At 36.2% G+C, this 58,513-nt stretch overlaps 1 protein-coding gene across 3 annotated transcripts; it reads right to left on the reverse strand.

Annotated features, from left to right (window-relative positions):
* Positions 1-4,629: 4,629 nt before the first annotated feature.
* Positions 4,630-41,685, reverse strand: LOC124363279. 3 transcript variants are annotated; one of them, XM_046818490.1, is made up of 10 exons: positions 41,434-41,685; positions 40,385-40,635; positions 23,405-23,502; positions 21,142-21,295; positions 19,655-19,806; positions 15,426-15,450; positions 12,534-12,605; positions 11,577-11,651; positions 7,655-7,919; positions 4,630-6,474 (listed from the first exon to the last, which is right to left on the reverse strand). In XM_046818490.1, exons 1-10 carry the CDS (start codon positions 41,549-41,551, stop codon positions 5,837-5,839), a joined length of 1,848 nt encoding a protein of 615 aa, XP_046674446.1. In that variant the 5' UTR covers positions 41,552-41,685; the 3' UTR covers positions 4,630-5,836. The 3 variants fall into 3 exon arrangements, with proteins under 3 accessions (XP_046674446.1, XP_046674447.1, XP_046674448.1); XM_046818491.1 differs by lacking the exons at positions 40,385-40,635; positions 41,434-41,685 and adding an exon at positions 30,043-30,271; XM_046818492.1 differs by lacking the exons at positions 40,385-40,635; positions 41,434-41,685 and adding an exon at positions 24,142-24,283.
* Positions 41,686-58,513: the final 16,828 nt, after the last annotated feature.

A 58,513-nucleotide genomic window follows, 5' to 3' on the forward strand; every position in this document is an offset into this window, starting at 1 on the left:
TGGGTCATTCTTTCAAGCGTCATAATGATATTTAGCATAATAATTTTACAGGTTTCAACCCAAGGAAAATTACCTGATTTCAATCTAACCAGGGTTCATAGCCCTTGGATGGAAGCATCTGTTATCTCTTGATTGGATATTATTCAAATTTGTCATGAATATTCTGTCACTTAAGTACCAAAATAAGATTGATAGTAAAACCTGTCAGTGATTTACAAAACCTAACATAGTGGTTTTATTGATTGATTCCTAAGTCTTCACCCAATTTCCGTCAAATATGGCCACCGGAAAGAAAACCCAGGATACGGGGGTGAATCAAGCAACCAATCTGCGCTTCAACCCTTCAATCAATCTTAAATGGAGGAAAAACTCTTGGTGTAATTTTTAAAAGCCTGATTGTGAAAACATGATGTTTTTACCCAAGATCTGATTTGAGAATCCTGCTTCAATACTTTTTATAAATTTAAAAGTCATATGATATTTATTTTTCAACTTTACATCATCACAAAATTGTTTTAAACACTGAATTTCTATTAGAATTCATAAGAATTTCTATTAGAATTCATAAGTCTGGTTCGGTATTTTGATACTATAACTAAACTGATAGCCTTATTCTAAAACACAAATTTGTTTTGTATTTTAAATTAAATATGCGTGTTTTAATTGTTTTGTCACTTATGGTTTATGGTCACGTCTTAGCTGTTAGTGTTGAATTTCAAAACGTGACCAATTTCCAACACTGTCTTACCATTATGGTATTGACCTCATTATCTATACTATTATATATAAAAATCTACCATTGTCTGTCTGTATTTGTGTTACTCAGTCACGTAAAAACTACTGGACCGATTGTACTGAATTTTACATGGACATTATTAGCATCCCTGGTTAATATAGGCCTGTTCATATTTTGAAAATCCCTCCGAGCTCCACTCCACCAGTCTCTACCGTTGGGAGGCATCCCATCTTGGTACAAAGAATTGCATTACAACAAACAAATATTATTAATTGAAAGTGCCTGTTCAATATAAACAACCGTTTTGTCTAAACCTAATTTATGACAGCACAATCATATGTTTAATTAATTTCACCTCTATTTTAAATTTTTTGACATTCATCATTTTGAAAGCATATATTCTTGATAGTAACAACACTTTATTTCAACCTTCCAACAGCTGTTGAGCACAGAGTAAGAAAATATCCAGATAAGAAAATTAAAAGTTTAGGTAAAAGTAATTTTTAACTGAACGTTTTAGCAATTACTATTAAGTATGTAGTGCTTGGTCAGTACTGTAATGCAGGTATCAAAGACTTATTTACTACGGTATCTACTTTTTACTAAAGATTTAAACCCATCTTAGTTGTTTTTTGACAGGAGTAGGCTTCTGAGACCTGTATATGTGACGGTCCATTAAGAAAGCCCCTAACCAATTGACACTGCGAGGTCCATATTATTATTGACCAGTGAAGTACTACAGTATTTATATTGTAGTATTACCAACGAACGATTCTTCATTGTTCCTAACAGTAAAATGTAAGTACTATTACTTACAAAATATCTACCGTCACCTAAATTATTAAAAGGAAATAAGGAACAGTGATTATTATATATTTAATTAGTATGATATAAGTCCAAGTAATAGTTGCTCGGAATATTCTAGTTGATCTCAACTGAGTTGTTAAGCGGAAGTAGCCCGATATCCGTGGCAGCTTTAGCTGCAGCTGGCTGAGGAATTTGCTGATTCTGCTGACTCCAGCCTGTGTCTGGCCAAGCTGTGTCGTTTCTAGACTCTGTTACGCCCAAGTAAATCGTTTGGGAGCAGCACCGTACGGAGTCTAGTCCGCCATTTTAACAAAAATTTGTAGCGAAAAAGTATGTGCATGGATTGAGTTGATCGCCGGTACTCAACGTAACGCGTCGCTCCGTGTTTGCCCTTCCCTCTCAACTCTTAAATTTTTAACCTACTGTTTCGCTAATGAGTGATTAATATATTTTAAAATTACATTTTAGGGAATGTGAATAGTATTGTAATAATTAATAATTGTGACAGATTAAATTAAAATCAGATTTTTGCGGCCAACTACTTTTCTGATTATCTAATTCCCAAGTCAGTCCCGTCTCGTCCGTTACAGAGATGCAATATATTTCCCACCACATTGCAAAAAGCGATGGGTCTGGCAGGTATACACTTGAAATAAATACTTGACACTGGTAGAGCACAACTTGACAAATACCTATGGCACCGAAAGGGTTAAACAGGATATGAAAATGAATTACAAAAATGTAAATAAAACTTTCATTAAAACATAAATTTCAAATTAAATTCATAACAAATCATATGACAATAGAGTAATTAACAGGTTTATTTACTTAGGGAATATATAATTTAATCTTCGGTTGTGTAGTATGAAGGGTCAGATTCCGTTATATGCCCCCAACGCTTAAACTGTTTTCAATGAACTTAGAACATTATAATGTAGTTGAGTAACAGAACTAACATTATGCCCCCAACGCTAATTTTTCATTTATGGATGATTATAATGAATTACAATTGGTTACTATAGCTAAGAAAAAAGGATACTTACGTATTATATCGATCACACCCCTAAATTTCTCCAAACACAAAAATTCAACAAAAACAAACATTACCAAACAAAAACTAAACTCTTTATTGAAAAAACACACACAACTTGTTTTTATTCTTGATCACACTCCGCCACCCAAAATGCGAGTGCCTCCGGCACCGAAGGTGCTGCCGAAGCTCGCGCTGATGTCAATGAAAGAAAAACATCCCTTGAGATGGCACCTATCAGTAAAACATCAAATTCTAGAGGGGCTGATCAGAAATATAAATTGAATTGTAATGGAAAGGCAATTATGTACCGTGTAAAAAACTTAAATATTCATGTGATGCCGCGCGGGCTGCCGTAATCGGGATTCTCGAGAAAGATAAGATAACAGCGACAACAATACCTACCGCAATAACTGGAAATGCTTGTTGATTGATGGAATGTTAGTTCTGTTACTCAACTACATCGTTTTATAACGTTCATTGGAAAAAGTTTAAGCGTTGGGGGCATATAACGGAATCTGACCGTCAAATTGAACAAGAATTACGCATTTACAATAAAAATTATGAGATCAAATTTTGCCGCATACCGGGTAAATCATTGGGCCGTTTTGCCGCAGCGAACGTGTTAATAGTATCAGGATATAGTGTATAGGGTAAAACGATCCCATCTGAACACCTCAGATTTTTTTATACGAGGCGAAATTAAGCGTCTATTCTGGTACAAGTGTGTATCTGTTAGGCAATTTAGCCTGTCTTAGCTACGGACTACGGAGCCAAAGTCCCAAGAGGTGTAGTTATTAAGCAGACACTTATTGTAAATATTAACGTATTGTACACTATATTATAAAAATAACTGAGATCTTACCTTTTTATTTTTGATAATTAAACAATGTTGCACATACTTAACCTTCGTGGTGAAGCAGTTTTAGGCTTGTGGTTGTATTGGGCGGGTTCGTGGTCAACAGTTGTGGTAGCATTATTTATTTCGTGGAGCTAAGATTTTCGATCGTTCAATTATAGGGAAGTACTTTACTAAGAAAATGTATTTGGGAACTTTGCGCTGTAATAAAGGAAGTGTTCAGGAGTATAGGTTAGTCCCAGACAACATCTCAGTACATAATACAGAGTGTTACAATAAATTATTGTCAGCTCTGGAGGCTAAGATTTATTTATTGGTGTACAGACCCCTAATCACAAAATTTAGATACCAGTTGTAGAAATTTGAAAACAAACTAATTAGTAAAGCTACGATAATAGGAGTAACATTACAATTTTAGCTGGTTTATTTCTGCATTTAGACATACAAATCAAATAATTTACAAAAAAAAGTTCCGGTTTTATCTCAATAACAAAAGGATTTTTGCAGTTTTTGGTGCTTTTCAACCAAACTGCAACTTTGAAAATTCAAACTTAGGAACTCGTGAAGTTTTTATGCATTATTATAAGTAAACATATATGGTTTTCGTATATACAATTTTAGAATTATATCAAAAAAAGTTGTAAGTTACAATATTAACTTTTATTCTTGAAGAATAAACAGAAAATTGGATTTTCAAATAACTCAAACTATTGAGATTCAAAATACCACAAACTGTAAGCTCAGTTTCAAATTAATAAGCAAGCAGTGAAATAAATTTTGGATATTCTTAAATTTTATTTCAATTTTTCTCAAAATTCATCTGTTGTGAAACGACCTTCATTTTTATCCTAAATTAACAATGTTAAATCTAAAACATTTTACGCCCTTACTTTTTGCCGTACAATGATTACTGCACATCAAAACGCTTTTTCTTATGAAGTTTATACTTTTTGAGTATTTTTTAAATTACAAAAAAGTTTTTCTGATAAACTCGTCAAATTATTGAACAATCTAAATAAACGTTTTGACGGATGCATATTAATTCAATTTTTCTAATGGAACATTAACGATAGTTCTACAACCAAAAATAAAGTTGTAAAGGTTTTTCAGATTCAAAATTTTTCTTCAAAAACTAAAATCAAGATGCCCACCAATACAAAGCTTAGATTGAAGTGGGATAACGAAGAAGAATCAGGATCACATAATAACAAAAGTATCAAACTGTATTTACAATATTCATTATGAATTACACATTACAATATACATTTACATTACATTACAGTAAATGACAGTTTTATAAGTCAAATACATAAAAGAGTGGAATTTTCCTCCAGAAAAAACAGAGATGTTCTACTGTAATATTAGGTGACCTTTGGAGACCAGACAAAAATTCTTGTCTAAAATTTCAATTTTATCTGATTAATATCACTAGAAACCTCCACAGTAAATAAAAATAGAAACTTTTTGATTTCATACAAAACCGTGATAAATTGAGAACATAAAAAAATGTAAAACTAAATTTTTGAGAAATTCTGTCTGGCACATTTGATTTTGTAGTAATAGCAATGGTTTGGTTATGTTTTTACTTATTACAGTGGATTATCTGTATTAAATATATAATGTATACTAATTAACATACACAAAACACAATAAATAAATAGTTAAATGTTAAGCACTCTTGCGTCCTTAACTACTTTTTTATTTGTTTTATTTTTGCAGGGAACTAGGAGTAACACTAGTAGAATGGGAGAAATTGTCAAAGGACTCGACTAATTTATTTTAACTCGTTTTTGAATAAAATTAATTTTTACCAATGTTTTGACCTGAAATTTCAAAAAAAAGAAATAACTATATTTGTTATTAAACAGTAATTCGAAGATACCTACATATTTAATACATCATCAGCTGGTTTTATCATGTTGGTTACTACCGACAATGTTATCAGTGTTTTTTCCGATAACGTAACCGTTGACATATTGACTGGTCTCCAAAGGGTTAAACCAACAATCAGCATGTGAAAAGAGTCCTGAGTGCCAGGTGACGTTGTGTGAAGCCTATCAGCTGTTCAATGACGATCTGTATCATCGTCAAGTAATAAAATAGAATAGAATAAAATAAAAAAAACTATTTATTAGATATGAGTTCTGTACCCATTAGGAAGAAATCTACACAACACTTTTAACAACATTTTATCATTACCAATAAAGTAACAACAGACTATTGCTGTAATTCTAATGGAAAATTCAAGAAGCAAGACAGGTTAAAACTGTCAGCAAAGAGTTGTAAAAATTGTTGTATTTTCTGGTAGATTAAATATAAATTACATTTTTTACGGAAAAAATCATTTTTAAATTATATAAAATGTATCACATTGATGCTTTGTATTTGGTAAATGTTTCTGAAATTATTTTTTGGCAGTCTTTCCGCTTTTTCTCTTCTTTGCTGAGGGTGCCTCCACATCTGAGTCGCCCTCCTCATCAGGTAGCGATCTGTTCTTGTCACTATTGTAATACACTATAGCTAGGTTATCTGGGTTGAGTTTACGTTTCTCTACAGCATCCAACAATTCCAAAATTTTCTTCTTGAGTCCAACTCTGGTTCTCTCGTCGAACTGAGACAAGTCGATGGTGAGAGTCTCTGAACTGTCCACCGAGGGGGGCTCGAGGGGAGGTGTGACCTGGGGTGAGGTGGGGGAAGGAGAGAGGGATGGAGTGGGACTCGGAACTAGGACAGGGAGAAGTGAAGGCTGTGGAGGCCTCAACCCCGTCATACCCCCGACTGTAGCCGTGGACTGTGTGGGGATCATCACCAAATACTTCTTTGTCCCCAAGGGGTCTCCGGTCTGTGAGTTTATCGGTGCAGTGATGACCTTGGTGGAGGTCATCCCGGGGGGCGAGTGTGTTGGCAACACTGGCCAGTTGGCTGCCGTTACCGTGTTAGCTGAGACCACTGGAGTCGGAAATTCGTCCAAAGATAACAGCCCAAATGTGGAATTTTGATTTTCTTCCTTGATAGTTACTAGATTTCCTCCATTAACTTTATCTGAAAATATGAAAACACAAATTTTATAAACATTTATTGAGTATACAAAACACATAACAAGCTAAAATGATAGAGTTAAATTTTGGATAAAAAAGAGAAGCTAATCCTAAATTAAAAAATTAAAAATTGCACACTGTGTAATTAGTTTCATTCTTTGGCAAGACATAGACACCATTACGGCAAAATAAAATGGCTCCATCGATTGATAATCCCACCAATAGTGAAATACAAGCTTTGTTTTATTAATGCTTAAGGCGTGAAAACAGCTGTAATTCATCGTCAGAATTGTTAAGAGTATGGACAAAACATGAGTGATGAAATAACGTGCAAATGGATAAAAGATTTAAAATGGCCGAAAGAGTGTTCATAATGAGAAACTGAATGGATGACCCTCCGTGATCACTGACGAATTTGTGCATAAAGTGAAAATGAAATGAGATATTTCAGGATTTATTGTTATCAGAGGAGTTTCCTCAAGTTCCAAGAAGTGTTCTCTATAATATTTTTACAGAGCATTTAAACTATTAAAAAAAGATTGTTTTGCTGCATGATAATGCCCGTCGCTGAAGTGGTAAACAGGCTTACCACAACATTCAGTATCATTTTAATCAGAAGACTCCATGCTGCCTAATGTATATACAGGGTGTAACAAAACTCCCTACACAAACTTTATGATATTGTTCCATGGACCAAGAAGGGCAAAAAATTGTATGTAACAAACGGTCTATCTCTTTTCATTTACCGTCTGTCTGTGTGTGTGTTTTTAGTTTTGTTTAAATATAATATAGTTTTTAGAGAATATAAAAAATTACTCAATTTAATTAGAATCATTTTGACACCTAGATCGTAAAAATCGGTCATTAAATAATGCAGATATAAGTTTTTAAACTCTTATTTGCAAGGATGCCTATAGTGACAATAATGATATGTTTAAAAATTAAAACAATTTGTAAAACTGATTCTCTTTTTTTGAAGTTTGTTTTTGACAATGGAAGGATTGTGTGATAAACAAGATTTTTCTGAACATTTGCCATCGTTCAAATATGCTGTTGCTTTCACGACTGAATAACTTTTTGTAAAAAAGGAAGGCATGGAACTCGTCTAAGACGATGACCAGGTCGGACATCCAAAAGACCGCTCGGATTCATGTTCAAGTGGCTACTGCATCTCAATATCTTACCATCCAGTGAATGCTTCCGCTTTGCGTGCAATTCCATCTTGTCTTTGTTCCTGAATATCCTGTCACATCCCAGGGAGGTACACTTCCATCCTTTGGAATGCTCATCATCCTTGGAGGTATCATCTACAGCAGCAGAAGTCGTCTCTTCCTCTTCTTCCATGGGTTCTGACTTTATAACTACAGGAACAATTTCAGGAACTATGGTCTCAGGTTCACAGGAGTGGAAGGATGACACTGTGATGACTGGAGGTTTGATATCATCAATCTGCCAACAGAACGCTTATGTTCACTTGGTATCCTCTCATTTTATCTAGAGAGCTTTAACTTCGAGCTAATTAAACATGGTGAAATGAAGTGGAACACTAACAAGTAAGGACAAAAGGGGCTGGGTTGGAATCAGTGGCGTAGCGAAGGGGGGGTCCAGGGGGTCCGGACCCCCCCCCCGAAATTTTAAGACATATTAAAAAATAAAGCATGGAGCAGGAGAAAGAAGGACAGTTATCATTACTCTTGTCTACAAACATTAAAATTGATTGATTTCACTGATTGAAGTGACCGTTGTTAAAAATATAATTGTCCTTTCATCATAAAGTATCAAACGATACATTTTGGGCTCGGCCTTTCGGTTAGTGTACTGTAATCACGGTATTTCTATAGGGCGCGGTCACGTGATGTCGCAAAGTCACCTGAACCGTAACAGACGAACAGTTTAAATTAGCGACCACTTCGTTCAAAATTCGTCGTGGGGACGTAAAGTGACTGCTTAGAATTAAGTTAAGACGTTGATTTTAGGTGTCATTAAACTGTAAACGTGTATATAATTATTGAAAAAAATTACTTTCGGACGGAAAATACACTTAGAAAACTCTACTGATTAGAACTTCAACTAATTTGGACTTCAATGATTGAGGTAAACGTGGGGTTTTCGATTGAGTTAGGACGACGATTTTTTGTTATCATTAAACTGTACCACCGTACCTATATAATTATCGAGAAAAAGATCACTTCCGGTCGGTAAATACCGAAGAAAAGTTCTCTACAGATTCAAGTTTTGACAATTTTGGATTTCATTGGTTGAGTGGTTGAGGTAAAAGTGGTACTTAGGATTATTTTAGGACGGTGATTTTAGGTATTAATTCAACGCCGACTAATACATATATAATTATCGAGAAAAAAACAATTAAATCACTTTAAATTAGCGACTTTTTTCCTGTGGAGTCCCACAGGGATCTATACTTGGACCAGTCTTGTTCCTTGTGTACATCAGCAGGCGGAACTCATCGCTCCTGAGAGGGAAAATGGTCCAGTATGTTGACGATTACAAACGCTCTGCATTAAAGCTCCAACAAAACATGAATTAGAAATCATTTCCTTTTTAGAACTGAATTCATGTATTCAGTTTTTTTCTAAATTAAATCTGAGGACCAACAACTTCAAAATCAAATGCACTAAATTTCTGTTTGCGGCAAAGAGAGATTGAGGATCGCGCTGCTGTGATGGCGGACGATGTCTTCATAGAGGAAACTGATTCCAACAAGTTCCTCGGAATGTACCTTAATCGAAGTCTGAATTGAGACAATCACATTGAAAGTACCTGCTCAAAGGTTTCTTCAGGCATTTATGCTCTACGGAACCTTTCCAAATTTTGCTCCGGGATGTACTAAAAATGGCCTACTTCGGCCTTGTACACCCCCATCTAATGTACGAGTTGAGGCTATGGAGCAGCTGTTCTAAACACAAATTTTGAGCGAGTATATTTAGAAGTCAAAAGAAAACTGTCCGCATCATTTCAAAATTGAAATCCCGAAATTCATGCAGAGATGCCTTTAGGGAGCTTGGATTTCTAACTTTGCCCTGTCTCTACATCCTCGATGTCGCCCTGTACTGCTGATTTAAGTGCGAGTTCGTCCGGGGCAGGGACGTCTATCAATATGGGACAAGAGGCAGGGACAACCTTCGGTTACATCCGCACAGAACAGCCGCATTCAAACGTTTGCCATCCGAGGTTGGTGTTAAGCTGATCAACAAGCTCCCTGAGGAAATAAAAAATTTGAATGAACCAACAAAATTTAAAGCTCGATTGACACACTTTTTGGTGTCGAGGGTGTTTTATTCAGTGGAAGAGTTTATGATGAGCCGCTGGGGATGAAATTTAAAGTAATTCGGTCATCCTCTATTTCTGGTGGTAAAATTTAGAAGATTTTAAAACGTATGGCTGTAAGTATGTATCAGTTTTAGGAATGAGTGTGGACTGTGTATGAACGGGTATGAATGGGGGCAATTTAAAATAGATATACATATTTCTATATAATTTAATTTGACGATTGTACGCAATTTTTATTATTGTTGACACAATAAAAAGTATTATTATTATTACCTCCGGTCGGAATATACCGAGGAGGAAAAGCTCTACTGATTCAGATTTTGACGATTTTGGATTTCACTGGTTGAGTCGTTGAGATAAAAGTGTACTTTAGAATTATGTTAGAACATTGATTTTAGGTATCAATTGAAACGCTGACTAATATCTTTATAATTACCAAAGAAAAATTGAAAAATCGCTTCCGGTCAGATAATACACCGGGAAAACTCTACTGATAAGAAGTTCCGACTACTTTGGATTTCACTGACTGAGGTAATTATTTCATTTTCCTTTAGTATATTCCGATCGGAAGTGATTATTTTTTGTTTTTTTTTCTCAATAATTATATATTTATTAGTCGGCCGTTGAATTAATCTCTAAATTCAATGTCCTAACATAATTAATTATAAGTACTACTTTTACCTCAACCACTCAACCAGTGAAATCCAAAATCGTCAAAACGAATCAGTAGAGAACTTTTCTTCGGTATTTACCGACCGGAAGTGTTTTTTTTCTCAATAATTATATAGGTAGTCGAGTACAGTTTAATGATAACAAAAAATCGTCGTCCTAACTCAATAAAAAATACCACGTTTACCTCAATAACCGAAGTCCGAAGTAGTTGAAGTTCTAATCATTAGAGTTTTTCAGGTGTATTTTATTTCCGACCGAAAGTGATTTTTCCGATAATTATATACTCGTCTACAGTGTAATGTTACAAAAAATCGTCATTATAACTCATTCATAAATACCCCAATCAGTGAAATCCAAAGTGGCCGAACTTCTAATCAGTAGAGTTTTCCGGTGCATTTTCCGACCGTTTGCGTTAGTTTGATCTGTACCCGAGCAACGCTCAAAAATCGCCCTTCTTTTCAAAAAAGGGTTTTCGGCCGTCAGTGGCCCAATGTCCCGAAGGGGTATTTCATTTTCTCCACAGAATATAGTTGAGTCAATTATACGCTTGAGTGAAGCTCTGTTGTGTTCTTTTTCTTTCTTATCACTTTGGTGCCTTCTACCCTGCCAGAATCGAACTTCGTAAAGTTTCTGTAGCTATACAAGAAAATTTGTGGTACTAGAGTTGCTGTGAGAATTTAATTTGCCTATTACATATTTCCACTTTCTATAAGGCGTAGTTACTAAAGCTCCATGTTTTTGGTATTTACCTTTTACCAGTGAATTCATTGGCAAATAACACACAAAACGTCCCCGGATCCCCCGGTTTCGGACCCCCCCCCGAACGAAATTTTCTGGCTACGCTACTGGTTGGAATAGTATAGAAATTACACCAATAATTACAAAAACAATTTGAACACTGGGGTGACAAAATGCATATTTCTTTCTGCTGAGTTAGCGATGTGATTATACCACTCATGCATGGACAAAGATTGAGGTGAAATAAAGTCACAGAGATGTGCAGTAGGGAGAAGTAACAATATTACACACTCACTGTCAACCAACAATATACTGACTGAAAGTTACCATTTTCAGTCTTTATCTCGTCTTTTCACAATTTATTTTGTCATCAAACAATGAACTTATACACATAAATGTAGGTTTTACCTGTTCTTGTTTGGGCCCAACGAAGGTTGCCTGGAAAGTTGTCGAAGGATCTGATGATTCATCGCAGTTCACGTCCTGCACAAACAGTGATTATTATAACACGTACCAAAGTCGAAAATTTTATATAACAGCACAGAGAGATAGAAAGGCTGGGGATATATCTACTGTTGTGTACAAAATAACAATTAAAGAATCTTCAAATGTAGGGCACGGAATTGATTAATGCTCAAAAAATTCATAATAGTAAGTAGAAAAAATGAGGAAAACTTACAAGAAAATAATATACATTTACAATTGGGTGATCAGAAATTTAAAAAAATTGAAAAATGTACTTATTTTGACCTAATATTACCAAGCCAAAACAGAAAATTATGAAATTCAGATCAGGCTAAGGCCTGGAAATATAACTTTTATACTGGTAACAAGTTATAAGAAACTTCTGGCATTTTTAAACTGGTGGACCTACCAAGCTTTTTTGAAACGTTTTAAAATATTTTAACTCCGTATGTTCATGTATGAGTCCGTGTTTGCAATATTGTTTATATTACAACGCTCAGTGCTGAAATATTTATTAGTTTTTTGTACAGCTTACACAATGATGTAACATCAAAATGCCAAAGCGCAATTATTTTTGGTTTGTCGATAAAAGGTGCACAAAAATAAATTTTAATACTGATACAGCTTGTATTATGAAAGCATAAATTCAAGAAACATGATTAGTTTATATTTTATACTTTCTAGATAATAATTCATTATTTTGTAATTCGGTTCTGTATATTCAGTTTTTTCAGTAAACGTATAGAAAAATACTAAGAATTGTTCATAAAATAATGTTTTTCAATTGGCTACTTATTATATCCTCACATATTATATCCTCCATTTTCAGTTGTTTATTGTTAGCAAATATTCTGATCTGATTACAACAGTACAATAATTTGTTTTATACTAAATACTTACTATTTCTGGTTCCAGAGCTTCCTGTTTAATGTAAACATCAGACTCTTCAATATCAATAGACTCATCACAGTCCTGAAACATCAGCAAACAATTACATCATACTTTGAATATACAATTTTGATCCTAACCTTAAAATTGCAAGAATACACAAGGTGGACTTGTGCTGGGGATATATTATTACAGTGGCTTACACAGATTATTTCTGGGAAAGAGGATGGACAGGGTTATCAAATAAAGCTGTAATCAAAAGCTGAAGAAACTTATGAAATTGAATCCAGTACAGCTGACACTAGATCCAGACCATGAAGGCATCAAGGGAAATAAGGAAGTAGACTTACTGGTAAGGAAGAGATCAGGTACTTCTTCCTTCTTTCTTCAGGTGCCTCTCTGCAGGCAAAGTACTATACAAACCTAATGAAATTGCAGAGGAATTTAATAACTACTTTGCTAGTATAGCTGAAACACATTAAAAGCAAACAAAAGGAACACCAAAAGTAAAGTAATAACTAGTACACCATCCTCATTACAACAGAATCTGACTTTCTCACTGACAAACGAACAAGAAGTTAAAGATACAATAGCTAAGCTAAAAAACAATGCCTCCTGCAGTACTGATGAAATCTCGTGAAAACTGGTCAAGCACTGTATGGATGTTGTTCTGGCACCACTGACTACTATCATCAACAGGTCTTTTCAAACAGGAATATTCCCCTCTGCTCTTAAAGAAACTAAAGTGTACACAAAGTTAAAGAAGGGAAACAAAACTGAAATTGGAAACTATCGCCCCATTTCAATTATTCCTACTCTCTCAAAAATACTGGAAAAGATTGTATTAAAAAGACTTCTGGCCCATCTGATGGAGTTAAACCTTCTAACCAACAGCCAAAATGGATTCATCAAAGGAAAGTCTACAACCAAAGCCATGATAGATCTTGTAGAGTCTATTATAGATTATCTTGACAACAGAAAGTTCACAACAGCATTACTAATGGATTACTCCAAAGAATTTTACTGCATAGGACATAGATCATTCTAGATAAACTTAAAGGGCAGGGAGTAACAGGCACTCCTAAAACCTGGTTTGAGAGCTATCTCACAGGACGAAGCCAACTAGTGCAGCTGAACCACACTACTAATAGAGTGACACAGACAGTCAGATCAAAACCCCAACCAATGACTAGGGGAGTCCCTCAGGGATCTCTGCTCAGCCCTGTCTTGTATATACTCTTGACCAATGACTTCCCTGACTATGTAAAAGATTTCAGCTCGGTAGTTATGTTTGCAGATGACACAACCCTCCTGCTCCAAAGTGAAACCGCCGAAGACCTCAGCATAAATGCCTATATAGCTTTCAAATATGACCTATACTACTGCTCTTCAAATGACCTGGCCGCAAATCCATCCAAGACGAAGCAGATTAACTTTGGAGGAAGGGGGGACAGGTTCCTGATCTGTCTGACATAAGAAACCAAGCTTCTGGCTCTAACCTTGGATGCTAAGCTGACTGGAGTCCACATATTGACAGCCTCTGCAAGAAGCTAAACACCACCACCTATGTAATAAAACGTGTAAGCAGTTGGGAAAAAGCGAAAATCGCATACCATGCACTTATGGAAACCCACTTGAGGTCACTGTATGGGGCAGCACTTCAGCAACAGACCTGAAGCGAGTGCAGGAAATACAAAAATCGGCTGTAAGATCTCTAGTCAATCTGGATTCCAGGCACAGCTGTAGACCCGCATTCAAACAACTAAAAATAAAGACAGCCACAGCGATATATATCCAAGAACTCACTCTACATGTGGACAAGCTTGGACTTCCCAAGGTAAGACGACCACATTGCTACAATACCCAGAATGCATCTCTGATACTGCCAGTCAGACATCGAACTGCCCTCCATGACAAGAAAGGGAGCACGACTTTACAATCAGCTCCCAGCGTCCTTCAAACAACTAACTGGAAAGGCAATGAAGAGGAAACTCGATTCGTGGTTATTGGAACATCCTATCTACACTGTTCAAGAATTCTGCCAGACTTTAGACTAAAACTCGATCAACCATAAATGACAATCATGTATTATTACCATGTATCATATGAATATTCTGACACATAACTGTACTGTTCTCAATGTTCATGTTAATAAAGAGCTTCTAATTCTGATTCTGCACATCTGGAACTTCAAGTTGATATCTCCTTAGTTTCAGGAGCTTTGGAAGATTGTAGAGGTCACCTATAACCACTTTTGACTGAACACCAAGTGGCTTTGACAGCCAAAGCTGCACTGGGCGAAAAAAACAGTGGCTTTGATACTGGAAATGAAAAATTGAGATTTCACACATTTAAAAGTCCAGGGACCTCTCCAAGAATATCTTAGGAGACAAGGAATGAGTGACAGAGAGATCTGTAGATGACAATGTAGAGCAGAATCATCTCGGGCACAGCAAGGATCTATTGGAAAAACTTTCCCCGATCCTCGGGTATGGGAAAGGTACACACGGGAAAGTTAGCAGATCTGCTAGTCCGCAACTTAATAGGCACTTTTACTTAGGGGAGTAAAACACTCAATTTCAATGGACCATGCATATTTCTACCCTCATCAGAAAAAAATATTGTAGAATTTAAAAATATATATATATATATATTTGAACAATTTTTTAGAGCTTGAATTTTAACACTTTTAATACGTAATGATTAAAACAAAAGGTTTAATCTGTCCCCCCAGCGCAAATTCTGGATACACTACTGACTCACATGTGAATGAAACCGTTTATAAAAATTCATAAAATGACAATATTTAAAACTTGTAACCACTCTAACCTAAAATGCATAAACTGCATGTTTATCATTTTCTTTAATCTTTATTTAAAACTTAAATTAGTTGTGTTGGCTTACCTTTTTCTCATCCATAATTCCATCCCTGTAAATAAAAAAATATAATTATGTATTTATTGAAAAACAATAAATTATCTACAAATAACATAAAAATGTAGCAAATACTCATTACTGATAATACAATTTTTAACAAATATAAACCTGTAGAATCTTGGAGCATTGGAAAAAAGGTTTATTGCAGTATCACTAGTATAAACAAATACAACATTTTAAACAATAATAAATATAACAATAATACAACATAAAAAATTATATTGGAAAATGTTGTATTTGTTTATACTAGTGATACTACAATAAATATAAACCTGTTTCAAAAAATTGTATATACTAAATCTCCATGTTTTTATTCATAAAATATTATTTTAAACTTTTATAATAATCAGCCTACATTGTCCTGCACAAGTTTCAGTTTTATTATACTGTTTGTATCTTGGTTGGATTAAAATAATAAAAAACCTCATAATGCTAAATGGAGCGCATTTAAAAAAAAAAAATATCACTTCTAGAGTCCGCCATTTCTGCATTAAAACTTAGATCATGGTGCCAACTTCCCTTCTGATGATAGCCTCTTGGCTCAGCTACTTGCATGTAAAGCAGAAATGGGAAAAGAAAACTCGCATGCACCTCAACTATTTGGAATCGTCCTGACAGAACGCAAGAATTGGTTCCTAAGTTATCTGTTAGGACGATCCCAAATAGTTGAGGTACAGAGCATTACACTTGGCCTTAAAAACACATATCAATCGCACTAAATGCCTGTTACACGAGGAGTACCTCAAGGATCCGTCCTAGGTCCAGTCCTCTTTGTTCTTTTTGTCAATGATTTCCCAACATACTTCAAAGACCACAATACCACCTTTGTGATGTATGTAGATGATACCCTACTCTTGATGAAAAAATACCACTGCTGAAGGAGTGTACGTTGCTTCATCTAACTCGCTAAATAAGGCTCTGAAGTATTGCAGAGGAAATGACTTGGCTGTCACTCCATTAAAAACAATTCAAGCCAATTTCAGTAAAAGAAAGGACCACATTCCTAACATATCTGACGTAACAACTGAAAACCATGTAGGATTCCTTGGTGTCACTCTGGATGGGAATATAACCTGGACTGAGCACATAGATAGCATCTGTAAAAAAATCAGCACTGGCATCAACATATCCGCCTATATGTTGTGCGGCGGATAAAATGGATTGGGAATTTTCAGGCAGGCAATGACAGCTTACCACTTCACTAGTGGAAAACCATATGAGGTACGGGCTTATTGTTTGGGGTGGATCCTCTGCTGGAAATCTCAACAGGGTGCTCATACTACAGAAAAAAGCCATAAGAACCTTTGCTGATAAACAAAGTTGCAGACATATTTTCCAATCTATGGGAATAATGACCGTTACTGGGCTGTACATTCAAGGAGTAATTTTGCGTGCTCATCAGCTGAATCTCCAAACAGGGAAAAACCTCCACTCACATTACACTCGTCACGCAGCCGACTTTGTTCTGCCTCCACACCGTACAGCACTTTTTGAAGAAAAGCCATCTTACATCGGCCGAAAACTATGGAACACTCTACCAGACAATATCAAAAGACTAAAGGGAGAAGCCCTGAAGAGGAAACTCCGCAACTTCCTTGTAAACCAGCCATTTTACACCCTTGAAGAATTCATAGAAGCATGCACAAAAGAATGGAGATTCCAAGACGCTTCCTGACATCATTTACTGTCAACAATATTAATTTTAATATATTTAACTGTTGTGTTTTAAACATATTATGTGACTCTATTAGTTATCTTGAACAATATTTAAATAAAAAAATTTGTGTATTGACTATTGTTTATTGTCTATCAGCCATGCAACCTACTACAGGACACAGCTAATTGTAGCGTAGTTACCGTTGAACCTCAGATTCAGCGGAGTTTAAATAGAACAACAGCTCCAAAAGCAAAGAAAGCAAGCAAAATAAGCAAAGATAAATCGACACACACTTCAGATGATAGTGTTAATGAAATCCTAAGGAGTCCCTGGTTTCACATCGTAGAAAGACTGAAGGTTAAGTCACTTTCCACACAGACTGACCACGTCAACGACACAAATATATCAAACTCAAAATCTGTAAATGTTCCAAGAAAACTCTCAAATTAGTCTCAAAACCCTTGTACAACATAGAAGCTTGCTGATAATGAAACTCTTGACGATTTTTTCAATACAAATATTGAAAAACTGGTGAATATTTCACAAGACTGCACAAGAGGAGCCAATCTGACTTCCTATAGTAGACTAAGAATATGACTCATACTACAGAACCACAGGATGAAACATCATCCATTGATGACACAGGAGGAGTCAGCCAAACCTCCTAAATGTACAAATTCCCTTCTTATAAATGAGCAAGGGAAAGATTTGAAGGAGAGTGAAACCGGAGATAGTGGAAATACACCTTTTTTAGAGCACACACAAGAAAAACTCAATACAAGACCAGGATCAACCTCAATTCGCAGCTGAAGCGCCAGCACACTCTATAAAAGAAAAAGTAAAACCTCTTGGCCCAAATAAAAATCTCCATCAGACCACTATCACAAGAATTGTCAGAATATTTCACCAGAACATGCAGTACTCTAAAACCCACCATCATAATTTTGAAAGAATAACAACTTAGCCCTGACGAAAATGAATGGCTACACACTGGTAACTAAACTACAGTAGAGAAGGCCGACCACTGTGTGGAATTTGTGTGTGAAGCTGCATTGGGAAGATTTAGCATGAAAAATAGTGCTTTCTACGTGCTTGGTATCTGTCGACTATCTAGTGGACCATTACACAAAGCCATTCAAACAATGTCTAATGTACTCAACTTCTTGCAAGCTGAATCAAAGTCCTTGGTGATAATGGCGATGTTAATATCAAAGCCTAGCTCAGAATTCTGACAATGCATGTTTTGAAAATACTCTACTCTGCGATGGTATCAGAAAACTCCCTCTGTACGCAACTCAGATAACCAATACTTCCAAGACCTCGAAGGATTGAGTATGTTCAAATACCCTGAAGAGTCTATTAATCATACAATCATTGAAGGTGGAAATTCAGATCATACAGGCCAAGTTGGCAGTATCCGGCAACAAATAGTAAAAAACATTCAAGTTCCCTTAGGAGAAACTACAGTTCACAGAACCTTAATTGCTTAAGGGATGAGCTAGCTGGGGAAGAGTGGTACTCATGTGCTGAATGCTCGTAATGCTGAAGAAGATTATCAACCATTTTTTTAGTATAAGTATAATACCAAATCATTCAATCTGGGCCAATTCTCATCTACACTGAAAATATTAAAAATCTCCCCCAAGCATAAAAAAGGTTCATCTACAGATCCAAAAAACTATCAACCTATATCACTCTTATCCATATTTTCCAAAGTAATTAAGAAATTACACTGAGAAAAATGCTGCAACACCTTGAAATTAACAATCTTTTAACTGAGAACCAGCATGGATTTCTGAAGAGAAAGTCAACTGTTAGTCCCATTACGAGCTTGGTTGAGTTTACTACAAACCAACTAGAAGTAAACAACCATGTCTCAGGTGTTTTGCTAGACTACAGCAAATCATTTGACTGTTTAGAACAAAAATTGGTACTGGGTAAACTGGCAGCACTAGAATCTCAAGGCAGGCCCAGAGATTGGGTATCCAGCTATTTGGGAGGACGTAGATAAATCGACGAAGTTCAAACAAAAAACAGCAGTACAAACAGTATTGTCAGATCCAAACCACTACAGTGAAAAGGGTGAGCCTATTCATGTAGTATAAAATCACAAAGAAAGTGAAATAGCCACATTTATTCAGTAAAAATTGTAATAACTTGAACGTTTTTAAGGTAAACGATAAACTTTTATCTACATATTATCGACAAGTTTACCTTGCCAATGCATACTTTGAAAATGTACTAATTTATAACATTATTTATTGATTTTAAAAATATTAATAAAGCATATATTACGATTTTTGAAACACAATAAAACAATTCAACTCACTTAATTAATGAAATAAAAACAACATAGCAGCAATATTAAAATTCATAGATAAATTTAAAAAACAAGTGCATTTTATAATTTTTTTTAAACTACACATTTTAAGCAAAAAAAGCTTTGGCTGTTTTTGCATGTACATTACCACAGTTAAATTGTTCAGTAACAAAATGAGTATATGGATATCTTTACACAAAAGGAAAAACTGAAACAAACCTGACAAGGACGTTGTTGACATTGCCCTCTCTGTCTAGGGTGACCCAGGACTGGATAGTTTCACCATGGAGGAACAGCGAGGGCACAGCGTCAGGCTTCAGTGACTTCTTGCCGTCCTTATCCTCTTCCCAGAGATCTGGCTCAAAATGAATCTGAAATATTTAAAGGAAGTGTCAAATATCACTCCAAAAATAATATAGAAAGTCTGGCTGACAAAACTTATTAAAAAAAAAAAAAAAAAAACAAGATAGGTACTTTAGTTGATGAACCATAAAAATTTAAAGCTTTGATGACCTCATTTCTAAGTAACATGAATGTCACAAGTACTTTTAATGTATGACACTTTTGAAAGAAATTGATGTATTATTTTGACTAAAATACTCAATTAATAATGAAGAGAAAACAATAAACTTACTGGTAACTTTCATTGTGGCTACTGAAGAAGATGCATTCTAGCTATAATCTCTTTTTGTCAATATGCTTTTGGAAAAATCAATCATTACAGTCGGACAAAATCTGAGCCAAAGAATATTTTAATAAAAATAAACCAATTCAACTAAGTATTAAAGGGTCCGATAAATCATACAACCACACAAATAGACAAGACGGATGTAATGCTCTTTGAATTTTTGACATCAAAATCAATACAGTTCTTGCTTGACTTTTAACACAGACGGACAGACAATAATACGATTTACAGACTTTTGTCAGGTCCTAAATCATTTTTAAAGGTATCTATGATAAGGATTATCGCACAAAAGTCACTTACAATTTGAGTATGAACATTTAAAGAAATTACCCTGATTAAATAAATTTTACTTAGAAAAATGGCATGTTTTTTAATAAGCATTCTAAATACATTCCATTGTTTATGTAAATATAACGTATTATTCTGTTGTTTACATACTGTAAAAATTTACATTCTCATCTACAGCTGTTTCTTCGTAGTCCGAATATCAAGACTTCCGAAAAACTATTTTAAATACTTACAATTTTGGAATGATTAAAGTCACAATTTTCTATTTGCCTGTCTCCGGAAGGGTATGGTAAACTGTTGACAAATGCACCGGCCAAAAGATAGCCTAATGAGAATTTATGGCATGTAGGTTAAACAAAAGTTTTTGACTGACAGATAGTTTTAGAACTTTTTTGTAACTTTGGATGTTATCCCGATGGTGTCACTGTACAAATTCCTAGGTCTGTATAGTGGTGGTATCTAATGCACTTACTTATAAATAACGGTTTGGCGCACTTGTACTCCCCCCCCCCATTGGTCTGTCACCAGCCACATAGCACTCGGGTAGAGCTACGTACATGCTGTATGCACTCGTCCAATGGTTGAAGAGCTGTGGCTATGAAACTGAGACAAATTCAACCAGCCAAATACAAATTGCGCCACCTTTCACCTCTTTTGAACTCTGCTTCCGTAAACTTCATGATGTCTATCATATTTTCTCTAGCTTTGTGTGTTTGCATGTGAAGAGTACCTGACAGAGCATGCTGTCCTGAGAGGGTGTCCAGTCCTGCCTGTCGATGTTGTGGAGCCACTGCTCCCTAAGGTGAGGGTCTGTAGGCAGACTCACTAATGTGCAGGACTCTGACGTGTTGGTGCATGCCAGGGCGCAGCATGTCACGTGTTGGCTGTAACAGTCATGATCTCTATCATATTGTGTTCTGCAGTGTGAGGATTAAGGAATCTCAGTTTTCTTACTAAAACATACGATTTGACTACTATTTGCTAGCAATAAAAAAGTTTTGACAGTGAAGAGAAATTATGGAAAAGAAAACAGATCTTGCGCTATATATCTGTCAGTCAAGTAATGAAATAACCGATCATTAAGGTTGGATTTTTCAAAATTTGTAATTCAAAATAACAATGATAAGAAATGTACCTAGGGCCTCTTTTGCAAATGGGCCAGATGGACCCGGGTCCAGGGGAACAGGGAGAAGGTTTTAGGTCTTTTGGGGCGCAAACAAGGGATTATTATAAGTGATAAAACAATATAGTAACTACAGATGAATAGAGCAGAAACTATACATGATATTAAAGAACTCATACATCAGTTTGTCTTAAAAAAAAAAAAAACGATACTGACTTTTAAAGATGACATTTTGTGGAATAAAGAAATTTACAAGCCTATTATGGATAACATTTTTATAAATTTTACAAAATGTTGTAAATATTGAAATTTGCCAAATATTATTCATTACAATTTGTCTCCTTTCTTATACTTAGGCAAGACTTTATATGATTTCAACAATGTAAAGACGCCTTAAGATATTGAAGTACAGTATGGACAATTAATTACTGCCAAAGGTGTGACAAACAATAACAATATTTTTTATAAAATTCAGAGAAATGTCACATACATTAGGTACCAATTAAGTTTGTTTCCATGTATGTAACATGAAACTCAAATATTAATGTATTTATTGACAGTAATCTACATTTTTTACTTTGTAGTGCAGGATTTGAGATCAAAGTGAACACAATAAAACTAGCCTTGTAGTTTTTACATTGCGAGGAATACCTGTGTTAAATGCCTATGGCTGTCACTTTGGTTTTTGTTTGGACGACTCGAGTGAAAGGGACATGTAATTCCATATAATTTTCTCTGATTGGGTTTTACTTACTTTTATCCAGTTCCCTTGATAATACCAGTGTTAGGAAATAAATTTCTGTGCAGGATATAGAAATATAGAAAATTTCAGGCTATAATATAGGGTAGAAATCTAAACATAAAAAATTCAATTTTTGTCATAAGTTATGCATTTATTATTACAAAACTTGTCATCCATAGAATTTTACAAAGAAATTCAATTTTAGTAAAATTTAAAAAAGTTAATTTAAGAGAGTTTAGTAAAAAAAAAAGTAACATAGGAGGTTTAGAGGATATTTTTATTAATAGGAGTTAACTGTAAGCCTAGAATAGTTTTAAAATTACAAACTCAGGTATCTCAAGAAAAGTGTGTTGTGGTGAAAGTTTCAAAGAGATCAATATCTTTTTTCTCCTCTTTATGGATACATAAGAAACTAAATTTTCTATTCTTCAATAAAAATGTAGCCTTCATAATAAAAATTACCCCTAAACCTAATACCAAAATTAAAAATTTTTATTTTACTAAAAGAGAATTTCTTACATAAAAACCCCTTTGGATAAAAACAAATTATGTAATAATAATAAGTGCATTACATACACACACAAAAATACACAGACCTGTGCATTACACAATGTCAAAAATACTAGTTTTTAAAAGCATGATATATATCACCAAAATTAAAAATGTTTATTTTACTAAAACAGAATTTCTTGCATAAAAACCCCTGTGGATTACAAATTGTGTAATAATAAGTTCATTACTTTTTTACAGTGTCAAAAATACTAGTTTTTAAAAGCATGATCATGATTCAATATAAGCCCATTTTTCAACCAACACAGGACAATTTTTAAACCAGAAATAAAATTGCATTGCTTATTGCTGAATCTAATCATTAGTATACATTACATAATCGTGCAGTCCTTGCTTCTTTAATTTATTATTAATTTTCTTAAATTCATTAAATTTCATAATTACCAAAAACCACCTTTGTATGAGCACAGCTACTACATTTTGCTTTGTTTAAAGTTTTGTTATGGACTATGGGAGGTTTGATAGGGTAACAGGAATTCCGACAATTGCCACCGTTATACCTTTTGTAACCTATAATGATGGCAAATGTCGGAAATTCTGTTACTACACTGTTCTTACCTATCTCCAACTGTGACAGCTGCAGTCTTTTTCTTCCAACCAACTTTCTTAGGAGCACTTTTGGTTGTCTTCCGCTTCTTGCTTTCCACTTCATTATCCTGGAACAAAATACTAAAGTCACTCATTGTAAGAGGGGGTACCAAACAACCGGAATTATTTTATGAAGGTTATATATTTCATATTTTATTTAATAACCTTATGCCCTTCAAAGTATCTTCATTTTATATCACTGAAGGGACTGATGTGTATCAGTCAGTATCAGAGAGCACAATTTCTTGAACATTTTCATCTCTTTGGCAGTTGAAGGACGTCCATAACAGGCTTGTCATCAATGGACATGTCACCATTTTTAAACCAAGAAAAGCACCGACACTTGAGTTTTTTTCCCTCAGCAGCATCTTTGAGGGTAGAGTACGATAAGCGGACCCGGTTTTTTATATCGATATTCACAAACTTAAATATATTATTACTTAAGGGCAGTCCGACCTCCATTTAACGCAATGTTAACTTCATGTCACTTTACTAATAAAGAAATAGGCCTAGGTCAATAATTTTGTTGTTGTTTTGTTTTGTAGATAAGCTTAATGTCTAGTGATAGACACAAGATATTTCCTCTTTTTCCTTAAAAAATCTTTATTTTTGGAAATGATTTTTAAAAATAAATATTTTATATCTCTGCCTCATTATGACAAAACACCAAATACCCGTGTCTGTTACTAGTATATATTGATATCTACCTGTAAAACAAAAATGGTGAAGATATCTTTATTGGTTCTTGGGTTATGTGACATCTCGTAATTCATTTTGCAAGAACTCTGGCTTGTCGAATCGTTTTTTCGAGGTCTTGTACGGCTTTTTCGGCTTTGTATACTCGCTCCCAATCAAGACGCTTCATAGCATTGACCATGTTGAGCCCAGTAGCAAATCTCATATGTCCTAAGACTTTTATTTTGGATAATTAGCCATCATTATATAATAAAACCGCGTCAAATACTCCAAAGATGAGGGTGTCCAGGCTTACAAAGATTATTTTTGGGACTCAACACCAAATAACATTGTGGAGACTCTCATTGGGGTTTGGAGTCTTCCCTTTCAAAACAATGTATGGTCTGATAGGGCTGAGAATGTAAGCCTAGAAGCTATTGCATAATTACACTTGATAAGTGAAAATGTTCCCTGTGGTCATGGGTCTGTTTATTTTTTGAGCCAGATTAAATTTGCACGAAGTATTTTCATCTTTGGGACAGAGCTGGTGGTAGGGGTTCTCATTATCTTGTCAGAAAATATACAGCCCAGACAGCCTGTCTCATACAATTTAGATCATTCTGATTTCTTCTAATAGCCAATCCATAGAAAATTTTAAATTTTTTCACTGCAAGTTCAGTTAGGCGATGTTTTCCAGTAAGCTTTTTACCATCAGCCAACAGAGTTTTCAATGTGTTTCGTAGGGTCATGAGTCTACTCCCCATGTGCTTCTCGCACTCAATTTTGCTTATTTCAACATTGGAGCATAGGGTTGTGCATCACAAACTGACATGTAGGCATTAGTATCACCATCGCCCAAGTATTCTAAGTATCGAATGTTGTAGCGTGGAACGGTCCTTTCAAAGAACTCAACTGCTCCATATAGTCCATTCCACCGATAGTTCCTGAGTAATTTCCCAAGCAAGAATCAAGATGTACTGGCTTATTAGGGCACTTGCAATACTTGGACATTACATGAATGTCAAGGACCTCTGCGGTATCGGCTAATGTCAGAGAGACTATTCCGTTCAAAGAAACGTGGCCTCTCTTCTGCCAGGAGCCATCCAAAGCAACAAACATATCTCTGTTGTTTTCATTTAATGTGACTGCCTCTTCTACAGCAGACTTCATAGAGGCATTACATACAGTTTTTACTGTAACTCTTAGAGTCCTCAAATTTGTTATACTTAGTAGGCGGTGGTGGGAGGTCATACCACAAAAAGTGCGAGCCGATGTATAGCCTTTACCTATGACCCTAATACCATAGACAAGTCTGAGGTTCAAGTCATAGTAATTTTGCTCAGTTGAACCATTTTCATCAGGTTTAGGCCCAGTTATCTTACTGCAGTTCATGACTTTCAAGTTACGATCACATCCTAGGCAGGTAATACCACATTCAGGAGTCACTCACTCTGGCTGCTGAGGTAGGTAATGCTTTATTGAATGAAAATATGCTTTTAAAACAAGAATTACATGAACTTAAGGCAAAAGCAGGTGAAGGCATATTGGAGATTGAAGACAGACTAAAAGCAGCTGAGGATATTATTCATGAATTAACTGAGAAAAATCATAATCTGCAACAAGACATAATTTATTTAAACAAAAAACTTGACAAAGAACTCTCTATCAATCAGGACTTGCTAGAACAAGCTGAATTTGAAAAAAATCATTACTCCATTACTATTAATGACTTAAATTCCAAAAAGTCCGAACTTGAAGACAAAATTAAGCGGTTAACCACAAAATTAGATGAGCTTAGTCAGAAAGCTACCTGTGACGAGGTTGAAAGAAATGGTTTAAGGACAAGGATTGTTGACTTGGTTGCTAGAGAGGAAAGCTTAAGCTTGCAGGTCAATGAGAAAGGCAACAAAATGATTGGCTTGATGAAAACTGAATCTGAAGAACTTGTAATGAAGATCTCTGATCTGGAAGGTGCAGCAAGGGCTTACCTAAGATCTTTTCTTGGTAACATAAAGTCAAAAATTAAGCTAAACATTTGTCAAAACATCGAACATGACATGCCACAGGAGCAGTACAGTCCAAAAACATTTGTAACACCTTCAATTCTTTGTCCCCCTTCAAATAACCTGCTTTCATCTCCAATTTCTTCTACTTTCGAGACACTGACTGTACCTGGATTAGACAGTCAAACCTCATCAAACAAACTGACCCAAGCTGAAACAGGAGGAGACAGACAAACCTCACCGAAAAAACTGATTCAATCCATAACAGGAGGAGACAGACAAACCTCACTGAAAAAACTGATTCAATCCATAACAGAAGAAGACAGACCAACATCGTCAACAAGACTGACCCAGGTCGAAACAGGAAGAGACAGACAAACCTCGCCTAAAAAACTGAACTGGGACAAAAACTCTTCACAAGAAGAAGGGACCAATCTTGGACAAAAGATGCCTTTACCTCCTTACACAGCAAAGAAGTTAGCATCTGGGGAGACGTTAGAGGAGTTCTTTCTGAAAAATATTGAGGATGCTTTATCGTTCAGAAATGATTCCTCTCTTATACCTACGAAGAGATTTTCCTGGGCTATCAATTCAAACATGGAAAATGTGTCAACTACAAGAAATCCCAGCCTCAAGGATCAAGAAAACAAAATCTCTGTTTGCCAACGGTCCAATGACTCTGAACTCAGGCAAGATATTCCACGATCTGAAGAAACTTTCACCCAAACCCTAGTCACATCACCCCTTATAAAACCAATCGAGTCCCACAACATTCAGCATTTTTTAGACCACATTCAGAGAAAAAAAACTCGAGACAAAACGTTTGTAAACTCAACTTGGGCCACAACAGTCTTTCATCACGGCAGAATACAGTAGTATTTCATCAAAATGTTGACAGACTTGGTAATAAAATTGACAGATTGAACCATCTCTTAGACTTGGATAAACCTGACTTTGTTGTACTCACAGAACATGGACTGAATCTGACCACTCTGGAAAACGTGTGCCTGCTAAATTACAGTTTGGTTGCTGCATACTGCAGAGAAAATCACCTGAAAGGGGGTGTGGCCATATACAAAAGCAAAAATATGGCTAATGAGGCAGAATGTTTCGACTTAAGCAGCCATTGTGAAGAGCTCCGTTGCGAAATGTGTGCAGTAAAGGTAACTTTGGATAGGAGAAGACATCTTTACATACTTGGAATTTACCGTCCCCCGAATGCTTCTCTTGACATCTCATTGTTGCACTTAGGTGATGCACTAGAGAAAATACCCACAAACAACAGTAGGATCTGCATTTTCGGAGACTTCAACATCAACAACTTAACAACTTCAAGAGAGAATACGGCTCTATGTGAAATGCTTGCTTCTCTGAATATCTCAAGATTACCACTACCCCCTACCAGAATAACTAGTACCTCTGCCACCTCCATCGATCTTGTATGCACCAACCTAAAGCCTCATGAAGTAAGAGTTCAAGTAACAAATACAGGCATTTCTGATCATACTGGACAGCTGTGTTTCTTAGAAGTTCCATCTCGCCTTAAAAAGTCTTCAACCTCAATTAGAAGGCACTTAAATGAAGACAATCTTTCACATCTGAAAAGCCTGCTTGCACTGCAATCATGGGAAAGAGTCTACCAAGAAAACAGTGCAGAACGTGCCTACTCTAACTTTATAGCCACATTTTCAGCTGCTCTGGACATTGCCTGTCCTCTTAGGACGTCTCGAAGAAAACCAACCGGAACCAAGCCTCAAGTAACCTACCATCCAGATGCTATAGAGCTCAGGAAAAGCTTCATTGATGCTCAAGAAAGCTTTATGTCAAGCGGAAGAGAAGAGGATAAAGTAATTGCCTTTCAAAGGAAGAAGGATTACGACCTGAAATTGAGGACTTTAAGACAAGAGGCAAATGAGACCTTCATCACTAGATCCGATAACAAATCAAAAGCCATCTGGAGCATCATCAACCACGAGAGATCATCCTCTACGGAAACCCCAGTGACCACTTGGCGGCTGGAAATTTCAGGAGAGGTGGACAGTGATCTTGACAAAGTAACTGAACACTTCAATACATTTTTTACCACAGCAGCTGAGAATTTGTTACACAATACTAACACTCGAAGATCACATGTTGCTCAGTTGAATAACTCTTTTCAAGGAGAAACACTTGCCAACTGGCCGCTTGCGTCACATGAGGAGGTCTTAAATATTGTTTCTTCGCTGAAATCAACATCGTCTGCGGGGGTTGATGGTATTAACTCTAAGATGATAAAGTTTTGTATTAATGAGATTAGCAAGCCTCTTACCAACATCATTAATAAGTCTCTGTCTCAGGGTGAATTTCCTACAAAATTAAAAACATCTAAAGTGTATCCTCTCCACAAAAATGGAAGTAAACAGGAGGTTCAAAATTACAGACCCATAAACCCATATCTCTTGTTCCAACTATTTCTAAAATTATTGAAAAAATAGTATTGGTAAGGCTCTTGGATCACTTAAATATCAACAACCTTCTACCTGAAAGACAACACGGTTTCATATCCGGAAAATCAACCACAAGTGCACTAATTGACCTAGTAGAACAAATTATAGACAACCTTGAGAAAGGAATCACTGTTACAAGTGTTTTTCTTGACCTCAGCAAAGCGTTTGACTCCCTAGACCACAGATTAATAATTCAAAAGATCGAATCTCTGGGCTTTGAGGGAAGCACACTGAGGTGGTTTCAAAGTTATCTCAGCGAGAGATGCCAGATAGTCGAGATAAAACAAGTGCAGTGTGGATTTGAGAGAACTGTAAGGTCCAAACCACAAATGGTCAAACGAGGTGTCCCTCAAGGTTCGGTTTTGGGCCCGGTCTTGTTTGTACTTTTCACTTCAGATTTGCCCAAATACCTCGAAAATCAGTATTATCCAATCATGTTTGCTGACGACACTGTCCTGTTGACTGGCAGTAACTCTTCTGAGCTCTTAGATATTAACACCTATATTTCAGTGAGCATGGCACAACAGTATTGTGATAGCAATGATCTTGTTTTTAACTCCTCTAAGACAAAACTCCTGGCACTGGGAAGGCTGAAAGATGACTTGACTGAGCCTCCAGACTTACAAAGGGTTGGGACGACCAAACATTTGGGTGTTATACTGGACGAATGTCTTTCCTGGAAAGATCATGTAGATCAGTTATGCTCTAGACTCAATTCTGCAGTTTTTGCATTGAAGAGAATCAAGGCAGTAGCCACATCAACTGCAACAAAAACTGCATACCATGCCATCTTTGAATCCCACCTTCGTTATGGGATAATCCTCTGGGGAGGCTCTACAATGGACAACCTTGAACGAGTCCTTATTGCACAGAAGCGTGCTGTTTGGGTCATGGCTGGTCTTCAACCTCGGGATAGCTGTAGAGAAGCCTTCAAGTCTCATGGAATTCTCACAGTGGTGTCCATCTACATCATCGAGGTCATCAATCACGCAGCCTCACGTGGGAACTTGCCCAGAATGAGTGCTGTCCATGATCATCACACGCGACATGGTAATGACTTCTCCCTACCGATACACAGGACAGTACTTTTCTCCAAGAAACCTTGCTACGCTGGGGCAAAGCTGTTCAACTTACTTCCTCAAGACTTCAAAAATTGTGACTCCAAAACCTTAAAAAGAAGACTGCTAAATTGGCTCAAAGACAGATCCATCTACACCCTTGACGAGTTCAAGACTTCAATAAACAATTTTCATTAAAACATGATGACATGTAATGTAAATTATTTCATATTGTAATACTTTGACACCTATTCTTTTCTTGATGAAATTGAATAAAGTTTTCTGATTTCAGTCGCTAAGCCAACAGCAGAGTTTTTTGATAGGCTAAGGGATACCACAGCATAGTGTGCAGCTACTTCACTCGGAATATTTTGTAGGATACTCACATCAACTATTTCATATTCCAGACTTGATGTGCTAGGCCTTCGCTCTTCTGGGCCAACTTTCTTAGATTTCCCAACAAACTTCCTAGCTTTGTAAGCATGTCTCCTGTTTCCAATTTTCTTTTTATTACCCATTTTTAAAAACAATCACTATGATAACAAACACTGGAACAAACACCACTAATTATAATTAATCACTTCACACTAGCTTTTACTAATCAAAAACAACACAAACACGACGAAAAACCAACAGCTTTAAGCTGAAGTAAATACTGGACTTTGCAAGCAGATTAGCCAACTGTAGAAACCTAAATCATGGCACCAAATAAATCAAAATTATTACTATACGAATTGTACTATACTGCAGGCTCCAACACTTCTCCTCAAACGCTGTGCAGACCTTCTTATTTTATGTTTTTACAGCACGATGGAAGTTTTTCAACCTTAAGTATTATATATCATTAAATTCAGGACACTTCAAAGAAAAATACTTATTTAAAAACTAAAAATCGGAAAAATTAAATTTTTCCAGGTCAGACTGCCCTTGATTATAATTTTCGGTATAATTAACCGATACTGATATATGATCAATATATGAGTTATTATATATGAGTGTTTCCTATTTCTAGTTCTAACCGTTTGTTTGATCGTTAGAGGTAATTTATTATTTTTATGAGATTATCACTCCGTGCATAATGCATTAGTAATTTTTATTTAAAATATGATTGTGATTATGGCTATAGATGTGTTTACATGATTTATAAACAAGTATTCGATAAATGGATATTAAGTATCGATGATTGTACTAATCGATATAAACACCGGTTTCGCTCTATCGTATTATAACCACACGCTGTTCACTCAAAATTGCCATCATAAAGAGGATAATAAATAGCACAAAAACTACAGCAGAACATTAATTACATAAGAAAACAGATCGACGATCCAGGTGGCACTGAAATGGAGATGAACTACCGACACCTGGCGGCAAAAGTTTATACTACACAATCCCCGCCCACAGACGAGCTGTTCCGGGAACTTTAGGCAACCAATTAGAATAAAACATGAAATTGTTCATTTAAAATATGCCTTTAGGTTCATATAAAAACAGTTAAAACTGTTCCTGGATTTTTAGTAATCCAGTGGCTGCACAAATACAGGTAATTTGATGTCAAATCTCCAGTGTTTTCATGTTGTTGACATTGAGAGTCGCTTTTCATAGTCATATTCAACTTCTTGCCCTTTTTTAAACCACCTAAACTGGTCGAAACCTTAGGTGTACGACAAAAGACTTATCACCATAGGCTAATTAAAAAAAGTCAATCAAATTCAAATTGTTTATTGCGAAAACGTGTTAACATGTACAGCAAACGTCTAGAAATTAAAATTAAAATACTTTTGTAATTTATATCACAATATCCATTCTTACATACAGTTTTTGCATTCTTGCAGTCTAATTTACATGCCAAGTATATTCACTTCCAACGTCGGAGCCAGTCTTGTAAAGATAGGACTCCCAGTTGTGTGCCATAAATTCGCCGACATTATAAAATGCCTTTGACGCTAAAAAGCGTTTGAGGCGAAATTTTAACGCACATCGAGAGGCCATGAGTACCAAAGTGGTACTCGTGGCCTCTGTTGCAGTCTTGAATTTTACTGAATTGTTTAACTATATTTTGAATATATATAAATATAAATAAAAATGTGTTACTTGAGGTAGGATAATTAAAATGACACAATATTAAAATTCTAAAAAAATGCAAATACAATTTTTAGGTCACCTATGGATAAAATACAATCTTTTATTACTATTTAACAAACAGACAAATAAAGAGTAAAGTTCACAAAATTTTATAATTGGTTTATGAAGTTATGGTCCTTTATTTTACTTTTGGTGTGTGCTGAATGTAAAAGCAGTCTTTGCATAGGAAGAGTTCACATTGTTGGCATTTAGTATACACCTTTTTTGTTTTCTTCTGCGCTAACTCCCTACCTCCTTCTTTGCAGTTCATTTGATAGCATTTGGTGCATTTACTTCGTGTGTTTTGTTTAATCAAAGTATGTTGCCGCTGCTGAGGTTCCACTAAAACTAGGGCTAATTTTTTCTTCAGTTCTTTACATATACTTTTTTTGAACTCAGTAATTTTCATTGGTATACCTGTTACAGTTTTGAATAAATACAAAGCATTTATAACAGAAGTTGTCAGCAAAAGATCTATGACAATTTTTCTATACCACTTCACTGATCGTCTGAGTGGAGTTCCATAAGAGTCCATTTGATCTGAGTAATCAATATAAGATTTTGCGTTATCGTAGTCAATTGTTACAACAGGTTTGTTTTTTTTTTGCCACCTCTCACATCAACCTCTTGCATGTCAGCTCCATGTTTTGTAGAGAGCATTAAAACTTCTCTTTTGTCTTTCCATTTTAGGACAGCAATATTGTCCTCATTCATTTTAGCTAAAATCTCCGCTTTTTTCAATTTTGCTCTCACTACGTCTTTCGGAATTTCTTTTCTATTTTTCCTGAGGGTTCCGACTAGGTGAGTTTTGTTTTCTCCTAGTGTTCTTGCCAGTGGGACACTAGTATACCAATTGTCCGTATACACAGTTCGACCAAAATTTAGGTAAGACTCCATTAGTTCCATGACAACCTTTGATGAAACGTCCTTTGTAGGTTCTTTTTCCTTTCCGGAATATATGTTGTATTGGAGAGTGTAGCCTCCTTCAACACAAAGTTTGAAAATTGTAACACCATATCTGTGGCGTTTGTTTTTCAAATATTGACGAAATATTAGCCGCCCTAAAAATGGAACTACAGATTCGTCAATACAAATCTTATCTTTCAGTGAAAGATAAATTTTAAATTTTTCATTCGAAATTGTGACTAAATTAGATACTTTACTCAGCCTATCATTGCTGCACTGTTTCATTGTCCGAAAATTAAACATCCTCAAAAGGAGCTAAAACCTATTCCTTGACATTATTTCAAGAATGCGGCTGATGTACGTGTCGTCTTGTCGCCAGTAATGGGCTAGGCTCGGCAATTGTTGCAGACCCATATTATCAAGATGCATATAAAGTTTTTCATTTCTTCATTTCTTCCACTGTACAATCTGTCCACTTTGCTAATCTGGAATGAGGACTAAAAGCTATTTTTAAACACTGTTGGGCATATCGATTTGTTTCTGTTACTAGTAATGACAACACTTCCTCGTCCAAAAACAGCTGAAAAAAAATCAATAGGCGAACAATTAGACATAGAATCAATAATATCCGGATTGATTCCTACAGCCTCATTTTCTGGATTATAGGGATAAACATTAAAAGTTGAGTCTACAGGCTTCCATGATTGATTATCTGATGTATTTTGAGAATCCAAAGTAATTGTTTTGTCTTGTTGGTTATGAACACATAACCTAGGTTTCTTATGGGATAAATGTTTCTTTGGTGTACCGGTACTTGAAAATATTTTACGCTTTGTAGATGTGCTTGGACCGGGCTGACTGATTTCGATATCGCCATTACTATCATGTTCACTCACAACAAAATCTGGGTCAGCATCGGAATCATCATCAAAAATCTCAACTAAATTGTCACTGTTGTAACCTAATTCATCACCTTCACCACTTCTAAAACTTTCATCTAATAACTGAAGTATATATTCATCATTTTCGTCTTCCATATTTACTAGAAATAACTTGAGCAGAAATGCTAACACACGTCAAGTTTGGTGACTAGCTAATGAAAACATGATTTGTAACAATTGCCAACTTGATCATGTTTCAAAATCAAATTTCCCTTGCTAAGATATTTATTAGTTAAAATTACTCTTTATTAAAAACATAAACATTATTTCAAGGTTATAGTTTACAATATTAATAAAATAACTCAATCTTTAATCAGCTGTAATTTCCAATTTACTGAGTACCATATTGGTACTCATGGCTCCACAAAAAGTTGGAGTGAGTACCAATATGGTACTCATGGCAGTCAACCTGTTAAGCTTCTTTCTTAGTTCCTGTTTCCGTGGCGAGTCTTGAGAACTGGTCGAAGGAATCGATATTTCTTCCTTATATTTTCGTTTGGAACTAGGAGGACATCTTCTTACCTGCGGTGGCGGAGCGATGACGGAAAAAATTGACGGTACCACATTCTCCTTTAATTGGACACGTGTTAAAGTTCGATCAATATCCTCCTCTTTAAAGTGGGTTGAGCACAGGCGACTCCATTTGGATGGTTCCCAGTCTTCTCTTTTGATGGCAATGATCCATTTCTTTCTTAGGTCGTTGTCTATTGGAAACCTGAAAATACGAGTGTGTAAATTACCATCACATAATATGGCTATAAATTCATTTTTACTAAAGTAATGTAACCATTTACATGGGCAGTAAAAGTATAGCCAAAATACTGTAGACCTAATTTTCATTTAAAAATTATTATTTTAACTTTTTAAATTTCAATAAAGATTGATGCAAAAAAGAACTTTAAATAAATTGTATTAGTTCTAAATTTTAATTTTTAACAAATTAATAAATTGAAGGTAACACATAGAATTTAAAGATATGTCAAATAAAACACAATCACCAATCACATCGCACTGTGAAGTTTATGTTAAGTTATTCTAGTGAAATATCATCAGCAAATTCTTTAACGCATGAATTTGTCGGTACACTAATTACAAATTATATTTTTTGTCTTTTACCTCTGTCCGAATGGAAGATTCAATTACTTACTGGGCTACTGTGTCATCAGCAAACACTAAACAACTAAAAATGGTGCACAGATCGAGATTGATATTGGTGGTTTTATAGCTTACCTGTGAAATGTAATGTTGCTCACTTTCTTGTTACTGCTATTTGTACAACCGTCAGCTACACAGTTAACCATGTTGTAAACAAAAACAACTAATTAATTTACTGCAAGTGGCATCAGTATCAATTGTCGTGCAGTACAATAAAGCGTCGCCGCACCGGTGGCAAGCAAAAGCAAACAACGAGAGCGAGCCCTTCCTGCCGCCACATGGACGCTCGGTAGTGGGTGACTCATCCACTGCCATCCCCACCACTCTGGTGATGACCGGCTTCAGCCGCGCGCCCTGATTGCCAGTCTATGTTCTTCTTTGGTCGCTGGATGGAGGAGGTAATGGGAGTGCCGGTGGTGGGGGAAGAGCGAGTGCGCCCCTGCTCGTGCCTCCACGAGCGTCCGCATGACGCGGACTGAAAATTCAAATGTGGGAGATGTAAAAGTTGTTAAATGTTAAATTGTATAAGTTTTTTACAATTTTAAAAATCAAAATTGAAAATATCATTCTTCCAGAGGGATTAACATATTTTAAATTCTAAATTCTATAAAATTAATATAATTTCCGTATTGTTTTATACATGATTGAAAAATTAACCCGTGTTTCTTTTGCAAAATAAAAATATGCCAATCCCTCCGGTCGTATTTCACAAGCCTAATGTAATAATTTCACATCTTTATCTTCAGCCGTTTTCCATTGGGCCTGTTTATAAGATAGCCCAATATGGTTACTTTCACATTCTCACAATTCCTCGTGAAGCGACCCACAAAATGTTGGGTTTTCAGTCTTCAGAAAGGGTGTCTTAAAGAATTGCGAGGGACATTTCTAAAAATGTACTCAACCCAAAATCATTGCACTAAAGTGCAATCGACACCAACGGTCCATACAACAATGAACGATGAGGTGCAGCGTGATGAGGTACCGTGGTTTGTGTAGTAACGACCTTGAAAGCTCCCCCCCCCCAAATGCCATCCTCGTCATCATCTGATACTATATTCTTGCTACCACACATAGCACGAAACATGCAATAATCACACGGATTACATATATATAAAGGTACGAATATTTGGTAGGCTAAATCCATTTTACTTACAAGTAAGCAGTCTCTATCAACCAAAATCTACCAAAAAGACACATTTTTCTAATAATACAGTCATAATTTTAGCACCGAAATATATGGGTTTGGATTAAACAATGAAAGTAACAAGTAAACAAGGTATGCATTACATTTGTGTGAATCATTTTATTGATTTTGTAAATTTTATAACTGTACTGTCGACATTAATTCCTTCTTTTTTGGGTAAAAACTCTTAAATTTAAATCCTTTGAGAACCAATACTTGTAGTTGTGTTGTAAAAGAACCAATGTAATCATGTATCCGCCGGGAGTATTTCAAAATATAAATTACGATTCAAAGAATAACCAAGAAAACTGTTTATTGTAATCTAAACAAAGTTCTCAAATCCTCGTATGTTGGAAAGCTGAAATATAATAATTATTGTTATTAACATAAATGTTTCAATTAACAGGTGTTTAGGTTTACGTTAATCTACAAAGAGTAAGATGTTTACAATGCACTTTGCTATCCGTTACGAACTGTTATGATGAATATAGCAAACGTATGCAACGATTTTTCTTTTCTCTTTAAAAAGAGGGAAAAAATTAAAAAGGACATTTCCTACTGAAGCCGGAAAATATCACAACACGCTTCATAAGCAACAATAATTGAATTGAGACAGAGTAAACCAACAAGTAACAACTCGTAAAACAACGGGAAACCCTAAATTGTCAAATTGGTTACTAAGTCGCGAGCCCCTCTCCCACCCCCCACCCTCCAAAGGGCTGGAACCAAGGTGGTACAACAGTTCACATAAAAGCAGTGAGATAGCCCTTGCTACTATAAGGCCCTTTTCACATTACAATTTATCTTATTTGACTGTTGAAGTGCAGGAGATATATTCTATAATTCACATATTCTATAATTCTTTATTATCATTAATTTTACAATTTTAGAAAATTTTACGACATGCGTCACTAATTTTATTTTGGTGCCAATAATCTTCGTCATGTATAAAACATTTCAAATTAAAAAAATTAAGTCAAGACTTAAGAATTTGCGTCTGGTCACCCTTCACGTCTGTAGTAGAAAGCCGCGCCCGACGATATGGCAACGCCGCATTCCCCTACCCCCCTCCCCATGGTCAGACTCTGCTACAATGCTACATGCTTAGTGGTATGCCTGCTGCAGTAGTGGTGATTGACAGTAGCAAATTCACTTTCAAATATTTCGCTACATTTTTTAGATATGGTTCCAACAGTATTAATAAATTACAAACTTCAATACAAAATTATGTTTATTTAAAAATAATACTTTTGATGATTGATTAAAACCATAGATTACAATAAAACCAAATAGATGGGCTATGCCTATCTTGCCAACATTGGGGCAGGTGAAGCCAGATCCGCCATGTTTTCGTGGGAGAGAAACTCAAAACTACGCTCCGAAACTTTGTATGAGTGAAGTCAATAAGCTATGGATGCCTGTGGTATCATTCAAATGTTCAAAAAATTTAGTTTTGCAATTTAAATAATTAAATAAAGTCGAGAATTATGTTGACATTTTAAACTTGACATAACAAAGTTAGTCGCCTGCTACTTTTGCCGTTTTTTGGTCAGGCAAGTTTAAAAACGGTGGAAAATGTTGTTGAATAGTTGAAGTTTTCAGAACATATTTTCTTTTTTAATTAGCTCTTATAGTTTTTCCAGAAAGTTATTGTTTGTGAGACGTTAGTTTACGAGTGCCGCGACCACAGAGTAATAAGGTATATACAGAGTGCTCGCGCCATAGGGAAAATTGACTCGGCCAGAGCGGCGACGACAGGGGTGGTGGCAGCTCGCGGACAACTTCTCGCTCGAGCCCTGTGTTGCCACTTCGTGCGCGCTCTGTACTGTAGTAGAGAAAAAATCTGAGTCGGTCGACCCGGCACTTGGCTTTCTCTCAAAACCCAGCGATCACATAAGACCAATAGATGGAGCAGTGGGGTTGCCCGTTGAAGCCGCCTCTGTCGCCTGATGATACAACAATGGCGGCGACCTTGGATGATTCACCCTAGTGGCGAGCGCTCAGACTGTGTTCGCTGCTGTCTGGCAGGTTTTAGAACATGAGAAGGAAGATGAAGATCTCGACTATTACTATGATATTGTTAGGAAACACTTCAAATGTAACGACGCATATTGTGGAGTACCTTTCTGGTTTTGTAGTAAGAACGTTAAGAAATAAAATAGCCTGTAGCGGGTGCCTACAGCTGTTACAGGCTAATGAGGAAACGCAATACCGCAACAGTTTGATAAGTTGTAAAAACCGAGGAGGACTTTTACAACCTTCTGAAGGTGTTGTGAAACTTTGTTTGTTATGTGAAACAGAAGTAAAGTTGCGTATTAAGAAAGGCGACCGTGACAAACTGTGAAAAACTATATGGACAGAATGGTAAATTCAGGGTTACGAAAGTGTATCGGTGTAAATCTGTTCCCAGGAGGGCATTGTTTTGTACAAGATCCTGGGGTAAATCACCTTATATTAGTTCAAAAAGCTATTTGTAAACAATACTTCAAAGTGCGACTACATCACCACTGCAAAAATGTCAGTGCATCATTACACAAAAACCAGAATACGCAGTCATCTATTAAAAACTGTAATATTTTTAGGACAGTAGAGAGGTACGTTTTATTGTAAGCTTTGGATATTTATGTTTCTAATTTTCATATTTTAATTTCCATTATATTAAATTCATTATTTATAAACATAATGAATTACCCATTTGGGTAATTTGGTGTGCCAGCATCTGGACTATTTCGCATGTAGCTATAGCTTTTTTAGAAATAGTCTTTTCATCATGCTCAAATGATACTTAATTTATTTATTTTTTACGTTATTTTTTTCTAATAGCTTGGTGGTAAATTTAACTTATTTGTTTTCTACTTTTTTAATGAATTAATATTTGTTTCTAAAATTGCACTGCTAAATGAGATTGTACATTGTTAATTACCTGATTTTCTTGTTAATGTATAGATTTTTCCAAGTAGATCTGCTACATAATTTCTTGTTGTTTGTTATTTGCTCTAAATTTATCTTGTTAATTCTTAAATGTTTATCATTATTTTTCTTTTATCTTGTTGTTGTTGTTGTTGTTGTTCTTGTTATTATACTCAAGTTATATTAGTTTTCGAGTTGGTTAGTTAGTGTTATTTTATGATTTTTTTATAATTATTGCATAGTCAAAACTAACACACCATGTTTTATTATAAATTTGTTCGATTATGCTGTCTGTCTTGAATTAATTAATTTGCACTATTCTTATAAAAAAATGGTTGTCCGTTGATAAATAAATAAGTCTATGTCTAGTGGTTTACTTTATTGTACCTTATATTGCCTCAAGTTTAGTTAATGTTTAATTGCACTGAATGACAGTTTCTATTTACATGAAATGATAAGCGAATGCCTTATAAATGGGGTTTAAAAATGTTTAACATATTAAAATAATTAATTACATTTAAATGAATTTTAAATTAACGATATGTTGAGTTTTAATTTAAGAGCCGAGAGCGGCCTGGAGTGTAGGCGATCTGTTGTAGGTCGGGCGATGCGGTCAGGGTTTTCGCCTATATTCTGCCGATAATATCAGGAAAAACGACTGGTCTTAGAAAATAAAGTTTCGAATGAAAAAAATAATTCAACTCTTTATCTCAAACTTTCCCGCTTACAAAACTTGCCTGTCCTAAAAACAAAAAAATTCCTCACAGACCGACTTTTTCATGTTGTTACGATTTCAAATGTGTATAAAAACTTTTAAAGTTTTTTTTGCTCATTGAAATTATATAGAGATCAAAACTTGGTAATTTTTGAGTTGCGCCATTGGAATCGGTGTTTTATGAGATATACGTACACCAAATTTGAACATTTTTGGCTTAATCCTAAGTGGGCTAGGTGGCGATTTATTTATGCGCGCGGACTGCAATTTTTTAAGCTTTTCTGGACGGCGTTTGGCGTTTCTAGACGTTCTCAAGATGGCCGCCACTGGCTTCAACACCAGTAATGCTGTAGGAATAGGAGTGCTCCATCTATTGGTCTTATGTGATCGCTGCTCAAACCCCTAGCCCTGTTACGTTACTACTCAGCAAGCGTTTGCTTCCTGCCTGTTTTGTTCTGCATTTATATGCACCTATTTAACTTGCTTTACAACAACTAAAATTGCGCTAAATAAGTGAGTAGTAAACTAATTAATTATTAAAAACGGGAAATTACATACAGTAGCAGTAATGGAAGAAAAACATAAAATTCAACAAAGAGTTTACTGTGTTTGATGTCAATAACTGTGCTTAGAACAATTATTTCACAAATAATAAAATGTCCTTCATAAAATTGAACATTCACAATACTATTTTTGTTTCCTATAAAAATACAATGTTAAGAATTATTGTTAGCAGATTTATCATGTATGCCCTTTTCACGAGAATACGATTATTTAATAAATATTATAATCACCGATTCTACGGCAGATCTTATCCCATGTCTCATTGGTGAGTATGGCTCGACTGCTAATGCTGGGGGAGACGTCATCACATCTGCCGACGTAGTTGCTCTTGGTGGTTCTTCTGCTGGTTCAAAACAAATGGGAATGGCTCCTTGAATTAGTCTGCCACTCGGAAGAATGTCTCCTTTTCGAAAGTGATATTCACACACTTTTTTGTTAGCATTAAGCTTTGTTGGAGACAGTCCTATCAAATCAGGGTTTCCTGAAAAAAAAGGTTACGAATACTTAAGCAAATAAATAACATGTCTCCAAAAGTAATTCTTAAATCATATTGTTAGTGTTACCTTTTTACCATGATAATGTAGCTCCGGATTACGTGATAACAATAAAATGCTTCACTTACCGCCTTGCCGTAATCCAATGTGTTTCATCTAATTTGTGGATTGTGAGAGTTCCCGTGTACGGTTGAGTTTAGGTTAGGTCAATTTAAATTTTAATTCTAACTTTTATTTTGACATGCTTTATTTTTATAATTGTTTTACGTCGCGAAAGTGAAGAGTTTTTATTGAAGATTACTACATGTTCATGTTGAAGAAATGTGAATGATTTAAGAAAGGTGTACTGAGATGCCTGATGATGGGGATACACATTGGATTATAATTTTATACCTTATAGTTGCACAGAATGGTACTGATTTGTGCTGATACTAAGTTAAATAAATCTCAAATTCATAGATAGCGCTGCTATAAGGTTTAACCTCACAAAAACTAATTATTCGGTTGATCATATATACGGTGATGGAATTAAAGATGATAGATAAAGATAGTAAAAATATAAATAGTAGACATATGCTTTGCCATGTTAGTTCTGGGAATATCAATAATACTAAATCAATTTAAAAGTCTACAAAGTTGACCTAATGTGTTAAAAATAAAATTAAATGAAACCCTGTTGAGTTGCTTAATGACTTTCGTGAGCTTCCGGAACGAGTTTTTCCCCACTTTTTTAACTAATGTATATTTTGCACTAATAAGATTTATTAATATATACAGGTACTTACCACAGTTTTTAACCCACTCACGGCATGAATTCTTCGGAAATTTAAACATTTTCAAATCTTTCACTTTGTCATAGCTATTATCACAATTCCTATAACTACATACATGTCGCCCGGCCATGTCGAACAACACGAGTAGAAGTTATTCAAACCAAATGTAAACTCACTGTTTAGCTACAAATTGCACGTGTTCTCAGGTCACAAGAAAGCGAACAACTGACAGTGACAAGAGGTGGCAAAAATGACGACTATATGAGACGAGCTCCTCATGCGTACGAAGAATGGGGCGATCAATGTAGGCGGAGAGAAAGAGTGGGGATGGAGGGGCCCCTCCTACCAACTACAGATAGCCCGTGTATTGGAATAGTGGAATGAGCACTCCGCGCGTTCTCGCTCTGTACTCCTCTGAATTTAATTTCGTTCAGTACCTGGCAAACCTATTAAAATGTATCACTGTATTTTCAAACCCCTATCCGTAGTTTAGTACAGCATACATATATTTAAATTAGGCTACATTTTCAAAGGTGGATGCATCGTAATTAAATTTATTTCATTAAACCTTGATTTTACAACGTAATTAATGACAGGCAATTAATCTTGCCTACATACAAATAAACCAATACAACGGAGTATCGAAAGGCCCAAAAAGACGTAAGGAAGTCTAATGTAACAAAGTAACCTCGTTACATGCAGTGGCGTAGCTAGAAAACATTCGAGGGTGGATTAAACATCCAGGAGGATTAAACATCCAGGAGGATTAAAAAGAGCCCTACTCGCAAAATTTAGAAATTTGTTTGTTTACAAGACGTGAATATTTAATTGTACTTTTTTTAATTTTCTTAGTCACTCAAATGTGATTGTAAGCATTCATGCTTGAAAACATTTAAACTTTTCAAAACATCCAAGACTTGCGTTCTTAGCATAGTAGTTAAATAATGATCTTCAGGGTCTCCAAAAATACAAAATCAACAATTAAGTTGAGTTTTTTAATTGCATCTTTTGTATTAAAATGTAAACCAATAAAATTTTTCGTAACATTATATTTGGTTCATTGCATTTTCCAACTGCCTTAATCAAATAAATATAATTTGTAGGTTACATTACTATTAGTTAGAAATTATATTTCAAAATTATGTTTTTGGTTGAATATTTCCTCGTAAAATTCTTTTTTAATCCCCTTAGTTTATTACAGATTTTGTAGCGTAATTATTAATTTATTTACTACCAATTAAGGACTCCACATTATAATATGTTGCTTTTGCCCAATTAATTTGAATATATTCCAATAGCACAAAAAATATATTTACCATCATTTTAAGCGTATATGCAAAATATGATGAGATTATGACATTTTATTCGTTGTGCACCATCTCACATTTTGTAAAGTGTCTTTGGAGTTATAAAGAAAGTTCAATATTAATATAATTAATTCGATATAATTTCTATGTTTTGCAGATATGTTCGGCTATAAAACGACTCATTAAATTCGGATATAAAACGACTCATTAATTCGTAAGATAATAGAAATCAGAACCGTTCCGAACTGAGGTTGCTATCAGTCGCATGTACATACACGGTTTGTCAGGAATTTTCGGGATTTATCGGTACTGCTCGGCTCTGCCCCCACTCTTTCTCTCCGCCTACATTGATCGCCCCATTCTTGCATTCTTTATACGCATGAGGAGCTCGTCTATATGAGTGAGTGTGGTTAGACCTCAGTTCCTAGGAACAGCCAACAAACCCCCTCGTCCCATCCACCCTCACTCTTGTAGGTGAAAGTCTGCGACCTCGAGACAAGTTCATTGTGTTAGGGGTGGCGGAGGTATGCCTTTGTGTAAATGAGTTGACTCACACCTCTTTTACTGGGTACCGCCTGGTCTTTAAAGCTAGGGCCTGTATCGCCAAGAAGTGTGCGATATTTAACCAATATCTGGATAGTAACTGATTTGAACAACCAAATCACCGTTAACCACGTTTATATCAAACAATGGAATGTAAATTGTGTGCTGTAGTAAGATAGATAGTTGCATACCCGTTAATTAATTACCATACACCCGACCATACTGTTTTTGGTAATCGAGCAAAACTGTTTGGAGTTTAGGTAACATTTTAAATTTATAACTTTCCTACATCAGGTTATGATTCGATCGACCGAAAAATTAATATTCCGGATGCTAACTTCATTTGGCTAGTAAAAAGAACGTATAGTACAAATCAACAACTTGACAGCCACCCCCCCCCCCCCCCACCCCCCCCCCCCCCCACCCCCCCCCCCCCCCACCCCCCCCCCCCCCCACCCCCCCCCCCCCCCACCCCCCCCCCCCCCCACCCAAATTACTGAGAATTCTAAAATACTTTTTTGTTTTGCTCTATAGTACATGGTAACTGAGATATACACAATTCTTATCGTTTTTTGTCTATAAACAACACTTTTTTTAAACACAAATCTTAATGTATCTACAATAGTGTCATAGATAAGCAGGCGTACTTCAGGCTTAACAAAAGTTTTAACTATAGATAAGTTAAGTGAGCTTATATACATTTATTAACGAAATACTCCTAACGAATTAAGAGAAATCTAAGATTTATGAATTTCCGGTCATTCGCCGTTGTGAAGCTCGAATACCTGTTAGTATTGTTTAAGACCATACAGATTTGTATGGAATCTACCTAATATTAATATAGTCTATAGACCTGACATACCTTTCTTTATCTTTTGTTGGGAATCTGAAAAATGACAGGTTCTTATTCGTAGTGTTGTTGTTACAACCGATATACGAACACTTGTTACCGTTCCTCGTTGACATTGCCACAGGAATGAAGAAAATTATTTCCCAATGTTCATATTAACACATAACTAGTTTTTTTAAAGAACGCACTACACGCTTTAAACAGCCCACACACTATTTTACTTATACATTAATACAATATAATTAATTCATAAAAAGATTCAACGAATTAAGTGAAGTATTAAAACTATGCAAAGGAATAAGCGCTGGATTTCAGTAATAGATCACGTGTCACTCACAAGCTGCTCTAGAACGGAACGGAGGTGGAGGGAGGGCGTGTTTTGTCGCTGTAGGGCAGACATTGAACAAGCGCTCCTAGCGGCGGACGCGCTAAGCTCGTTTTGGCGGGAAACCAACTTGGCAGACTATCTCCATAAGCTTTGCGCTTCTTATAAGGTTTGTATTCATTGCCATTACTCAAGCCTCGTACTGCGTCCACCGCGTCCCTCGATAACCGACGGCGCCCGCGCCCGCCTGCTCCACGCCCGGCCCGGACCCCGCCACCTCACTCACCGCCTTCCCACCTGCGACTGCCTCTACGGAACCCGGACCGACCCCTCAAACAACACCTGAGGATGCAGCAGCAGAGATCGCACGACTAAAAAAGGAGATAGAACGCCTTAACAAAGAATTCCAGGATCTCCTAGATCATACAATAGAATCCGACACCCCCCTACTGCAGTTCACGGACCAGATTTTCCCTGTCGACACCTCGTCCCGCGACGACCAGACGACCCACGCTCCCCTGACTTCGGACCGCGATGTGCGGAGCGAGCTGCTCCTCAACCCACCCGCTTCTGTGGAGGTCGGGGTGCAGTGCGACTTGCCGGAACAGCCAACCGCTGGCACGTGTGAGCGGGCTGACCTTCTCGACAGATTGGGACAACAATAGAGGTCTTGGAGGCTGAGAATCAGAGTCTGAAGCTGCAGCTGAAAACTTGCTAGTGCGCTGATCTTAAAGAGAACAACAGGTGGACAGAAGTGAAGAAGAGGAAGCCCAAAGTATATCCAGTACCGGTACAAAATAAATTTATTTGCCCCCCAACCAAAAATTTAACTCAACAAAAAATTGAATCTTTTTCTAAAATGAAAAAAAAAAGGAAAATTATCCAATTGACCTTAAAAATACCTCTAAAAATTCATGGCAAGCTCCAAAAACCCCTACACGCAACGTACAGTTTAAGTCCATAACTGTTCGAGGGGACAGCCACGTTCGCCACATCGCTGGACTCGTGAAGACACAGATCGGCCCTGCAACCGCGGTGAGCAACGTCTGTGTACCCGGCGGCCGGTTTCTGGATATTGTTCGAACGGCATCTGAGCCCCGGCTCTGTTGCAAGGTACTGATCGCCGGCACTAACGACCTGTGCGGTCGGCGGGCAGCGGAATATTTACCGCCATCTGGAGGGGTACATCGCTGCTGGATGTTCCAGCACCGAGATCATCCTCACAACACTGCCGCATTGCCACGATCTGGACCCGACCCACCCTGTCCACTATCAGACCGTGCTCGTGAATGCCTACATTGAGGAACTGGCTGTTAGACACAATATTAGAGTGTTAAACTTCGATGACATCAGCCGTAGGTATTTCACGAGACACGGCCAACATCTCTCCTGGCGGGGCAAGCGGTTACTGGCTGGGATGATCGTGGCGGCGATGAGACCAGCCACGCAGGAATCAGAAATTAAGGCGCAGCCGCGACTCTGGGGGAATCCTCGCGCAACGGCTGCTTCCACCTCCAGCATGCCAACGCCCGTTGCTGCCCGAGAAGAGTCGGCGACCACCCCTCAACGGCCAGCTAGCGTACAGGATGTCTCCTACGCGGACGCCGTGAGACGCTCCCCCAGTCCAGACATTCTGCAGATCAAAGGATGCTCTGCAAACTTAAAAGAAAATTCAGTTTTTTTAGGGGGCCCACTTTACAGCAAAGGACTAAATTGACAGACCAGAATCGGCAAAATCAGACAAATCAAAAATTACATGTTCAAGGTTCCCTAAGACTACTCCACCAAAACGCTCAGTACGCAAACAACAAATTGGGTGAAATTCAGCTGATGTGTGAGGAGCTGAAATCAGACATTCTCGTTGTAACCGAAAACGGTTTTAACAACGAAAACCTTGAACTATACAAAATTCCAAATTACAAATTGGCAGAAGCCTACTGTCGCCAGACCTCCAATGGAGGTGGCGTAGCAATTTTTTCTGAAACAAAATTAATTTTCACCAAATTTCCAATCAAAGAAACGACCGCGAAAGATTTCGAAGCAGTTGGGATCAAAGTACAAACTAACAGGTCAACATTAATTGTGATAGGGATTTACAGGTCTCCCAGTGGAAATGAAGATCAGTTTTTTACAAAATTCGAAGTGTTACTCACTGACCTGACTAACCATCAAGACGATTACGTCTTGATCGGCGATCTCAACTTGGATGCGATGGACAGCAACCATCCATCCACCAAGCGACTAGTCGATCTGCTGAGGTCATTTGGCCTTGAACTGTTGGTCAAAACTCCAACGAGAGTGACGGCTACAACACAGTCGGCTATTGATAACATTATCACAAACGTTGAAAATGTCACAGTGTCGGTGGTCAACACAGCTACCTATTTCAAACCACTATGGCCAAGAGGCTATCATTAGTGGAAAACAAATCGCGAAAGAACCAAGAATTACCAAAACAATAAGAGACACTAGGCCAGAAAATATTGCTCTCCTCAACGCTTCCCTTTCAAAAGAAAAGTGGAATTTTTTTAATTCTTCACATCCAGTAAAGCAGCAGTTTCAAATATTCAATGAATGTTTGAATTTCCATCTAAACACCTGCTGCCCTACAAAAACGATCAAACCTCGTCCAAAGTAGGTAAATAATACTTGGATCACTCCAAAGGCATTCCGGTTTCGAGAGAAAAACTCAAGTTTTTCTCCGAAATAAACAGGAAAAACGTCCAATAAACAGTTCAAAATCTTTTTTCGAAATTATAAAAACAATTTATAGAAAGGTGATCCAAGCTGCAAAAGCGTATGAATGTCTCAAAATCAATTATTTATTCAAAAAACGTTTCTAAAACTGTATGGGGCATCATTAACAATAAACATCACGACTCCAAGCAAATCACAGTCAAAATTGGGGACACCCTTGTGAGTGATGCTTCTAGGGTTGCCGACGAGTTTAACGGATTTTTTGCGTCTGTTGCTTGTGGACGGGGCCCTCGTCCATCGCTGCCACAGGGGAATCCCACGCGTAGACAGAGTCCAACAGCCTCAATGGCTCTGACTCCTGTAGTTGAGGAAGAGCTCGATAAAATCATTCAACAATTACCAGCTAAAAAATCAAATGATCTAGAATCGAGATCCATGTGGTTAATAAAACAATGCTCAAGGCATATCGTGAAACCACTGACTCAATTGGTCAATTTGTCTTTTAACTCAGGAGTTTTTCCTTCTCTCCTAAAAATTGCAAAACTGCATCCAATTTTCAAGAAAGAAAACCCCTGTTCAATAAATAACTATCGGCCCGTCTCAATTTTGCCTGTATTGAGCAAAATATTTGAAAAACTTTTTCTAACGAGTATGCTTTATTTCTTAAATAAAAAAAAACCAGCTTTCTGAACACCAATTTGGATTCAGGAAAAATAAATCGACGATAGACGCAGTGGTGAGTCTGGTTGATATGGTTGTAGAGGGACTAGAACGTCAGGATCACACATTAAGCGTGTTCCTTGACCTTTCTAAAGCATTCGACTGCGTTGACCATGAAATACTGCTTGACACACTACATTCTCATGGCATCCGATGTGTGCCGCTCTTATGGCTTAAATCATGTTTAAGTCAGAGAACTCAAGTGGTTCAGATCTCAAACCAATTTTCTAAACCAATTCAACTGAGTTATGGAGTCCCTCAGGGCTCTATACTCAGCCCAATCCTTTTCCTGTTATACGTCAACGACGTACATTCATCGCTGCTGCATGGTAAAATTGTGCAGTATGCTGATGACACGACTCTCTGTTTCAGAGATAACACACAAGAAGGTTTGGAGCTACAATCCTTTGTCGATATCAACAATTGTGTGCAATATTTCAATAGCCTCAACCTTCAAACGAATTCTTCGAAACCCAACGTGTTGAATTTCACACTGCGTCCAATGGACTCCCAATGTGGGTCAGCTGTCATGTTGGCAGATTCCATATTGGAAGAAGTCTACTCCTCAAAATTCCTTGGAATACTCCTCGACCGAGGGTTACCATGGAATAATCACATTGACCATGTGTGCGCCAAACTGTCCTCAGGAATATATTTTTTAAGGTCCTTGGCCCGGTACTGCCCCAGTCAGGTATTGATTGCGGCATATTATGGGCTAATTCACTCTCACCTTTCCTATGGAGTGGTGTTGTGGGGGGCCTGTACAGGCAATAATTTCCTGAGGGTGTTCAAATTGCAAAAAAAGCTATTCGTATCATCACAAAGTTGAATTTCAGAGAGTCGTGCAGGACAGCATTCAAAACTTTGCAACTGTTGACTTTGCCCAGTCTCTACACTTTGGAAACATCTTTGTTCTGTTTGTCTAAATGTTCCCTAACCAGGGGACGTGACATACACGGGTATGAGACTAGAGGCAGAGATAACTACCGTACTGGAAGACACAGAACGGTAGTTTATGAGCATTTGCCTTCGCAGGCAGGTGTTCATTTCATCAACAGTTTGCCAAATTCTATTACAAACTCTCAAACGCCCAAGGCGTCAAAAGCTCGTCTTAAGCGCTTCCTGGTGTCAAATGCATTCTACAGCGTTTGACGAGTTTCTGGCGTTTAACTGTGAGACCGCCCCGCCCAATTCGATGACTGACTCCAGCGCTGGAAGTGGGTTGAGATTGGCGATGGATGAATGAGACTGGAATGCATGAAAACTATGTAAGTTTGGACGTGGTGGTAATGTGGAATGCGAGTCTTAAATTTATAATTAATTCTGACGTTTGCCATACAATGTGTAATTGTGACGAGCAATTAAAGATTTGATTTGATATCTCAAGTAAAAACTCATATATTTTTCATTCCTCTCAAATTTTACTGCTGTGCCGTAGGAAACCTCTCTATGAAGGGAAACCAAGAAATAGCACAATGCATTGTCTTTATATTACAAAAGGATCTCCCTAATCCGGCCCTATATCAGGATTTGAAGACCTGGATCATCGAAAACGCCGGATTAGTGGAGGTTGTGTATAAAAGCACCGTATTTAATTAAAAAAACATGTTTACAGATCGTACAGCCATTATACTGTAACATTAAGAAAATACTGTTAATGAACTGAGATGAAAAACCAAGAAATAGAAATGCTTACTTACTCGTGGCAGAAAAACAATGTTTTTAAAGAATTTTTGCTTTTTTGCACAAAAGGAATGTTCTTCACACTTTCCTGAAGTCTCTTTAACGTGAGGATGGCAGTCGCAGAACCGCCATTTTCCTCAGCCCAGGTGATTGCAGTTGTGAAGATAATCAGAGCTCTGTCGTTGTTGGTCGTGTGCGTGTGCGTGCGTGTGTGTGTGTGTGTGTGTGTGTGTGTGCGCGCGCGCGTGTGTGTGTGTTTCTCATCGCTGCAGTCGAGAACTTCTGCTACGATCTCGTCGTCAGTCATGATCTGGTATTGTTCTTCTTCTTCTCCGGTCAACCAGGCGTCTACGTCAGCTACTGTCAGATCATTAGGATCGTCCACAAGATGTTCAATAATTGCTTCTCTCAGGTCGTTTAATTCACCATCTTTGTTGTGTTTTGTTGTACATCATCATCACCTTTTTATTTTCGTAAGGCTGCAATAAATGTAGTGAGGGCCATACCTTTTTCCACGAATAAACAACTGTTTTTGTTGTTGGAAAAGGTTTTTCCACGCACTTGCTACGTTGAACGCAACATCCTTGAGGATAGTGTTCTTCAATAACTGGACAACACTTTCCTCTCTTGATAAAACAATGTATAAGAGACTCTTGTTTTCACAGTTTAAATTACATTCTGGTCCATTGGTTGAAGCAACGGGGGTGACATTTGGAGGCAAAAATAATGCGCAGATTTGACCTTCCACAGACCTTAATTCATCTCCATCGGGATGACCAGGACAGTTGTCAAGAAGCAATAAGACTATCTCAGGCACGTTTTGGTTTTTAGAAAACAGTTACAGCCTGTAAGTGTCACTGGCATTGGAACAAGGCATACAAGTTATCCTGTCTTCAGCCAATTTAGCACTGGCTTCGGCTCTATGCACAAATGTCTTGGTGCCAAAACAAGCCAATTTCAAAGGCATTATAAACCTGATCAGCGCATAGGCTCATTTCACCAACAGTTTGTTCACCAAAACTCCTGTTGAATTTATCCGGCCAGCCAACACTTGCATGAAAGTCATCCTTTTTCACTATCTTGTTGTAAAAGAACTTGGCCTTTGCAATAAGAATGTCACCTGACATAGGTGTATGCCTGCTTCTTTCTTGCATGAACCAAGCATACCGAGCATCTTCTACTTGCACCATCTATCTAGAGCACCACTCTAAAGTTTTTCTTATGCTAAATGTGTGAATTTTTATATTGTATATATATATATATATATATATATATATTTACACATTAGTATATACAATAATATATAATACACATATATATATTTTTACTGAAAACATAATTCGTAATTTTTTTACTATTACTTATGATATTATAATGAAAGTTGTATTTTATTTACTCAAATCATATTACCATGTAACATATTATCTTGCGACAAAAAGCAGATGTACTTAGATTGATACTTAACTTCCCAATACAAATAAGGTTATACAGTTTGTCGTTACTCCTTGTGTTTGGCAAGGATTTTTAATTATTGTGTTACTTAACGTTGTTTTTAAGATGAAAAGTAGCCTGGAATATAAAACAAGTTTAAAATGTTATAAAATTATTTAATTTGTAGACTAGTGATGACTAATATTTCGTATATGACTTCAACGATAGTATAGAAAGAATACACGGTAAATGTGTAATATAGAGCACAGATTTTCCATTCTCGGTGATTCTCTTCTCTTCCTCTCTTTCAGATTTCTACACTATACAGATCCATCAAATGGTAACATGTGTGGACAATTACATCCTCACTAGCGGTGCTTGTTTCCATTTTCTTGAATTGGATAGAGAATTATTAGTAACATATTACTGATTTATAACATAAAAGTTTCATTATCCCAACCATCATATACACAAACTATAATTTAAAAATAAATCTATATATAACGTTAGCGCACTGTAACTATGTAACTAAGCAAGAGCTTTGACAATGTTCAGTTCTCGGTGGAGTGCGAGCGTGTAGTGTCGCCATATATACACAGACCGCGGGGACTGCAGGCGGGGAGGACCGATGCTACTAGGTGTCGAAAGGGATTCAATTCTCTACCTGTAGATAGTTCCCCAAATTTACTACCCGCCCAGGACCATGTGATGGCAACCTGTGTGGACACTTACACCTCAGTAGCGGCACTTGTTCTCCTTTTGCTAGATTCGATAGAAAATTACACAAATAACATTATTTCTTGTGTAAAACTTTCATTTTTAAAATTCTTATATACCGTATACAATATTAAAAAAAATAAATTACTATTGATAAATTTGTTCACCATCAACTAACTCTCCGAGTAAAATAGTATTCCCTTTTTTTGAATGGTTAATACTTCAAATTTGGGATACCAACCCAAGTGCCATGTTCAAACATAAAACCCGTGATTCATCCATGGTAATCTACACACCTCAAGGGAAGACCGTTATATATCATTCATTTAATTTCATTCATTTTCATTTCAAAAAGATTTTATTTCACAGCATTTACAAACTTTACAACATATTTATACAAAACAAAAACAACAAACAATATAAAACCATCGATCTTGAAATATTTACAAACTTAAAAATAATCAAATAATAATATAATCTTCAAACAAACTAAAAGTAAACTGAACAATCAAAAAGAACTTACAAAAAAACCAAACTCGATAATTGTGAAATAAAATAGAGCATCCAATAGGCAAAAGCCCGATGAAGGATGTACATGAGATTAAACTAACATAATAAAACTAAACTCAAAGAAGAATGAAACCGCTAAATAATAATATATCAATAAGAAAATCATTCAAAATCTATAAAACAAGTCATGGACGTAAAAATAAAAAGGTTAATTGGAATTATAAAAGATGATAAAAACGAACTAAAATGTACACATTATTCATTATTTCGTTCAACAATTTTCAGAAAGCACTCGCAACTATCCAATAAAAATAAAAATATTTCTAAACTTTTTAAAAAACGATTTAATGGTACTAAATTATCTAATTTAAAGGAAATAAGATTAAACAATCTTGGAGCATTAAAATTAAACAGTTAGATTAGACTTTTATTTATATTCCTCTACTATTTTACTATTGTGTGGTAGAAAACCCCTCTATGGAAACAAACCAAGAAATAACTCAATGTTAAAGAATTTATGTGATGTTTACATTTTATTTTTTCAGGCAGAGTACAATTTATTTTTCAACATCTATTAAATAAACTAAATTTTGTTTATAATATATACTCAAAAATTGAGGTTACTAGAATTCACAGGATGTGTTTAAAAAGTTTGATTCGTTGCAAGACACCACCACAATAATTAAAATAGAAATTTGACATACGTTTTGTCCACTCTATTTTCATAAAATATGTTTTTCACAACATTATTTACACAATTACAGACATAGCTTATCTTACCATGCAACTACCACTGTGATTTTAGATAACAACAGTGTTGACCACAAGAACTATTGTAGCGCAAGTGTAAGCCCACGCCATCTCTGAGCTGATAAGAGAACTATGTCTACCTGCCGGCTAACTGCAGTAGATAACCTCATACGCCTTCATGTGCAGGGATTATATTTTCTAAACAAAGCCACCAAAAAGGAGCAAATTTAGTTTTCAGTCTTTTCCCCTAATTTTCAACAGACTTTAATTCTGAAAACTGATATGTTAACAAGATATTCATAAAGTTAAATGTATATAAGCATAACAGTTATTTCATTTTATAGTAAAAAGATTGTTTCACATAAATAGCATTTAAAATTTAAAAATAAAATTTACAAGTAGTCATTAAGTGGGCAATAATTGTTTATGAATTTTGAAATTTTTATCTATAAAATCTCTTTAATGAATTTGTATGATTGTATAGTATATAATAGTAACTGCAAGAAATTAGTGTACAAGACAGTGTAGAAAATCAATTTTAGATTTCTGGAGTGACGCCTTTCGGAAATAAACTTGACAAGGACATTGTTGAGACTGGAGGCTCACCGTTCGATCGAGGGACGAGGGTTGGTTATTGCACCCTCGTCACATTTGGGACAAAGGGACATTGACAGGTGCAACACGATTAAGAAGACCTTCCGTATCCGGTTCTTATACAACATACTGCTATTAGCTTTAGAATAAAAAAAATCTGAATAAAAAACTTTATTTCTGTGTCACAAATCACATTAAGAGTAAAGAACCACGTGGGACAAATCCTGTGCATGGCTCTGAGCATTGTGCGCTTACTACATACTACATAAAGAGACAGAGAGAAAAATATAGCACTGAAAAATAAAATAAATTTATAAATGTATAAGTAGTATTAGTTATTATAAATAAGTTCATACTAAGACTGCTACAGAACATTTGTAACCATAATTACATGAAATGCTGTAACTGAGTAGCACTGCAGAAATACCTTTCTTATACAACATACTGCTATTAGCTTTAGAATAAAAAAAATCTGAATAAAAAACTTTATTTCTGTGTCACAAATCACATTAAGAGTAAAGAACCACGTGGGACAAATCCTGTGCATGGCTCTGAGCATTGTGCGCTTACTACATACTACATAAAGAGACAGAGAGAAAAATATAGCACTGAAAAATAAAATAAATTTATAAATGTATAAGTAGTATTAGTTATTATAAATAAGTTCATACTAAGACTGCTACAGAACATTTGTAACCATAATTACATGAAATGCTGTAACTGAGTAGCACTGCAGAAATACCTTTCTGTACTCTTTAGGTTCAAAGATTTTTAGACCAGTTTATATAAGAAAACATTACAAAATCAAAAATACAAAAAAATCTAGTGGGGCGTAACCCGGAGGGATTTTCGAAATAAGAATACGCCTTTATTCGTCCTGGAAACCTAATAAATTAAATCGTCATGGGCACTAATAAGTGTCCATGTAAACTTTCATTGCAATCGGCTAAATAGTTTTCGCGTGAAAGGAAAACAAAAGCACTTTCGTTTTATAATATTAATAGAATCAGGATTAGAATTTTGATTTTTGTATTCCCCAAATCAAAGTGTTTATTCTAAATTCGCGTCTTTTCTAATACGATGCACATGTAAGACATTATGTGTTTAGACTTGAAGTTATATGGAAAATAATGTTATCTATATAAAAATGAAAGTTGTTTTTATTCATTTTCGTCAATTCAACACATAACATGTCTTGTGACTAGAAGAAGTAGGTGGGTAGTATTGGTGACCAACATCCTAATACAAAGTACTACTCTACCAATAATGTTCTAAAATGTTACGTTCCACTTTTCGTTTAATATGGAATTCAATTAATTGTTTGAATTAAACCGGTTAACTTTAATGGATTTTAACGAAGAAATTTGCGTGTGGACTAGACAATTTTTTAAACCAATTTAATTTAAGTCGTTGACCGATAATACATCTTCTGTATTTTACTTATAAAATTCAACTGTAAAATAGATAAAGCACGCTAAATTTATGGAAAAAATAACAGTTCATGTTTTTAGTTCTCGGTGGAGTGCGAGCGTGTAGTGTCGGCATATATACACAGGCCGCGGGTACTGCAGGCGGGAGGACCGATGCTACTAGGTGTCGAAAGAGATTCACTTCTCTACCTGTAAATAGTAATAATGAAATCGTAAACCACTACAGGCCCATCAAATGGTAACCTGTGTGGACACTTACACCTCAGTAGCGGCACTTGTTCTCCTTTTGCTACGTTAGGTAGAAAATTATACAGGGTGAGTTTTTTAAAGTGATCCAATAGCTAACTTTTTAATTACACGACTTAGCACCACACTTTAAATTTGGAACTTGCTCAATTTTAAGTTTCACTCAGGGATACACTTTCAAATTTTTTGAAGATGGCCGCCATTTTCCAATATGGCGGTCAACTTTAAAATCTCTTATGGAACACCCTGTATTTTATGTTGTTTTTAGATTCTACTCAACAAAATAATACATTTTTGCTTTTGAGAGTTTTTCAATATCTCTAATGGTTCAGGAGCTACGTGGACTGGAAGATTTCATAATTTTTGCCAATATGGCGGCCAACTTTAAAATATTTTATGGAACACCCTGTATTTTATGTTGTTTTTATATTCTACACTACAAAATAAGACATTTTTGCATTTTATAGTTTTTCTATATCTCTAATGGTTCAGGAGCTACGTGGACTGCAAGTTTTTATCATCAGTCCGAAAAAATCCGAAAACTTGCATCAATCATGAGTAGTACATTACGCTGTACAACTGAATGCAAATCTTAAAGATATAGCAAATGAGTACGGTACCACCTTGGCGCCATAGCTGATCTAATACCAGAATTGACTGTTACTAAACCACATGGAAGCTTTTATAACGATGATTTTAAAATAACAAAACAGTAATGAGCAATGAATACAGTGTGTTAAAGACGCAGTTTGAAGTAGAAAATAAAACCGGAAGACCGCATTTGAAGAATCCCTGCACATAGAGGAAAAAGCAGAATATGAGGTTAAAGAACCAAGGGAATAAATAATCTGCATGATATATACTACTGGAGAAACATTCATCCAGAAACTTGATACAAAAAACACATGTATAAGTATTGGTAAAGGCCGATTATGAGATCTGAAAAGAGCCAAGTGCCAGTCTGCAACTATTACGCCATAAAAGAGTAATCTCATATACCTGTTATTTATGGGAACAACAAATTACGTACTGTGAAAACTGAGTTGGTCAAGTAGAAGTCGCCTTTTTCAGCTACCAAACACAAATGACATATCACTGTATGAGAGCAAGTCCATTGTAAAGCTTAGTACATACCACAACATGCATCACTACACTGCCCCCTCTCCATAACAATATTATAGTCCTAGCGGATAGTCTATAGAATACCTCTACTTTCACATTAAAGGCCTAGAATAGTGTTTTGAGGCAGAAACCTCCCTCTAAAGAGGTTAGCTTTGAAGTGGGAGTCGAGGCACAATGTAACTGGGAGCTTACTGGAAATTTTTTATCCTAGATTGGTACTACGTATTATATCGACCACATTATTATTATTTTTAAAACATCAATATATTTGGTAATTTAGAAGCAAGGTAACTGCTCACAATAGACGTCAGGTGTTATCTTATCGCAATAACTGCCCCTTCCCCCCTGGTCAAGGTTCAGCGACCGACCGCTCCAGCGATAACGATAATAGGAGTATTCATGATTTATTAAGTTTTTTACACGGTACATAATTGCCTTTCCATTAAAATTCAATTTATATTTCTGATCAGCCCCTCTAGAATTTGATATTTTACTGATAAGTACTATTTCGAGGGATGTGTTTCTTTCGTTGACCGAAGGTGCTGCCGAAGTCCGGACTGATGGCCGGAGGCACTCGCATTTTGGGTGGCGGAGTGTGATCAAGAATAAAAACAAGTTTTGTGTGTTTTTTTCAATAAAGAGTTTAGGTTTTCTTTGGTAATGTTTGTTTTTGTTGAATTTTTGTGTTTGGAGAAATATAGGGGTGTGGTCGATATAATACGTAAGTACCCCTAGATTTACGAAAGCCAGGAACACAATCACACTCTGGGATCACTTTAGATGAGAGTATTTTATAAATGCCTGAATTGAGAAACTGAAATAGACAAGGAATCAGCAGACACTGAGAAATTCCAGCAGTGACGAATTGTCTGTTCCACATTCTCAGAGGCCGGTAACTCCTGGAAGCTTGTAGAATCTGAAAGGTCCAAGAGGCTGTAACCCTTTAGAAGAAGTCAGGATCTATCAGAGGCCGAAACATTCTAGACTGTGACAGTTCACAGAGGAAGGCAGCCCAAGGGGCTGCTTTCAAGAGCGTCCAGACCTCAGGAACTAAATCACAGATGCGAAAGATTTAAAATGTCCGAAATTTGCCGAAGGTCGAAATTCCGATAATCTCCCATGTTCCGAGAATTTACAGAGGAGTCTACCAAATGCCAAATGCTTTTAGGGAGCAATTAAAAAATTTGGATTTTAATGTGATGACACATTTCCTCATATAATGTCTAATATAATGAAGGTCCAGACATGAGGAACTACCCCACAGAGGCCTTAGTCTCCCAGCTGCAAAAATCCTCGATATAAATAAATAAATAAAAATTCCTTTAAGCGTTCATCAGTACATAACTGTTTTTCATTATAACTTGCGTCAATCGGTATATGCCTAATAACTACTTAACAACCAAATAACTATAAACTACATAACACACAAACTATAACATATATTACAAAAACAGTTAAAACGCTGTGGCTTAAAAATGTTGAAGCAAGTCAAATACAGAAAAAATTATGTAAGTAAAATATATAAAAGTTCTAAAACCTACAAACTAATTTAAAAAAACCTGCATACTTAATATACAATTCTCTTAGTAACATCTTCGTTGCTGCTGTTGAATCATTTTTTCATTGTTTTAATTATACTGGTTTTTTTTGTTAGTTGTCTAAAAGTTTTCAGCAGACGCCATTTTGCATTTTGTTAATATTAAAGAAAATAACACAATTATTTTTTAATTTTCCTCTTAGCTATTCAAACCTATGTGTCAAATTTGGTTTCTTTAGCTTTTCTAGTTTTAGAGTTAATAGTTTGTTAATACAAAAATACAAAATGGCGGCTAGCGGCTAAACGAAGTGGACATTGGAAAAAAGTTATTCTTCATTTTTAGCTTAGAGTCACAAACAGAATTTGAAAATATATAGCCAACCCAAACTTGTTGTTACACCCTGTATACACAGACAACTGGGGACTGCAGGCGGGAGGACCATGCTACTAGGTGTCGAAAGGGATTCACTTCTCTACCTAGAGATTGAATCTCTACCTTGATCAAGGTTTCCTTACCCACTCAGGCCCATCAAATGGTAACCTGTGTGGACACTTACACCTCAGTAGCGGCACTTGTTCTTCTTTTGCTAGATTGGGTAGAACATTAAGATGATTTTCTGACTGACTCAA

The sequence above is a fragment of the Homalodisca vitripennis genome, chromosome 5 (assembly GCF_021130785.1).
Source record: "Homalodisca vitripennis isolate AUS2020 chromosome 5, UT_GWSS_2.1, whole genome shotgun sequence".
Classification (NCBI taxonomy): Eukaryota; Metazoa; Arthropoda; class Insecta; order Hemiptera; family Cicadellidae; genus Homalodisca; species Homalodisca vitripennis.

Bases quoted from the DNA above. Each gene is read 5' to 3' on its own strand.
- LOC124363279 (XM_046818490.1), bottom strand. From the start codon at position 41,551: ATGGCCGGGCGACATGTATGTAGTTATAGGAATTGTGATAATAGCTAT. The intron at 40,636-41,433 runs GTAAGTACCTGT...CTTTTTTTTCAG, and splicing joins TGAGTGGGTTAAAAACTGTG to GAAACCCTGATTTGATAGGA. The intron at 6,475-7,654 runs GTAAGATATTGA...TCATATTTTCAG, and splicing joins GCGGAAGCATTCACTGGATG to ATAAAGTTAATGGAGGAAAT.